This window comes from Lactuca sativa, chromosome 5 (genome assembly GCF_002870075.4).
Source record: "Lactuca sativa cultivar Salinas chromosome 5, Lsat_Salinas_v11, whole genome shotgun sequence".
In the NCBI taxonomy this organism is placed as follows: domain Eukaryota; kingdom Viridiplantae; phylum Streptophyta; class Magnoliopsida; order Asterales; family Asteraceae; genus Lactuca; species Lactuca sativa.
The window spans coordinates 300,532,273-300,604,361 of record NC_056627.2 but is presented as its reverse complement, the minus strand read 5'-3'; the positions used below and the strand labels follow the sequence as shown (position 1 = coordinate 300,604,361).

The 72,089-nt window shown below is 34.1% G+C and overlaps 2 protein-coding genes across 2 annotated transcripts; both read right to left on the bottom strand.

Annotated features, from left to right (window-relative positions):
* Nucleotides 1-22,603: 22,603 nt before the first annotated feature.
* LOC111892593 (uncharacterized) lies at nt 22,604-23,229 on the bottom strand. The gene is made up of 2 exons (XM_023888646.1): nt 22,888-23,229; nt 22,604-22,690 (listed from the first exon to the last, which is right to left on the bottom strand). The coding sequence occupies exons 1-2, from the start codon at nt 23,227-23,229 to the stop codon at nt 22,604-22,606; spliced, it is 429 nt and encodes a 142-aa protein (XP_023744414.1).
* Nucleotides 23,230-53,864: 30,635 nt separating this feature from the next.
* Nucleotides 53,865-58,791, bottom strand: LOC111892564 (diacylglycerol O-acyltransferase 1). Its single transcript, XM_023888622.3, has 16 exons — nt 58,141-58,791; nt 56,755-56,835; nt 56,591-56,664; nt 56,403-56,478; nt 56,254-56,321; nt 55,996-56,119; nt 55,817-55,915; nt 55,617-55,718; nt 55,392-55,528; nt 55,228-55,309; nt 54,858-54,878; nt 54,678-54,740; nt 54,538-54,585; nt 54,380-54,442; nt 54,238-54,291; nt 53,865-54,160 (listed from the first exon to the last, which is right to left on the bottom strand). The coding sequence occupies exons 1-16, from the start codon at nt 58,519-58,521 to the stop codon at nt 54,056-54,058; spliced, it is 1,578 nt and encodes a 525-aa protein (XP_023744390.1). The 5' UTR covers nt 58,522-58,791; the 3' UTR covers nt 53,865-54,055.
* Between the last annotated feature and the right edge of the window lie 13,298 nt (nt 58,792-72,089).

Sequence of the window (72,089 nt, the reverse complement as noted above, 5' to 3'; positions counted from 1 at the left end):
AAGCTATACAGGATTTAAGTATTATTGAACTTTTTTTAATTAAAATTACAATAATTGGACTAATGAAGCTCGTGTTCCAAGTATGAAATGGTTTGGTGTGAAAGGAGACTATAATGTTCTAGTGATGGATATACTTTGGTCCTAGTCTTGAGGATCTATTCAACTATTGTGGCAGGAAACTTTCTTTGAACACTGTTCTTAATTTCTTATGCTTGCAGATGATATGGTAAGCTTTTGTAATTACCAAATTGACCTTCTAACATCTATAGGTAACTGATACTAGAGTCATTTCAAATCAATCGTATTGAATATATTCACTCTAAATCATTTCCACATCATACATACTTATAAAGCTAGCATTTTTTCTTGAATCTCGTGCATTTGAAACCCCCTTTTTTAACTTCCTCAAACCACATTCATTTGAAACCCTCTTTTTCAACTAATGCAACTCAAAAGTTTTCTTAATTATAATTTAACACTCAAAAGTTTTATAACTTATAATATGTTTAATTAGTATTTAATGAAAAATTTACTATAAAAATGTCAATCTTTTAAGAAGACATGCATACAAATCATATACGAATTTCAGAAAGAAAACAAACTTAAAGTTTTTGTGTTGGGTTGAGGTCTTGTGACCACTTTTGGAGATATGATATTATATTAGAGCTTTAAATTTGTAAGTTTGTTTTACTAATTCGTTTTTATATTTTCTTCGTTTTTTGGATTATTGTAATATAGTCGTTGTATACTGTGGTTTAATCATTAATATATTGATCATATGTTATATAGGGTGATGTCGAAAATATTTAATTAAATATTTTAAATATGTTTTTTTGTTTCGTAATTGTACCGTTTCAAAAAGATAATTAATTAAAACTCATACATATGTTATATTTTACATCTCTTTCTCTCTCTCTCTCTCTCTCTCTCTCTCTCTCTCTCTCTATATATATATATATATATATATATATATATATATATATATATATATATATATATATATATATATAAACCCATTTTTTAACTAATACAACTCAAAAGTTTCTTAATTATGATTTAACACTCAAAAATTTTAAAACTTATATTATGTTTAATTAGAATTTTGTGAAAAATTTACTATAAAAAATTCAATCTTTTAGGAAGACATGTATACAAATCATATACAAATTTCAGAAAGAAAACAAACTTAAAGGTTTTTGTGTTGGGTTGAGGTCTTATGACCACTTTTGGAAATATGCTATTGTGGTTTAATCGTTAATATATTGATCATATTTTATATAGGATGATGTCGAAAATATTTAATTAAATATTTTAAATATGTTTTTTTGTTTCGTAATTGTATCGTTTCAAAAAGATAATTAATTAAAACTCATACATATGTTATACTTTTCATCTCTCTCTCTTTATCTCTCTCTCTCTCTCTCTATATATATATATATATATATATATATATATATATATATATATATATATATAATAATAATAATAATAATAATAATAATAATAATAATAATAATAATAATAGAGGTCAAACACTTCAACCAAAATTCATTTAAAATCTAATATTTCAAATGCTTTTAATAATGATTGTAAAAATTTCAACATGTGTTAGTTAATTGATTGTTTAATGAAAATATTAATGTTTTAAAACTCCTAACTCTTAAACTTATATTATTTAATTTGTTAGTTAACTAAAATATTTTTCATACATAAAGATAATATTTTTATGTTTGGTTACTCATATTTATTTATGTAATTAGAAAACAAGGTATACATACAATGACTACTTACATTTCATATAGGAATCGATACACTAGAGTGGTATGTTGTCTTTAACTGGTGGTAGGAGATCCAAATACCCTTTTTTAATTATTTGTATTAATGTTTAGTAATATCTGTTTTATATTCTATAACGCCCGTAGATCCAGGCTAGTCAATTTAGAGATAATAGGGGTCGTAAACAACTTTTCGAAAAAAGATTATTTAGAATAAATAATCTTAACTAAGTTGTATAATACGTCTCAAGGGTTTCGTACATATAAAGAACGCCGAAATCCGAGTTATAACGAAGAAGTTATGGTCCGTCGAAGTTTTACGACAAAATCGACACGACACCGGGAGACGTAAATAGTGAATTTACGATGGAGGATTTTTCAGCCTTAGAAATCTAAACAAAGTATGTAGTATACGTCAAACCAAGAACATACAAAAAAAAAAAGAACGCCCAAATCTGACTTCGTATGAGGAAGTTATGAATTTTCTACGATTTTGACTTAGTAGTGCATAACCCGAAACTCGAATTTTAGATCGAGCGGTTTTTGGCCTACATGACCTAAATGAGAATTGAATATCATTAATAGGAACTCAACGGTAAAAAGACAGATGAAAACAGAGTCCGTATGTAAAAGTTATGAATTTTACGCGGACATTTAACAATATAATCTTCTCGTATTGTTAAATTTAAGATCGGTCGAGAATTAGCCGACAGAGTCAAAATGAAAGTTGTAGATCTTATTTTTACCTATGCGTGAATATAAAGAACGTCAAAAATGGAGTTCGTATGTGAAAGTTACGGATTTTAGAAGTCGGAAATGTGTTGTGCGAAAATGGGTAATGTGGCACAATCTTGGCCATTGCTTTCTCCCCAAGTCTTGTCACTAGATGGTGACATGTGACACCAAGTTCAGACATTTTTCACCCTATAAATAGAACCTCTCCCACCCTTATTTTCTTCACACATTTCTCATTCTTTCTTCTCTTTACTCTCTCTAGAACCTTTGTGTTAGATGTTTTAGAGACGTAAAATGATGATAACGGGAATGGGTAATCGAGTTTGTTTGGTTTGATAAAGTTAATAAACTTATTTATTGTGGGTTGAAAACCCTATATACTCATCAGGTTTCCCAACCTGACCCACTCAGTTTATTTATATCACAGGTGTTGATATGAAGTCACATTACACTAAGAGATTAAGGAAATATAAATCACTAGTGATAATGAATGTAAGTTCTGTTTATGCTTATGTTTCTGTATTAACGATGACATCCCAAATGTTTTAAAATGAATAAAAATATTTTTCTTCGAAAATGCTTTGATAACGTATTTATCATGTTTTACTGGGAACAAATTCCGCAACATTTTTATTAAAAGAGGTACTCTGATTTTGGCCGTGAAAATGGGGATGTCATAGTTGGTATCAGAGCATTAGCTTAAGCGAACTAGGAATATGGATTTATTTATAGACTTAAACTTAGAATGCTAAGCGATGATTGTGAGGAGTGTGTCTAATATATTTTAGGTAGTACACCTGAATAGACACAAGCACTAGCTTAATTAGGGAAGATGCTTAAAATGCTTTTATGTGCTAAATGATTTGCGATGGTTTATGTTATTGTTTGATCGGATCTATGGTCTATTGCCGACTGGATCTGGAAAATTTATGTGTTCAAATTTCTAAACGTTCAATTACGATATTAGAAATGACATGTAACTTTTCGGAGTAATAAGGAGGATTACATGTCTAAATCTTCCTCTATCTATATTCTCGTCCCGATATGCTAAACGCATGTTTCCGTGAACGTAACGTCATGGTCAAGGATCGTAGCGAATTGAGTAAATGGAGGAAACGATGAGGCTTGCGATAGTTAATGACACTTATTGGAAGATATCGTAAGAGAGGTATCTTGCCTTTAGAATGTGTCTAATAAGTAATACGTCTAGTACGGGAGAAGTACACATTCGATTAGCAGAAGGGAAGAACTTTTGGTATAATCCATGAAGTTATCCCATCATATGGAATTTCCACCACCAACCGAGTTGAAGCATAATTAATGATGGAATATACGAATGGAAGAAGTCCTAGTAGAGCCTAGGGAAAATTTTGTGATTGTTTGGACACATTTGTATTGTTTTTGTGATAATAACTTGGAAAACTGCGAGACAATACTTGGGACGAGTATGAGTAGGTGTGAATGGTAGTAGATGCCTATACTACCGGAAGCACATGACTCACGCTTGGATCAGGGAAAGTCACAAGGTTACCAAGAAGCTAGTAATTGATACCGTTTTATTTAAATATGTCGTTACCATCGTTTTGATAATGACTAAGAGGATGATTGTTATCCCGACCCTAGTAGTCATATCGAATTGATTCCGACTACGATAAGTATGTTACGTGATTCAGAGAACCAAGTTTGATGTAGCATCTGACTTAAGTCGGAAGATTAAAATAAAAGATAATCAAAGCGATCGGTAGAGGTATCGTGATAGTTGCTTGTAGCTAGAAATGCTACCTTTTAAGATGTGATTAGAACATGAAGAAATGTATAGTTTGTTCTGGAAGACTCTAAGAGACCTGAGTCTAAGCATGGGAACATACGATGATAAGTCATTAAAATATGACACATCGGTCCATTGTAGTAATAAAATAACTTATCTTAAGTTTGTTAATAAGAAGAAGCAATCTCCAGTAAGGCTCGAGATTATGACTTTAAGGTCATAATTTGGAGTCTAAAGTGAGATAGGGAGCAAGTGCAAGATCGAGCACCGCCTGCAATCAGGAAGTCTTAGAGTTAGATACTCGTTCGAAGAAACGTCAAAGTTACGGTTATTACTTTGGATGAAGAGATAACGTATGGAGTCATCATGTGAGCCCTATTTCGTTGATGATTTCGGGACGTAATCATCCTAAGGGGGAGATAATTGTAACGCCTGTAGATCCGGGCTAGTCAGTTTCTCGGTTTTAGTCAGTTTCTCGGTTTCTTGGTTTGGGTTTGTTCACCCCTAATTTTTCCCATAATTATTTTAACCACTTAAATGCATTCTTGCACAACGCGCGAGGTTCTGCCTAGTCGGGATATAAATCCATACAATTTTCTTTTCGGCTTGGGACGTAAGGAAAATTAGGTACCATGGTTGACCTTTAGCCATTGATCATTACTACCAATTTGGAGCCTATTGTAATATCTCTCCTTTGACTATGACAGGTGTACAACATTGACTTTGGTCTCTCATTTCATGACCTCTTTATCCATCAAGGTAACTTAATTCTAACAAATCAACTTTGATCTCTTGTTTCGTTTGTGAAAAATTACTAGATTGTCCTCCTTCCTCATATTGAATATTTACAATACCCCTAGAAAGCTTGTCGAGACATGTTGAAGTCTTGTTTTACCAGGTTCCGGTTTGATTATGCCACTACTAGAAAAACAGCCTTTTACGACGTGCAATTTATGATACGCTTCGATTTATGATACGCAAAAGTATGTGACCTAAAAATATTGTCATCTCTCTATAAATTTTAAGAATTTAGGGTGCGCATTTTTGCGAGCCATTAAATTAGTGTCTAAAAAAACACGGAGGACGCCTATAATAAAATGTGTGTCGTCTGAAGATGTCGCTTTATGAATTTTAATGGAAACGCGCGTTCCATCATTTAATAGCTGGGGGGAATGAAATATTAAAAAATTAAAAAGCCCGCCTCCCTTTTTCTTCCTTTCCCTCTTGCCCTAATTACCAACACTCCTTCCTTCTCTCCTCCTTTTCTCTGTAAACCCTAATCCGCCTCCACCACTACCGAATCTACCTCAACTCACCTCTGACATCGGCTCATCTCTTTCCGATCGCTGCTAATGAACGTATTTTGTGTTTAATTTGGGAGCAAATCGCGATTTTTGTACACCGGAAGCCTAGATGATAGGTCTGACGTGGCGGCGTCGCTTGTCTCGCTTGCGAGAGACAACGATCGATCGCTTCTAATCTCTTTGATCCAAGGTTTATTTAGGCTCCATCTGGAGGAAGTATCTCTTTCATCTTTTTTTTACATCTCAACGTGTTTCTCGGAAGCATCATAACTGGAACCGCGCTTTAGCAACAAAAAGAGTTCTTGGATCAGTCGCCATCCCGGAGAAAAACTTTCAGCAGATATGCCCAATCAAAATTCTTCTTCATTTTGATTGAATCAGATAACGTATTCGTCGCTTGACTTCAATTTGAGTTTTTCAGAAAGGGCGTTCGCCGCCGCTGGAGCCGGTTTTCTATCTGTAGTTATAGTAAATCCTCTTGATGTCGCAAAGGTACTCTTCTTCCTCGATTATTTTCCTTACACATGTTAGTTCCAATTTCATTCTCGACCTCTATAATACTCTGGTCGTGGATCTCGATGCCAACTGTATTGGTTTCCCTGATTTGATTGGGAGAATTGATTGGCTTCATGTATTGCCTGATTATGCAGACTAGATTGCAAGCTCAGGCTGCTGGTGTTCCATATCAGAATCTCCACTCCAAATGTCGCTTTGAACCAAACACAGGTTCAATTTTCGAAGTCGCCGTCTTTCCAAATCGAATCCAAGGGTTCAATTTCCTGAACTCATCGTCACTCTTGTTCTATTGCTACACGAAATTACAGATTTTGTTCTAAAATGTTGTGATGTTGGGGAGGACATTAAAAAATTTAAGTGGTTGTTCTATTACTACCTTCCTTTCTATCATTAGACAAAACTCTAGATTTTACTTTTACCACAACATTTTCACTGACATATGTGATGATGGTTGGCAGTAAACCAAGGAAATCTGGAAGTGGATCCTCATTAGATGCAATTAAATTTGGAGAGGTTTGGCTTTATTGTATTTCTGAATTAACCTAGAATTTATGCTATAAAATCATGGAGAATACCCTTGTGTGTGCAAAACACGTGATATGGCTTAATGTGTGATTTTGGAAAAAGATAACAATGGTCAAAAAACAACAAAAAATTGTTTTTGGATAATATTGAAAACAAAAAGTACAACACAAGGAAAAACTTTGTAATTTACTCAAGATGTTATGGAATTACTTATATACCCTTGTGATGGATGCAGTAAAAGGAAGAGCAGTTACTATCAGCGGCAATGACAGGCGGCTGTACAACTCACTGCAAGGAAGCTTGGAGGGAAAACAAACCCAAAGTACTCTGTGAATCAAGCAAACAGAAATTGAAACTTGTAGATGAAATTTTAGTATAATACCCTTTTAGTCTTGTAATAGCAGTAGTAGCTTTTCACTAAATTTTACAAATCTTGTGCTTTTTTTATAGACATTTGAGTTTGCCCAGAGAACATATGCAGACTTTTTTAGAAGATTGGTGGAAGAACTTATTGGGATTTCAGAATTTGTTTTTATACGGATATGGTGCTGTTTTCAACTTCCTAGGCATGCTTGGAACTGTCATTATTAAAGGTACTTACTCCCTTGGATTTTACTCTGACCATTTTACCCTTTTACTTTTTTTTAATTATGTTAATCAGTCACAGAAAACCCTTATTTCCATGTGATTATTTTTTCCAGGTCCTGAAAGCTTTGATATTTTACAAGGACATTCAAAAGCTACCATTCTTTTAATTGTGAACAATGCAGCTCAAGGAATTGTATCCTCTTTTTTCTTCAAATATGCTGGTAACATTATTATAAGCATTTGTTTTTTTACACAATAAAAAGATTATAAATAGTGGAAGACTAACTTTAATATCTATTATTTATAACATGCAAACACAATTTTGAAAAAGTATTCATCAACAGTTGCTACGATCTTCACTGGCTTTACATCTGCAGCTTTATTTGGTTACACTCACACTATAAATGTTATGTTTTCATCTCAATGCATCAGGTATATGGATTCAACAGTTTTTGTCCACTAATAATTACATTACATATAACTTGTAATTGTCCTATTATTATACATCCAAAATACATGTAAATAAGAAGCAAGACAATGATTTAATTTTTTTTTTCAGCTTTCAAAACTTCATCAGTTAATGGTACATGCAGCAGAAGCACTGGAAATTGAAGCTCCTGATTTATATAGCCATATACACTAGCCCTTAATGGTGTACGGATAGCAATTGCAAATATTTTTTTACCCTTGGAGCCTACACGGTACCTGGTATGTTACCTATTATTATTCTTTATAACCTTTTAATGTAAATCTCACAAAATCCTGAGTTTCATTTAATTAAGTGTTATCTTAAATGGGGAATCTAAAAAGTAATGACCAGTATTATATGCATCTTTGCAATGGCTGGTGTGAAAGAGCTGAGAAAAATTGCCCCTTTGAGAAGGTAATTGGCGTTTTTGACTTTTTTTTATTACCCTCTGACTTTGACTTTATTGTAGTTCTTTCATAATACAAACAGATTTTGAATGCAGATGGAATCTAGTAGAAATAGATGCAGAATTGTCGAAATTGACCATGGAGACAAAAAGTGTCTTGTCACTTATTTATCCTTCAAATACATACATGGTACATTGATCTGTTAATTGCACATTTTCTTTTTAAATTTTAATGTTATTATAAGGTTTCATGAAAGTCTTTTAACTTATTTTTGGTGTTACAGGACCTTAATATTGGGATTGCCTTTTGGTTGGTAGCTGGTGGTGATGGGTGTGTGAGTGAAGAAATAAATGGAAATAATAATTTAAAGGTTAAATACAAGTCTGATTCCAGGATCCTATTGGTTGGTTCTGGTGCAGATGAGCAGTGTGGTGGGTATGGGCGCCATAGAACTAAGTTCAGAGAAAGCAGGTTACTTCTTATTAATCAGTATTATCTCATACTGTAAAAGAAGCAAGATAAAATACTGAAGTAAGTTTTGATGATTATTTGTTGATATGTTTAGTTGGGGTGGTCTAAATAAGGAAATGAAGTTAGATATGCAGAGAATATGGAAGAGAAACCTAGGTAGAGATGATAGATGCATCGTTGATAATGGCAAAGAGGTACCACTTGCTTGTTTGTTAAGTCGTTCAGTTCTTTATGTGTTAAGTCCAGAAAGAAACACATTACATTACACATTTAGTTCGATTGAATTTGAATGGACATGTGTGGTTTGGTCACTTCAGGCTAGGTTTCCTTTTCTGGATGAAAATGTAATAAGGATACTGCTTGATATTCCACTATGGGAGATTGCAGACCTTGGCCAACCAATTGGAGTTGGTGATAAGATCTTGAGAAAGGTAAGTTTGTCTATTCCAGTTTTATCCTTACTAAACTTCCATGTGTACATGTGCACATTTTGATTACTTCATTTTCTCTGATATTGGTTCAGATCTTGGTCAATTTTCTGCAATATATGAATCCTGTTTTCCAGTTGTTAAAAAAGAGTGGGAAAAGTTAGAGATAGTTGGGGTTGGAGTTACTACATATGAGGTATCTTTGAAGAGATTTAGATTTTTTATGAGCATTTCATGATTTACAGCTTTTGTATTAACTTTTACACTTAATTCTTACATTGTTACAAAAGAGTGGCATGTTGTTGTTCGTGTTGACTATATTCCTTCTCGTGTTGACTTACCTTCTTTAGGCCATGGGAAATATGTTGAACTTGTTAATCCATTTCAATGGAAGGTAACTTTCTTCATTTATTTACTTGTTTGCTACCAATTTGTATGCATAGTCATAGTTTGACTTAATTAGTTGCTTATTTTGTTTATTGGTTGCTTGTTTTCTAGCTTATTATAGACACTGATTGGTTTCTTGTTATGATTAAATCTTAACATCTATCATGGCAACCTTCAACAGTAGTTTTGGACCGGCACCTTCTTGCAGAAGATATCGTGTATGTGTTCTTGTGCTGCTATTGTGGATTCGGGAACATCCTTGCTTACTGGTCCAACTGTATGTATCTCACGTGAAGCTTCTGTTAGAACTATTAATCTTAGGGATTTCAAGTTTTTCATATTTCTTGTATCTAATTCGTTTGTAAATTTCGTTACAACTTTTATTGATTTGTTTTATATTTCCATGAAATGATTATTTGTATGATATATATTAAATTTTATGTAATGGATTGTATTTTCGTATATGATATTTTATTTATTATGAGACATTAAATGCAAATTTAATTTGAAAATTAGTAAATCTATAAATAATATTTTTTTTAAACATATAAAATTACGATACGCAAAAATGTGTGTCATCTTCATTTATGACATGGCCTTTCTTGACAGTGACTTCCTTGATACGCATTGCGTGTCATTAACACGTGCGTCGTAAGGTTACGACACGCGAATGCGTGTCGTCTTCCTTTATGACATGGCCTTCCTTGATACGCATTGCGTGTCGTAAACGCGCGTCGTAATTGCGCGTCGTAAATGCGCGTCGTAAATGCGCGTCGTCTCTCTTTATGACAGGGCCTTCCTTGACGCGCATTTGCGCGTCGTCTGAGCCTTTTACGACGCGCAATGAGCGTCGTAAAAGGCTGTTTTTCTAGTAGTGTGCTTTTAATTGTTCCATTAAATAGAAAAAGACATTGACAATTATAACCCTATTTGAATTAGGAATCAGTTTTTGTTTCCATTTCCAAAAAACTCACGACCATGAAGAACCTTCTCCTAAACTTGATTTGCTCCTATAATTATATCATTTTTGTTCTTTTTGTTTACACCACAAAGTTTCCATTTTTTAGCCTTTATATCCTTCCTTTTACCATAATCTTTTATTCTTTTGTCTTCATTCTTCATACTTTAGACAATTTTATTTTATTACATTTTTTAGATTATAAACATCTTCATCAATAAAAAAAAACAAGCATACACAATATTGCAATGACAACTTCAATAATAAAACAAAACCATGACAAAGTTTCTTTCTTTTGACATTTATATTCTTCTTTAATATTTAACTTTTTTTCTTTTTTGTCATTTTTACATCATTAGCTCTATTTTTTAGGTTATAAACTCCAAAAATATTTTTTTTTTAAAAAAAGTCATAGATGATGTTGCAAGAGCACGTTCAATAGTAAAACAAAATCATAACCAATCAAAGATAATATCACATGTTTAACAAACTAAAAGATAATTCATAAAATGTGCTTACAAAAAAACATGTATACTCTCTATCTCAAATACATATTTTATCTCGATAGAAACCACCTCGGTCGCATTGCAATGTGACATATTTGTCTTTACTTAAATCTCGAATAGATACTCTATATATTTTAGCGTAATAAAAAGCTCATACACTGTTTAGTAATTCACCATATGATTCAAATTTCGAGTTAGATAAATAAAGTTCATTTTGTATCATAGAACTTTATTTATCTAAATCTAAATTTGAATCATATGGTGAATTACTAAAGAGTGTATCGGCTTTTCTTTGAAGTAAGGTTGAATCTATTCGAGATTCAAGTAAAAACATATATGTCATGTTGCAAAGCGACCGAGGTTGTTTTTATTTAGATAGAATGTGTATTGAAGATAAAGAGTATATGGGCTTTTTGTAAGAACATTTTATGAATTATCTTTTAGTTTGTTAATCATATGATCTTGTCTATGATTGGGTATGATTTTGTTTTATTATTGAAGGTGTTCTTGCAATTACCTTCTATGATTTCTTTTTTAATTTATTGAAGGAGTTTATAACCTAAAAATAAAGCTAATGGTGTAAAAAATGACCATAAAAGAAATATATATATATATATATATATATATATATATATATATATATATATATATATATATATATATATATATAGGGTAAAGTGAATATACCTAACAACTTTATATAAGCTTAGGTACCTAACCTCATCAAACTACGTCATTTTGCATTAAATTTTCATTGCAATCATCCAAGGTTCTTAAAGTTCATCCCTAAACTTGATTTACTTCAAAAAGTTTTGGAAATTCATCATTATATTTCTCCTACATCCTTTCATTTGTAGCGGTAGGATATAAAGCCCATCATGTGGTATTCGATAGAAAGACGTGATGTAAAAGAAAGATATTGTTGAAAGTCCAAAGATTTTGGAAGTAATCAAGTTATGGGGTTGAAGTTTAAGAACTTTAGGCAATTACAATGTAAATATGATACAAATCGATGTAGTATTATGGTGTTAGGTACCTAAGCTTATATAAGGTTGTTAGGTATATTCACGTTACCCATATATATATATATATATATATATATATATATATATATATATATATATATATATATATATATATATTAAATATTAAAAAGAAGGGCAGAAATATCAAAAGAAAGAAACTTGTTCATGGTTTTGTTTTATTATCCAAGGTGACATTGGATTGTTTTCCATGATTGTTTTTTTTATTAGTGAAGGTATTTATAACCTAAAAATAATAAAATAAATTTGTCAGCAGTATAAAGAATGAACAAAGACGAATAAAAGATTAAATAGTAAAAGGAGGGCTATAAATAGGGATGAAAATGGGGCAGGATTGACCATCCCTGTCCCCATCCCCAAACGCTTAACATCGTCCTTATCCCTCATCCTCATCCCTGACGGATGTGGGGAATCGAATCCCCCCCCTTTAAATTTTGGGCTTTTCCCTGGTTCATCCCTGATCCATCAGAATAATAAACTAAATTTACGCAAAAAAAAATCAAGTTTATTAAGTGATAAAAAACAGAGGCCATAATCAGATTATGTTTACATCAATCATAAAATCTAAAAAACATCAAAATAAGAAACGATGATTTTGTATACGGACCGTTGAACAAAGTGAGGATTTAAGAACTCTTAGGATTAGGAACATAATTTTGTATATGGACTTTCGGTCCAATACAAATCAATTCATTCTTACTGGACTTATTTCATAGTTTATATATATATATATATATATATATATATATATATATATATATATATATATATATATATATATATATATATATATATATATATATATATATATATATATATATATATAATGTCATCAATGTGGGACGGGACGAGGCGGGTTGGGGATTGGTATACCCGACCGCGGCTCCATCCCCGGTTTTAGCATAATGGGGATCCCCAGTCCTGCTCGTTTTTGCAGGGAATACCCGTCACCAATTGGGGCTGGTTAACCGGGTTCCCCACTGGATCGGGTGAAATTTCCATGTCTAGCTATAAATGCTAAAAAACGGAAACTTGGTGGTGTAAAAAATAGAAAAGAAAAAATGATATAATTGTAATAGTAAATCATGTTTGGGAATAGGTTCTTCATTGTCATAGTCGTGAGTTTTTGGGAAAAAAAATGAGATTTTTTTCTTAGGTATTTCCTAATTTGAATAGGGGTATAATTGTCAATGTCCGTTTTTATTCGGTGGAACAATTAAAAACCTCCTTGGAAAAATCAGATCCCTTAGGGTATAGGTGTTGGACCAAGCTGGACCAAGCAGCCATGTCATGATGATGTGGACCCTACACGCACACTAGAGACAAGATCATCATAAAACATAGAAAGTTTCTTTAGATCCGAAAAATGAGTTAAAAAAGTATGAAATAGATTTATTAAACAAGAGTATTCAAGGCTTACGGTTAAATGACGAAGAAAGGATTCATTAACGAATCCAAATGATTGCTTCTTTAAATATCTTTAAATAGTGTTCCTAATTGTTTGGTTATATTGAAGGTGAGGATGATAATCCACAAGTGTAAATGGGAAATTATAACTAATCATCTTGATGATTGTTTGCTTAGTTTATTTCCACTTCTGCTGAAATTGCAAACTTTTTTTATAGTTTCATAAAATAAAATGATGGATCACCCATAAGACAATAAAGCTACAATGAGAAAGATAAAGGGTTTAACAAAGTTTCTATTTATGGTAAATGAACAAAAATAGCTTCGTGAATGCTATCAACCTCACAATATGAATATGAATGTTGGTCCCTTACAAATCTTATGGAAAACCTCTGAATCTAGCTTTTTGACTCATGGGAAAATTGTGAATCAAATAAGCTAGGTTTTTTAGGTATTATAGATGCTTTAAATTCCAAGAAATGCTAGTTTTGAGGTGCATATGTTCCAAGAAATGCTAGGTATTATAGACACATGGATTTTTTTATTACATTTTTTTAAAAAATGACATCTTATATAATGTTCTTAAGAGGAGGGAGTGATCCCTCCCAACTCATTCAATTCATTGCCACATCAACTTTTTTTTTCTCCTACTTCCATCTTTCTTAACCCATAAAATATGGAAGTAACATCTTTCCTAACCCTTTCAATTCATTCAATTAAAAATATACAAAACAACTAATATATAAGTTTTAAAGTGCATGGTATAAGAGAGAGAGAGAGAGAGAGAGAAAGAGAAAGAGAAAGAGAAGGGGGGGGTAGAAAGCGGGTTGAGGAATCCACTCAACAAAGCAAATAAGCAACAAATGAACAATACCACTCTTAGAGGGTCAATCCCCCCAGTCCAAATCTAGCCACCTCGAGCCACTCCGACCTTCCTTAGACTTTTAGAAAATGTGGTTTTTAGGCAGAGAATTTCGACGAGTAAGACAAATGTGTCTTTGTAAATGGTGAAACAAAAAATAAGCTTGTAGTGGTGTGAGCTACGGACTGTACTTTTTTTACCTGCCAAATTCCTTAAATCTAGATTGGTTTTAAAGGCTTCCTGCTTAAGACTAAACATTGTTATCCTTGACCACGATATGGTTGCAAAAAGCTAGTTGTAAGTGGCAGTGGAAGGGACAGGAATAAATGAGAAGAACAAATAGGGGTGGGTGGGTACAAGTGTATAAGGTATAGGTATGGTGGGGCCATGAGATGAGCATGGGTCAACAACAAGAGGTCTGTGTCATAAGCTCTATAAAGACAATCGGTGTGTTAGGCATAGGTTGGACCCCGGTAAAAAGACTTCATTTTGAGTATGTTAATCTAATCCTCTCTAGTGTTAAGGTAATGAGCCCCTACTAATTTGAGCACGAATAAGATCCATCTGAATCTATATAGATAGAGGGAGCTCAACCAATATAATGTATGAGCATTGCTTTAGGAAGCTTCCGAGCTCGTGGAAGCAAGACTTAAAGAGTTGTGAATTTTCAGTAGTGGGTTTTGTAGGTTATCAACTATATGCATTAGGAGAGATATCCTTGTCATTTATACTAACAAACCATATTGGAAAGAAAACATGCATGATTAAATTCACCACACTATGTATCATGTCCCTTTACAACTTCATATTGGAATGATCTATAATGTTGAAATTCAGAATAAGCCCACCGGCGAGTGAGGGCTAAACGGTACATCATCGATTCACTGTTTGCTTAATTGTTGGCTACTAAACAGAGTAGCCACAATAATCGACACATCACCAAAAATGTTGTAGCTGATAAGATGCTTGTGCCAAACGCAATCACCAGAAACAATAAAATGCCCATATCGGATACCCTTAAGTGAAGTGATAAATAATGAATACCTAGATTAGATCGTTAAGATGGGAAAACCCGGTAAAGTCACAAAAGGCTAAGAAATATAGTTCAAAAGTACAAATACGTTTTGAATTGGGAATCCCCATACACGTTAGGAGTCTTGAGAGATATTAGTTAACACAGTATCAACTTCAACCCAACCTCCAACACCATCAAGAAAAATAAAGAGTGCAAAGGAAAAACCGGAACGAGGAAATTAATGTATAAATAGATAAGTTTGTCAAAGAAGAAATACTCCAAGAAGCGACATTTGTGGTTGAGAGGGGAAAGTCCTCGGATACTTCGTTGGAGAAGATGGCATCCAACCAATCCTTAAAAAAGGTAAAAAAAATACAAGAAACACCAATACACATAACACTAGAAGATATACAAGGGCTAAATGGTAAGTTGACAATATTAGATCGATTTATAATCAAATGTATAGAAAAGTCATTGCCGATCTTCAAAACACTAAATTTTTTCTCAAGAAAAGTGACTTTTGGTGGATCCTGGAAGTCAAAGAGGCCTTTTGCTCACTAGAAAGTAATTTGTGAAGTCTAACCCTTGTTAGCCCCACACTAGGAGAGGCCATCCACGCAAATTATAACTAGAATAAAACAAGCAACAGTCACCAATGGCCAAGCTAAACTATCTGACCTAGAAAATTCACATTCGCCTTAATATTACCAACTTTTCACATACTTTTATATTTTCAAGAACACCATATACAAGTGCTTACTCACCATCCAATCAAACAAATATTGTTGAAACTAAAAAAAGTGTAGAAGACCAACATATAGGAAATAGACCTAGAGGAGCATAATATCGATTATCGACCAAGGAGAAGCTATAAAGGACAAGCACTTGTTGATTTATTGACACATTTACCACCACGAATAATCTATGCCAACAAGGCAACAAAAAAACCGGAATTAAACACATCAGCCTTAGAGAACATACACAATGAGACATGTGGACATTGTAATTGGACAATGCCTCCAAAATAGAGGGCTGAAGAGTACGTGGGTTTAAGTGAGTCCAAAAGGATATAAAAATTAAATATACCTTTAAATATGACTTCCACACATCAAACAATGAAGTAAAATATAAATCATTGTTTGTTAGGATATGCTTGGAGAAAGAAATGGGTGTTAAACATTTAAACATGTTAGGTGATTCCCTCATGGTAGCCAACCAAGTATCGGAAACATATGAAGCAAATGAAATAAGAATGCAACAATACTTAATCACGATCCAGAAATTGGAAGATGGCCTAAAGACATTCGAATTCCAACAAGTACCATAATCGGAGAACCGGCATGCATATACCATAAGTAAAATTGGCGGTTAGGTTTTTCTATGGTTGGAAACAACATTAGTGGACACATACAAACATAAACTATGACTAAATATGCACACGAAACAGGGTACATTATCTTTAAAAGTCATTAACCCTTTAGAAATTTACGAGTTTCGAACTTAATAGTTATTTTCGTTATTTCTTAAAAAGATGATTACAATTGTTAAATCATTGAAATACTAGAATAATAATGAAATCTTGATTTTGTTCACATTTAGTCCCTTTTGTATACTCCATATATCATCCAACTTGTTAAAATTGTTCACATATTACCTTTGTGATCGGTTGTCATATAGGTTACAAGGGCAATATATGAACAATTACGGATCATAAAGATAATATGTGAACAATTTTAACAAGTCGTATAGTATATTGTGTAAAAATAAAAATGGACTACATGTAAACAAAATCAAAAGCTCTTTTTACAATCAATATTTGTGTGAGAATTTGATAACTTTTTTTTCCGGCCAAAACTTTTCAAACCAACACCACCACACCACCCTTAGGTCATCGTTAAACCAATCATACCATAATAAAAAAAATGACGTTTTTTTCAACGTGCATATATGTATATATAAATACACACACACACACACACACACACACACACATATATATATATATATATATATATATATATATATATATAGGTAAACTGAATATACCTGACAATCTTATATAAGCTTAGGTACCTAACCTCATCAAACTACGTCATTTTGCATTAAATTTTCATTGCAATCATCAAAGGTTCTTAAACTTTATCCCTAAACTTGATTTACTTCAAAAAAATTTGGAAATTCATCATTATATTTCTTCTACATCCTTTCATTTGTAGCGGTAGGATATTAAGTCCATCAGGTGGTATTCGATAGAAAGACGTGATGTAAAAGAAAGATATTGATGAAAGTCCAAAGATTTTGGAAGTAATCAAGTTATGGGGTTGAAGTTTAAGAACCGTAGGCAATTACAATGTAAATATGATACAAACCAATGTAGTATTATGGAGTTAGGTACCTAAGCTTATATAAGGTTGTTAGGTATATTCACTTTTATATATATATATATATATATATATATATATATATATATATATATATATATATATATATATATATATATAGTCAAAGCTCGACACATGTTTTTTTTCCACATTATGTTTGCTCTTTGATTTTTCGTTCATATGCTTAAAACATTTAACAATTTTCGGAAATTACTAATATCTCGCACATAATTACCAAAACACGATAGCATCTCGTGTGATTTTAACGATAAATAACATAAAATCTTTACCTTTTATTTTTTAGTCTTACGACAAATATTTGTCATCGCAATCATCAACAATTTTTGAGTACTCACCCAATCAAAATTATTTTCAGTAATCCATGCCCGATCCGAGAAGGCAAAGACCACATTGTCCCCGATTTTGATTTTCTTTTTAGTATAATTATTTCTCTTTTAAGCTAGATAAATTTCAAGGGTACACATAAAAATGGTCAACCATTTGATTTTAAATACACTTTCATCTCATCTTGTGATGTGTCATCTATACATACACATAGCACCTTCAATTTTAAGTATATTTGAAGAAAATTGATTAAGGATTGTAATGAACTCTTGATTTTGTTTATGTTTAGTGTTTTTTTGTGAACCATATATCATCATACTTACTGAATTTATTCACATATTACTTTATGATTAGTTGTTGTAGGTTATAGGAGTAATATGTGAAATTTCAACAAGTTAGATAATATATTGTATATAATTTTGTATTTGATTAAATGTAAACAAAATAAAAAATTCTTTTGAAAACCAATATTTGTGTGAGATCTTGATAATTTTTTCTTGTCAAAATTTTCAAAATCAACACATCACATCTAAGCCATCGTCTAAGTCAATCACATAATAATAATAAGAAAGAAAACTATATTATCTCACAACCATCTCAAGTCTCGTTATCTCAATCTCAATGATAAACCTCGACAATACAAATTTTATGTTTTTTTAGTAATTTAGGTTTTAAATTTAAGTTATGCAACAGGGTTATAAGTAATGTAAAATATTTATTTATGTTTATTAATTATGTTTTTTTATTTAATCTAATGTAAAAAAATATATATATTATGTATCAGTAACATTTTCCAATGATGGGTGGTTTGGTTAGGGTTGTTCACTATTCGGATAAAACCGAATTATCCAATTGGACAATTTGGATTGGACTATTTGGTTCGGATATTCGGATTGGTTTTCAACAAAACCGAATTAGTATTTTGAATTTTGGATTGGTTTTGGTTTATAAAATAAGAACCGAATAGTCCAAAAAAAACCGAATAAATATTTCTTATTTATTTATATATATATATATATATATATATATATATATATATATATATATATATATATATATATATATATATATATATATATATATATATATATATCCTATACTAATAAAACAGTACAAAAATGTCACGTGGCAATCTCTCAACCTTCCCCAAGCTATTTTTCCTGCTCAAATGTCTAAGTGAATTTCCAAAACTACCCATTTGGTCAATTCAACTAACACTGGAGAAAAATCGGAAAGAAATCAGGGAGTGTCAATTCACCTTCTCCCCAGCTCTACTTTTGTTTCCTTCATTTTAGCATGTAATCCATCTAAATCAGGAATCCAAATATAGAAAAGATGATATTATCCCAATCAGAAATTTGTGCTGCGATTCAAACATTCCCCCAATTTTTGGTCTATCATCTTGCATTCTTCCAAAATCTGTTACCTAAATTATGTGATCTCCTCCAATCTCTCACAAGTTAAATATTCTTATGATAACTGCTTGTGCATAGCCCTTCTCCTTCTTCACCACTCTTCTCATGTAACTTTTTAATTTTTTGGTTTAGGCAAAAACAGGATCGCATCCTCAAATTGTAAAGACGTATCCTCAATTTAATTCCTTTGGACCTGTTAAATGCATGTTCAATCATAGTCGAAGGTAAATCCATATGTGTACGTTAATTTCATTCTTCTTTTCCTTCAATTTCTCAATAGCCAATAGGCCTCGATGTTTTCAATTTTTATTCTCTTTCCTGTTTTTGTTCGATTCATCCCAGGCCAGTAAACTAATATGTGTTTTCTGAAATTTAATCAATTTTTGTGCTTGATCATTTTGTGTATGGGGTATTTTTTGATGGGAGTAAGGAACTCAAACAGAAGACGGTTACCACTCTTCACGCCAAATCCATTCAGCAGATATAACCAAAAGCATAGGGAAAATATAAGGTATTAAACAGTTTCTCTATTTTATTTTGTTTGTGGGTTTTTTTGCACCAATAGTTGTTGGGATATCATAATGCATACCAACCGGTCGATTAAATGCTTGGGTTAAAATACTGGGAAATAACTCACATTATTTGGTTTTTGTCATCTTTGAAGTGTGAACTTCGCATTCAATGAATCCACAAAATAGAGGGAAAAGTCCATATCACGAATTATTGTCAACGATCATTTTTTTTTCATTAAGATATTATTGGAAATGAGAGATTCAGTGGAAGTTAAGGATGAAGATTTCGGGTTGGTGTGAATGGATGTATATGTGAATGCAAGTTTTAGTTTAAAATATATTTTAAACATTCATAACCACATGTATTGATATATTATTTTCTAGGCTTATATGGACCATTTGTGTTTTTGAAATAATGCATGAAATAGGGCTTACACCGTGATATTTTTTTTTGCATATATCTGAAAGGTGTTGAACACTTGAACATGAGATTGTTTCTTAACAAAAACCATACAAGTTAAGGATATTTATCTCACTATCCATCCATACAGGTTAGTGCTTTCATTTTAATGCTAAATGAAAGACTAATTGGTAACTTTCTTCCGCCTCTGTTTTCTTTTTCTAAAGTCAATAAATGCATCATTTTTATTCATAAAATTATGAAATATTGAAGACCATTTTTGTATTTTTTTTTTTTTGGAGTGTTGCTAAGTTCTTCCTTCCAGTTTGAGTTTTTAAGAGCAAAATAGTCATTTAAGAGTTAACTAAAATGGTTGTTAGAGTTAACAACACATAGACCAAAGATATTGAACCTTAAAATAAGGATCAATATTCAAAATGTTTTAATTTTGGACTAATAACATGAAAATCAGAAAGTATAAGGTTCATTTGTGTGATTTCTCCTTTCAGTGTTGCCATTTTTTATATTTTAGATTTTGATTGTTGAAAACTTTCCACTTTTTTGCCTCTAAATCAACGAAGGTGTTGCATGATTTGATATATTTGTTTGGGCAGTAGGGGAAAAAATTAAGTTCTACAAGCAAATAAAAAGGTTACCATATTACAATTGCAATTGGAGAAAGCATTTTTTACAAACTCTGAACAAAACTTTAAGTTTAAGAACATCCACCTTAGATACCTGATGTAATTTTCTCTTGCTATCGCTTACATTTTTTGTAGTATAAAAATTGTATCTTGATTAATTTTAATTTTTACAAGACCTTTTTTATATTTTTAGTTTACTAAATGATTATATTTGCGTTTTTCTAAATGGCATGACTACATTTATATTAATGTAAATGATCAATTCGTTGAATGTTTATTTTTAATTAACATAGAAGTTTTGTAATCAACAATTATAATTTTACATAAAAAAAAAAAAAAACATAAATCTTGTAATTAATAATTTATTTAAAATAATTGATTAATAGTTATGATTTTTTACCATAAAAATTTAATTATTTTTGCAACCGTGGTTTCCACGGGTTATAACCTAGAATATATATATATATATATATATATATATATATATATATATATATATATATATATATATATTAATTTTGTAATTTATTTTTTCAAATAGGTTCAAAACGTTTCACCCGATAAAAATAACATTAATATTCAATTTCTCTCGAAAGTTTTGTACCTATAAAATATTTATCTATAATATATATTTTTATTAGTTTATAAATTTAAAATCACAACTAAATGATTTGTTTTTACATGTTTATTTTTAATTAACATAGAAGTTTTGTAATCAACAATTATAATTTTATATAAATAAAAAAAACATAAATCTTGTAATTAATAATTTATTTAAAATAATTGATTAATAGTTATGATTTTTTACCATAAAAATTTAATTATTTTTGCAACCGTGGTTTCCACGGGTTATAACCTAATATATATATATATATATATATATATATATATATATATATATATATATATATATATATATATATATATATATTAATTTTGTAATTTATTTTTTCAAATAGGTTCAAAACGTTTCACCCGATAAAAAAAACATTAATATTCAATTTCTCTCGAAAGTTTTGTACCTACAAAACATTTATCTATAATATATATTTTTATTAGTTTATAAATTTGAAATCACAACTAAATGATTTGTTTTTGCTTCTTGTTTAAAGTTAGATAATATTATAATTATATGTCGTTTTAAAATGTTTCGGTTTTTGAAAACCGAATTATAAAAACCGATCCAACCGAATTGTAATTGGATCGGATCAGATTGGATTTGAAATTAGTTTGGACAATTCGGATCCATGTTTTGAAAACCGAAATCAATTTGGATTTACTTGATTGGATCGGATCAAACCGATCCATCCAAACGAACACCCCTAGGTTTGGTAGTGAACCTGCGGTAAGATATGACATTTCACATTTCTAGTGGGTTGGTTGTGACTAAACCCTAAGCCTACCAAGCTTATGGTATTCGTTTCTAAGATTTTTTAGGATCAAGATAATCACATTTGAAGGGAATAACCATAGAAATTCAGAAAAAAAAAAAATCTATAAATATACAAACTATTGATACTTACTTTTAATCAAAATTGTCTTCTTGATCACATCAAGAACACCATAACATCGCAATAATCGCGATCACAAATCAAAGCCATCCCTCTTGATCACATAAACATCAATCAAATCCAAAGATCATATTTAGACCACCAAGATCAACCAACCAAACAATCAAAAAAATTTCTTCTTTTTCATAAACATTGTAGCGACCTTTGGCAAATTAGGTTCACCAGATTCGATTACACAACATTAGCAGCAACCACATTCACGCACTCATAATCGATTGCTTTCAATCTTATTACAGCAGCAAACCTCTCAACATCAACCTCAAATTGAAAAATCGCAAATTTACAACTTTTCTTGATTGTTGTACAATCCATATATAAAAGGGAATAACCATAACCATAAAGGTTTATAAATATTAAATCAAATCAAGAATTGGGTTTCGATAAATACACCATGAAATTGAAACAGAAACCTGATTGATTCAGGTCGGGTCAGATCATGTCCTGAGACCATAAACCATCTTTGAGTATTTATCTTTAATCCACCTAAAGCTTTTCTTGATCGACCCTTTGACTTTTCCTTCGACAGTATAAGCTTTGTAACTAGCAACCCTTTTCTTTCGTTGCAATTCTGGATCAGTCAAGCTCCAGATTCTTGAAATCGACCCACCACTGTTTCCTTTCTTGAACTCCATACCCGTTTGATTATTGTTATATGTGTTTTCGATCTGGGTTTGTGAAGACGATGCATAAGATGCACTATGGCATCTGAAATCTTGAATGTTAGGTGGATTGTGGGTGTTGTAAGCCTCTATTTGCATCTTGTTTCCATTGTAGGATTTGGATCTAAAATCTTCCATTTTTAGGGTTTGTGTTTTCCCCCCTCTCTCTACTCTCTAGTAAGTTTGTGGATTTCTCTTTCTCTCTCTAGTGGCATGAGGATAAAGAGAAAAAGGCAGCTAAAGGACTCGTGATATTGTGGAGGATTTAATGGAGAAATCCCAAATTCATGTGATTTTGTGTGGATTTAGGATATTTAATGAGGTGGATTGTAGTTCCCAATTATGAGAAACAATGGAATATTAAATATGTTTACAAAAATTTAATATGATCTATAGAATATATTCTATAGTCTATACAAAATATTCTATGGTCTATACAAAGGAAAGTGTGATCTAATTATTATAATTGTGATATTTGTATTTTGAACTATAGAATAATTATAAAAAAGTCAATTAGTTATGTCACGCATGTCATATATAGTAAATTTGACCAAATCAATATAAACAATAATCCTACCTCACTTCAATTTTTAAATCGAAAATCATTAAAAAAAATCAATCTAAAGTTCCAATGTACGAGTCAAAACTTATGCACGATTTTACAAGGAGGAAGTTAGTGGTTGCATTCAATGTTCCATATTTTAGTGTTTTTCGATTATTAATTTATTATCTCTAGGTTCGACCAAGTTTGTTGATTCTAAAATATACTTGTTAGTTTAGTTATGTGACAATAGAAAAATGTATGGTAATAGTATTATTTAAAACCTTTTATATCGTTTTTATTTTATTTTATAATTTTCTTTAAATAAAATGATTTAAAAAATGTTATATAATAGTGATAAAATATAAAAATTAAATTGTATGTGAATATATAGATTGAAGTCCTAGTCTTTAGGACTCATGTTTATTTTTTGGTTCCTAATTGTATGCAGGTAGGTTAGGAGTGTATTTATAACTATGTATTTATAACTGTAACATTATATGAAAACTTGAGATCCATCTTCTTTACTCTGTTATGGTATCAGAGCATTAGGATACTCATAATCCTTTTCGTTTTTTTTATCGGGCATAATCCACCATGGCAACCGCCACCAATCAGCAATTCCTCGTTGCCGTCCAAATTGCCTCCACCAACCTGAACTTTCAAATTCCACCCATTAGCATCAAGCTAGATTGTCAAAATTATTCCTTGTGGCGTACCACAATTGTTTCTGTCCTTGAATGTTTTGATCTTGATTCCTTTATTCTCAATCCGGCTCCACCTCCTGAAACTATTACTCTTACTGCCCCTGCCCTACAAGCAGTCGATGCACCACCTGTTGTTCCATATCCACACCAACCACTACTCCCTCTAGTGACACTCTCCTTGACAATGCTATCTCCATTCCACTTCCTATTGTTCCATCTCCTAAGACAGACTCCACACCAACCACTACTCCCTCTTCCACCACCTTTAATTCCTCGGACACACCGGTCACTTCATCCATCCCTTCACCACATGCCACTTCTCCTACTGATCCTCCCACGCCACCTTGTCCATCTCATCTGCACCCCATAATTAGTTCTCAGGCGAAAAGCCCACCTCCAACATATTTCTGACCCGCTGCCAACTCAAGCCACCAAATGACTACACGAGCTCATACTAACTCCCTCAAACCAAAAATCTTCCGCACCGATACTGTTTCTCCACCCACTGTTAAGCCAAACAATATTCCCCAATCCCTTCAAAATCCTTTTTGGTTAAATGCAATGAAAAATGAATATGAAGCTTTAATGCGTAATAAGACTTGGACACTTGTTCCACGTCCATCTAATGCTAATATTGTTGGTTGTAAGTGGATTTTCAGAATCAAGCGACATTCGGACGGTACTATTGAACGGTACAAGGCGAGGCTCGTTACTAAGGGATTTAGTCAAGAGGAAGGAGTTGATTTTTTTTAAAAATTTTAGTCCGGTGATAAAACCCACCACTATTTGATTGGTGATCTCCATTGCTCTATCCAAAAAATAGGTCATTCACCAATTGGACATAAACAATGCCTTCTTGAATGGAGTGTTAACGGAAGAAGTATACGTGGAACAACCACGTGGGTTTCAACATCCTTCTCCTCCCAATGCGGTATGCAAACTTCATAAAGCCTTGTATGGCTGAAACAAGCACCAAGAGCATGGTTTAATCAACTCAAGCAACGTCTAGTTACTCATGGTTTTAGAGCATTTCACTCTAATACATCTTTGTTTGTTCATACCTCTAATGTTGTTGTCATCTATATCTTAGTTTATGTTGATGACTTAATAATTACATGCAATAATCCATACATGATACAACAACTCATCCAGCATCTCAATTAAACATTTGCATTGAAGGATCTTGGTAATCTTACATATTTTCTTGGTGTCCAAATACTAACTCAAGTCATGGACTTCAATTGTCACAACAACAATATATTTGTAATATCCTCCTATGCACAAAAATGCTTGATGCAAAGCTAGGCACGACACCAGCAGATCCTTCACTACCTTTACACCTTGATGATGACCCCTTTTCAGATCCTAAGCTCTATAGACAAACAGTTGGTTCCTTACAATATGCAACTATTACACATCCGGACATCTCTTTTGTTGTCAATAAAGTTTGTCAATTCATGCATGCACCTACAACTCTCCATTGGCAGGCGGTAAAGCGAATTTTAAGGTTTCTAAATGGAATTTTGTACCATTGTCTCCATTTTCACAATCACACAGCCTCATCTCTTTCAACCTATTCAGAATCTGGTTGGATTTTAGACAAGGTTGACAGCCACTCATAATATGGGTTTGTTGTTTTTCATGGTCCAAACTTGATTAGTTGGACATCCATAAAACAATGGGTAGTTGCAAGATCTAGTACAGAGGCAGAATACAGAGCATTAGCCTACACAGCAGATGAACTCTTATGGGTGCAACATCTTCTACGTGACCTCCAGGTGCCTATGACAAAACCTCATGTAATTCTTTGTGACAATGTAGGTGCCTCATTCATGCGCAAAAATCCAATCATTAGCACCAGATCCAAGCACATTGCATTAGATTTTCATTTTGTAAGAGAACAAGTTGATGCTGGTACACTACAAATTGGTCATGTTTCATCTCTTGATCAACTAGCCGATATGTTTACCAAACCTTTAGCCAAGGATCGCATCAGTACTCTACGTCACAAGCTTCAAGTTTGTCCCCTCTTGAGCTTGCAGGGGGTAATAGTGATAAAATATAAAAATTAATTGTATGTGAAGATATAGATTGGAGTCCTAGTCTTTAGGACTCACGTGTATTTTTTGGTTCCTAATTGTTTGCAGTTAGGTTAGGAGTCTGTTTCATTCTTCTGTGTATTTATACCTGTAACATTCATTCAGTTCAATATATGAAAACTTCATATCCACCTTCTTTACTTTATTATTATATAATTATTTAAACAGAAAATGCCTATAACTATCACGATCATAATAAACCACCATTACCACCACCGTTCACCATATTTGTTCAACACTCGAAGATATGCTTCGGGTATGCGTGTTGGACTTTGGAGGGAGCTGGGATACATACCTCCCACTAGCAGAGTTTTCATACAATAATAGTTATCATGCTAGTATCGACCGACCACCGATTGAGATGTTGTATGGTCGGAGATGTAAGACCCCTGTTTGTTGGGGTGAGGTAGGGCACCGGGTCATGGGGAGCACCAAGGTGGTGCTCAAGATGACTGAGTTGATCCAGCAGGTGCGTGACAGGCTACGAGTCGCACAGATCCATCAGAAAATCTATGTTGACCGGCGTCGATCGGATCTTGAGTTTCAGGTGGGGGATTTCGTCTTGCTGAAAGTGTCACCATGGAAGGGTGTCATTAGGTTCTGGAAGAGGGGAAAGCTAGGGACCCAATATATTGGACCGTTCAGGATTACTGTCCGGGTGGGAAAGGTGGCCTATCGCTTAGATCTACCTGACGAGCTTAGCCAGATACCCAACACCTTCCATGTGTCCCAACTTCGGAAGTGCGTTACAGACGAGGTTGTGGTTGTTTCTCTGTACGACATTCAGGTGGACGAGAGCCCGAACTACATTGAGAGGCCCGTTGCGATTTTGGATAGAAAGACCAAGGTTCTTCGGAACAAGGAGGTGAAGTTAGTAAATGTGCAATGGCAGCACCGAAGAGGCTCTGAATGGACATGGGAGCCGGAGGAGGAGATGCAAGAGCATTACCTGGATTTGTTCGCATCAGCAAACTTCGAGGACGAAGTCTAGTTCAAGTAGGGGAGATTTGTAACGCTCGTTTCAGGTATCAATTTCTTTTAGAATTTTAGGGTTTCAGAGTGGAACTCGACGAGTTGGGGAGCTCCAACTCGTCGAGTAGAGATCATTGTGGGACACGGGATTTAGGATCTACTCGAAGAGTTAGAAGGCCCAACTCTACCGCCTCGTTCCCGAGTTTAACAAAAGAAAAGAAGAGAAGAGAAAAGAAAGTCATGAGAGAAAAGAAGAGAAAGGAAAGAAAAACAAGATTTTCTTTTGTTTTCCCTAGTTGGAGAGAAGTGGAAGGAAAATGAATCATTTTGTTCTTTCTTTCCAATTCCTCCCAAATCGGAAGGAAAGTTAGGAGGGAAAGTGATCCTCCCATTTCCCTCCACTTCCTTCCACTTCTCTCCTTTAATGAAACTCGGGAACACCAATTTCTTTTATTTTCTTCTCATTTCCACCCATTTCCTTTCCTTTCTCTCATTAAGTTAAACTCGGGAACGGGGTATACGAGTAGGCACTGTAAAGGAAAACCCTAAATTTTAGGGTTTGCACCCTATATAATCTCCTTAAAACCTTGAGGCTGACCTTCCATCAACCTCCAAACCCTAAGAACGTCAATGCTAAACCCCTAATCCCCATTTTCTCTCATATTATGAGCTAGAGTGACTTTTGGAGCTTAAGAAGAAGAAGATAGTGAGAAGAAGGAGGAGATCTAGCAAACAAAGCCTTCACTCTTGAGCTTGACCATCTTGTGCGCTATTGTAAGCATTCAAGATTCGATTTTTATCTTAGAATATGACTAGATCTTGAGTTTACTCTTCATCTCCCATCATTCTTGTTGATTGCATGCATGGGGTTCATAAAGTTTGCAACTTTATGAATCTCCAGGGTAAAATGGTCCCATGGTGGGCTAGATCTAGCTTTTGGTCAAGCATGGATGCCATGCATGAATATTAGAGTATAATTTCCCTTTTAGCCATTTTGACTTCAAGACATACATATCCATAAAGCCTCCATCTTTGGAATGTTTTGAGGATTAGAACCTCTTCTGGAAAGGAGGGATTCCAAATCCCTAGGGTCTTGAACCACATGGCTAAGATTTTGAGCTTTCCAACCTTTGTTAAGGGCTTTAGAGTATTCAGAGTGGTTAAAGAGGATAAAGTTGGAAACTTTATCCTTCTAGACACCTTTAGGTTTCAGATCTAATCCTTAGAGTCCTTGCAAACGACGTATCATCGGAATAAGCAAACAGGGGGGTACTCGACGAGTTGCCCTGGAAAATCAACGAGTTAGATCGGGTTTCCCCATCGACTGGATATTAAGTGAACTTACTGAGTCGATGAGACAACTCTGCGAGTTGGCTAGGGTTTGTCCCGATTTTTTGGACTTTGAAGGAACCCGACAAGTTGCTAGATGCACTCGACGAGTAGGGATCAACATGGACTGTTGACCTTGACTGATTACTTGGACTTTGACAAGGGTCGACCAAGTTTAACTTTGAGGGTATTTATGGTATTTTGGGATTTTGACAAGTTAATCACGTGATGGTTATAGGCAGTTGAGTTGGAGCTGCACGTTGGGACTTATCTGATCCTATCTTATCAGTTCAGAATTCTTGGGAGGTAAGTCTCCTCACCATACCAATAGGTCGAAGGCACCAAGGCTGGCCCATTATTTGTTATGTGACATGCTAGTTGTTATGGGATATGCGGTATGCTAATTGTAATTGTAGTACTTTCATGAAAGACCTCGGGGGGTTCCCGAGGTACTTGGGTGTAAGACCTTGGAGGGTCTCCATGGCATCCTTAGTAAAGACCTCGGGGGGTTCCCGAGGCACTTGGGTGTAAGACCTTGGAGGGTTTCCATGGCATCCTTGGGCTAAGACCATGTGGGGGTTCCTATGGCTCCTGGAGTAAGACCCTGTAGGATTTCCAGGGCATCCTTATATGTTTGTATGTCTGATTTATATGGTAGTGGGCTAAGACCATGTGGGGGTTCCCATGGCACCCGGAGTAAGACCTTGGAGGGTTTCCAGGGCATCCTGATATGTTGTATGCATGACTTATATGGTTTATGTAGCTTTTATAGCTAATATGGATTATGTGATTATGTGGATTGTGTGGGGTATGCTCTGGGGAACTCACTAAGAATTAGCTTACAATTTGTTGATTGTTTCAGGTACTTCTGAGCCTAAGGGCAAGGGAAAGGCTTGATGGCGCAGCATGCACTCTCTCAGGCATTTTATGGGACACTCTGATATTAGAAATAAAAATGTTTATATTATGAATTTGAAAACAATTGTTCTTGAGATTATGTGGTTTATTGGAAATGTTTTGATTATTTAAAAATGAAAACTTCTTTTTGAAAATTTGGGTTGTTACAGTCTAGACTCCGGTTAAGCTCCAAAGAATCCATTAACATATCCTGAACTCGCTTAATTATCCATGTGCTCCAAATTACCCTGAAAAATCTTAACAAACGTGAGCATTACGGGCATTCTACAAAATAACCACGAAACACATCATACATAAGAATAATCGGGAGTTAGTTAGCTTTTTAAAACAAAATATCAAGGAATTTGTGCTAAAAGATGCATATAAAATGCATCTAACAATGGTATCAAAGAAATCCCATCCTAACCCTATTTCTTTTCTATGATACTTCCTTCCTTCCAACATTATTCTCCCAACGACAACATCTTCTCCTGTTCTGATCCTTCTTATTATTCTTCTTCTTCATATTTCTAGTCTATCTTTATTGATTCCACGTCACTTCTCTCCATCATGCCAGGAGATGAAGGCTCTTCCTCAAATAAAAAACCATATGGTGTGGTCAATATCAAGACCCATGTCCCCATTATTATTGATTTCAATGAACTTAATTATGATGCTTGGAGGGAATTGTTTGAGTCCCATTTTCGAGGATACCGTATGCTAGGTTTTCTCACAAGAACCTCAATTTCCAAGTTTGATGTTGATGAAGAATGGTACACACTCGACTCTATTGTAAAATCATGTATCTATGCAACTCTTACTCAACCTCTACTCACATCCATAGTCAAGAAGAACTCCACCGCTCACTCCATCTAGCAATCTCTTGAAGATCTGTTACGTGACAACAAAGGTACACATGCCATTGAACTTGAAAATGAACTTCTTTTCACACCTCTTAGCCAATATCGAAAATCTCATACCCAAAAAGTGATGGGTTTTGGCTATAAGACATCCTATGTGCTCATACAAACCCTAATGCTTGGATCTAGGTTTCTCTATTGTACATGCAAATTATCCAAGACTATAAACCCTAATTCTAGCATTCAAGTAATCATATTAACATGAGAATAGGTTTAAGATATTACCTTGATTGTTATGTAGCAATAACAATCCCAATTCCTCCTTGTATTGACTTTAGAAAGCTTAGAGTCACAAATGTCACTCCTCTAATGGTTCACAAACACCAATAGCAAGAGGATGAAGAGGAGAGAGGATGGAGGCTGCCCTAAAACTTGTGAAACCCTAGAATAAAGCTTAGCCACGTTTTTGGTCCTTAAGGGATCTATATATAGGAGGCTATTAGGGTTATCTAATAAGGAAACCCTAATTTGGATGCTTAAGCCCTAAGCAACCCATGGACTCCTTTAATTAAGGCCTTGGACGATTTCCTTATGGGTTTCCCCATAGAATTCGTCCACTCCTTAATATAAGACAATCCATGGCCCAAATTGCAATTATCTTATAATTACGATTCCAGTCCCTTAAGTTTAATTAATCTCTTTTAGCCACAAAACTAATTACCAATTAATTATTGACTAATATTAATTAAACAATATGATTTCTCCTTTAATATATTATTCTCATAATATATTAATAAATCATATTTAATCCTTTCTCTCCATATTTCATTCTATCAAGTTGCTTTGGTGAAGGCAACCCAAAAGGACCATGCACCATCGGGTCAAGTACATACCAAAATAGTTATGGACTTAGACACTAATCCAACAGTCTCCCACTTGGATAAGTCTAATAAGTATTATGCGTATGACTTCAGATCCTGATATGCAATCGTAGCTTTCCAAAGCCGCTGTCAACTCTGATCCTATCAGATACGCGTGTTCTTTAGATAAGGGATCATATATTCCTCCATTCTAGATATCATATGAGATATGATTTCAAATCATTCTCTTTGTACTATATTTCGATTCCTGATTTATGACGACTGACTAATTGAACAAATCAAATTAGCCCTAGCCCGGCCGAGCATTTACGTTTGTCATCACTAAATCATCGAGGGGCCCAAAGATATCGCTTTTATCCTACTTTGGATAAAAGGAACAGATAAACTTTGATACAATGCTTGCTTGCACTCACTTACCGAATTACACACAACAATATGTTTTATAACACCAAGTTACTAGTGCGTTTACATATTATCAATGTGCAACCAATTTGCAAGATACAACTCACACATCTCGGTTTCAAGAATATAAGATGTTATCATCTCACCAATCACTCGTGATACAATTTCATGGAGTGATCCAAGTGAGCGTGGGTTTGATCCAATGCTCAAATCATATTCATAAGCACTCATGAACATTGCAGCAAACATTTGCTTATGTCTAATACTCTTTTAGACAATCCACACACCAATTCACGACAGTCTTCATTCAAATCTACTTCCAACATATGAATGACTGTGGCCCGTTCGAATAATTCGATTATTCTTAATAAACTCAATTATTCTGGAAGTCAAAACATGCAAAGTGAAACACAAGAATAATACTAATCCCATATGGCCTCAAACCTTTGAGTATAAATAAAACTCCTTTTATTTATCACCATATTGATTACTCATTATTTGTCGTTTCGGGTAATCAACTTCTTACTTAAATTATTACACTTGTCCCATGCTCTTAGCATGCACACAATGTTTACCTATGGTTCTTACTTTTGTGAAATAGATCAAATTGAACACATTTCCAAGCATTCTCATTTCACAACTCCAAATCCTTTTTCATAAGTGTAAGAATATCAAATTCTTGCTACTTATAGAATATGCTAGATTCTAACATTCTATGCAACGATCCTTTCGTAATGTCACTGCACCAAAGTCACAAAGACTATCACCAATGATATTACAAAGTCCTCTAACGGAGATTGTTACAAGACAATTCCTTAGATATGATGTCTCTCACTCAAAGTACATTCCTTTGAACATCCTTTTTCATAAAAGTTTCTAATCTAGTCATAGATTTTTCAATATTCAATTCCCAATATGGACACGCTTCCATATTTTCGATATGACAACTCATTCTTAATAGAATTTTATCTATTCGTAATAATGTCGATATAGTCCATCCAATATGAAACATTTCCATAATTTCCATATGACAACTCATTCTTAATAGAATCTTTTCTATTCATAATAATGTCAATATGGTCCATTCAATACCATGCTTCCAACTACTCACAAGCAACCAATCCTCGTCGAACTTTGGATTGTCCTTTGATAGTTGTTTAATTATTTTAGTCAAAACCGATTCTAGTCCCTTTTCCCTCTAAATGCGCTAGACATTTGGAAAATTTTAGAATGGTCAAACATTAAAGCATTTGCAATCGATCCTATACCCGAAGCGTATGGGACACGACGCATAATGTTTTATTTGCTATGTTCTCGAAATTCGAATTGTGAAGAGGAATGCCGTAATCATAATCGAAATTTTAAGAACACACTATGTACCTTTGACTAAATTTATTAACATTTCTCAACCTAAGCCTTTAGATTTGAAATGAAGCATAATATTCTCTCCTTTAATTATAGCAAAACAACTTTACAACCCTTACGACTTTGCAAGGTATAACTCTTGTTTTCTATAATTAATATTGCCATCTTGCAATACGTGCCTTAATAATCATACAATCATAACATTTATGCTCCCACTATCATGATGATTATTATAACATAACACTTATGCTCCCACTAGCTTCGACATGTATTCATAAACATCTTGACTTCCAGAAAAACAATACTTATTGAATTTCTTAAGTCCATGTTTTTAATACTTAGTGCTTTGATAATCTTTTATCAATGCTTCTTGAACTTATACACCTTTGCATTAGATAGTTCATATGTGTGTCTAAACAATTAAGACTAATTGCCAAACCTCACAATTCAAATCATGGAAAGGGATACCGTAACCATAATCGAATTCGAGAATGCAATTTTACAATCACTATCTTCTAAAAATCTTTCTTAGTGAAAGCATTTACTCACAATCATTTTCATGAAGGAGGAAATCTTATGACACTTAGATTTAAACGGTGTATGTGTTCCTATCCATGTGAATTTGTTAAAACCAAAGTTTACGACAAATTCAAACTCATATGGACCGAACTTTCTTAATCTTGATTTCTTGCCTTATGGTAGCACAGCTGCCCACCATGTCTTCCAAGTAGTTAAACAGCTCACCCTTTCCTATCAATGTACCTTTCATTGATTAAGGTGCCTTGCCTTTTATGTGTTCAAAATGAGAACTCATAGGACTCACATGCATAATTAACTCAATTGGAACAGCACAGAAACAAAATAATGTCAACACGATAGGTTGTAAACCTCAACTCGTGTGCTAGTGATGATCGATAAGGTTTATTTGATTTGTTCTTGAAACTTTTCAAGACCATTAAGACTCCCACTGACTCCTTGACATATAAGATTCTTTTGTCAATAAACATTTCTTGACAAACAAATATTCAAGAGTTAGTGTAGCTTTTATCATAACATTTCATAAAATGGTCCTAGTTGGTCTTTGTCTTATTCAAGACATCACAACTTTCCATATTTGATGAATGTTATAAACCTTTAATACTTTTCACTCATTGTCACAATCTTAACTTTAAGACTTGTTATTGGAACGAAGTATGATAGACTTCTTGATTTAACCATTTCTTCAATACTTGACTCCTCTTCTCAAACATACAATTGTACTAAGACTCACTTAGAGGATCAATTGAGATATGGTTCTTATCATTAAGACCTATCATAAAGCATAAAAGCTACTCTCCCTTCTTCTTAGAATGGAGAAACTTTTATCTTTCTGCCTACTTGATTCTTCTTATTCTTTTTGCTATTGATTTAAACCTTTTAATCAATTCCGAATTACACTTAATCTTGTAAGTATAATCATATTTACTAAACCTTTAGTAAATCATGACGAATATATTTGTTACTTTTTTGGTGATCTTGATCAACACACAACTTTGTGTACTTGATCTCCTAGTCCTTCACTTGACACTTTGTCAACGAATCAGTCTAATTTCCAAATATGAAATTTCTCATTCATCATGCAACCAATTTGCGTGATTCCAAATTTCTGTCCAATTGAAACTTGGGTGATGAGAAATTTTCCCTATTTGGTAAATTCTCGACCTTACCATAAATAAGAACCATATCCATTTGTTATAGAAATATTCAAACATCAATTTTCATAACAATTTCATTGCAAGGAAGTAAACAAATAAATAAATAAATAAGTCAAACAAAATTTATTTTATTTATAAAAGCAGCGGAAAACATTTGTCCTTACAATGCAAAATCCATTGAAAACTATGTATTTCAAAAAGGAAAATTTCTAACAACTCTATCATAACTATCTAAGCTCAAAATCTAATCTTCAAGTCCATGTGATCGAGATCCATCTCTTTGTGATTAGATTCATCTTGCTCTCTCACTAAGCTTCCTTTCTTTTCACCGATCCTACAAAACATTCAAATGCAATCTTATCACATCTTGTATTAAGAATCAATGAATATGAACTTAATGGAGTTAGATAGTGGATTTTACCTAAAGTAGAGCCATACGTTCTGACTCTCCCATCTCTTAGATCTCTTAGGTAAATATGGCAACTTCGTCTCCAATGCCCCTTCTCTTGGCAATAAAAGCAAATTGACTCTCTTGGAACAGGACATGGAACTACTTCAGTCATTGCCTTTCTCTTATGATCAGACTTTTCGATCATAGCATGTCTTTCGTTGCCATTGTCTATATCCATAGAGGTCTTGAAGGCAGATTCACCAATCAACTTTGCTTTTCTATTGTGCCAAACCATTGCTGATTCAGCAACAATAAGCATATAGGTGAGATCTATAAGGGTCACGTCGTGGTTCATCATATAGTACTCTCTTACGAACTCACTATACGAGTTAGGAAGTGACTGAAGAACTCAATCAACAGCCATCTCCTCACCGACAACGGATCCCATCATTCTTAACCTATCAATGTGTGACTTCATCCCTAGGACGTGTGCACACACCGACTTTCCTTCTTTATGTTTACTTGCCAAAAGGGCTTGAGTGAAGCATGGTTTCTTGTTCCTTGATCGAATTGTGGAATATCATCTTCATGTGGAATGCTTGTTCCATGGGATTTGGGAAGACCATAGTTGTCGAACTTAGACATCTACAAAACGGGAGAAACAAATTCAAGTTAGTTGATTGATTGAGTCCTTAGTAAATCACCCAAATGAGATACTAAGGCTAGGACCCAACACAATATTCTACAACTCGGGAGAGGGATGCCGTAACCCAAATTGCAGAACATTTGAAGGTAAGTGAATGACGATTCACTAATTTCCACCATGAAAAACGAAAAAGAAATTTTAAGTTTTAAATCTATGAAAACTCCTAGAACCTATGAGATTCATTGAACACTTCAATGGCATGTTTAAATCTCGATATGCCCCTCTTGTTTGTGACTGGGATGCCGAGGATCACAAAGCGGGTATGAATAACCATGCCAACTACATGGTGCCCCCACATGTTACAGTCACCTATTCGATGTGCCGGTAAACCACACACGCTCCACCGAACTATAACAAACATTGAGTCACCCTTTGCTACCTTTTCTTAGAACCATTTAGTGTGCCGGTAAACCACACACGCTCCACTAACGTCTTCGCAAGGGTACAAAGTGTAATTTTATGGAATTGCATCAATTCACTTTGCCTAAGTAACTAAGATTGGGAATTTGAAAAACATTTAGTTACTTTTGTACTACATTATACTTATAATGGAAGGTTTCGTCCTATCCTACCCGTTCGGCTAACGACCCTCCACTAGTCAAGAGTGCGGTGGGTAAGAGTGGATACCCATTCAATCGCCATTTTATAGGTAATTTCCTTAAACACCCCTTATAGACCAGCTTCGTGAATGAGGCCTACTAACGGTAAGACTGACTTTTACTCATACATATATAATGTTAGACTTTTAATGTTATATATAGTATAGGGTGTATTTTACACTTTTAAAATATTAGGTGGTCAAATTTAACAATTATACTTTTAATTTAATTAAACTTTAAACCAAAAACTTTATGGATTTATTAAACCTCTTTTAATTATACACCTTAATTAATTAATAAAACCATAAGGGTGAGATTTGAACTTTTTCAAAACAATACTAGGGTTTTAGAATTTAACATTCCTAATTAAACTTTTAATCAACTTTTAAATTCCAAAACTTGAGGGCAAGTTTTGAAACATTTCAAAACATTAGGGTTTAGAATTTAAATATACATCAAAATTAAACTATTAATCCAAAATTTAAATTCCAAAACTTGAGGGCAAGTTTTGAAACCTTTTCAAACAATAGGGTTTTAACTATTTAAATTTCAAAACAACAAAACTTTTAGGTTCAAATTTAAACTATAAAACTTAAAGGGGAAATATGAAACTTTTCATAACAACAAGGATCAAATAACAAATAATCTAAATTAACATTTAATCACATAATTATCCATATTTGATTTATTTAATGATTTCTTGCAAAACAATTTACCAATTAATCAAAATTATCAATCAATTATCACATAAGGAAACAATTATCTTATTAATTGATAAATATCTTCAATTAGATCAAGAATATAGTCAAATATATCATAAAATCGGATTTATATTGATCTAATATGATAAGGCAACTATCCTTAAGCAAAAACAGCAAGAAATCTCGAAGTTTGCTCCTTCTGACGAGTTGACTCGTCGAGTCAAGCATGGACTCGTCGAGTCAGCATGGACTCGGCGAGTTCAGCTAAGGACTCGGTGAGTCCAGCCTCCAGAAACCAAAAAAATCGAATTTTTCAAACATATAATGCATCAATACAATAGAAACCAGTCTAGGCTCTGATACCACTGATGGGTTTTGGCTATAAGACATCCTATGTGCTCATACAAACCCTAATGCTTGGATCTAGGTTTCTCTATTGTACATGCAAATTATCCAAGACTATAAACCCTAATTCTAGCATTCAAGTAATCATATTAACATGAGAATAGGTTTAAGATATTACCTTGATTGTTATGTAGCAATAACAATCCCAATTCCTCCTTGTATTGACTTTAGAAAGCTTAGAGTCACAAATGTCACTCCTCTAATGGTTCACAAACACCAATAGCAAGAGGATGAAGAGGAGAGAGGATGGAGGCTGCCCTAAAACGTGTGAAACCCTAGAATAAAGCTTAGCCACGTTTTTGGTCCTTAAGGGATCTATATATAGGAGGCTATTAGGGTTATCTAACAAGGAAACCCTAATTTGGATGCTTAAGCCCTAAGCAACCCATGGACTCCTTTAATTAAGGCCTTGGACGATTTCCTTATGGGTTTCCCCATAGAATTCGTCCACTCCTTAATATAAGACAATCCATGGCCCAAATTGCAATTATCTTATAATTACGATTCCAGTCCCTTAAGTTTAATTAATCTCTTTTAGCCACAAAACTAATTACCAATTAATTATTGACTAATATTAATTAAACAATATGATTTCTCCTTTAATATATTATTCTCATAATATATTAATAAATCATATTTAATCCTTTCTCTCCATAATTCATCCTATCAAGTTGCTTTGGTGAAGGCAACCCAAAAGGACCATGCACCATCGGGTCAAGTACATACCAAAATAGTTATGGACTTAGACACTAACCCAACAAAAAGACCTTTGTGTACATATTTTGAATGGATATCTCCATAATATGACAACATATCCAAGCTCCTTCTTCACACATATCCATTACCCACTTATAATCAAACACGTTCCAAACACAATGTTGAAGAAACCCCACTCAAAACAAATCGTCCTACTTAAGCATCCTAATCGGATCACTCATCGTCTTCTATTGTGCTATATGCGAGAAACAATAAACAAGCCCCATCTAACTCCAACCATGACGGTCGCCGCCCTAACCAGCCATGATGAGGAGGTGGCAGTTCCGATTAATGTCGAAAACAAACCTATGGGTCTGGTCATCAGCATTACCATCAGACACTACCTTGGCAGGCCTTTCCATGGCCTTACACACCATATTGGCCCCACTTCAAGCATGCTGCAGGAAACCCACACCAGCGCCGATCCACTGGACAAGCCCAACAGCATTAGTCCAACATTCTTGGAGCCCCACAAACTCGATCGCAACAGCCCCATACTACTTTTCATGCGACTACCACTCCTTAACTTTAGCCCCCATGGCAGTGGTTCCCCCCGATGTCACAAGATCAGGCCATAGACTTAACTCAAGTACTCAACTCTATGATCGTTAGTTGTGACACATATGCAAACTGGTACATGGATACGGGCGCGACCTCTCACCTTGCCACCGACACACATGTATACTCTCTTCTTTTAGCAGTAAAAGTAACATTAAAATCTATTCTTCTTGGCAATGGTTCAGCTATTCCCATTACCCATACCGGTCAATCAAAAATTATTACTACTCATCGCCCTTTACATCTTCATAATGTGCTTGTCACACCTAGTATTATAAAAAATCTTATATATGTGTGTCGTTTCACAACTGATAATCATGTTTCTATTGAATTTGATCCTTTTGGTTTTACTGTGAAGGATTTGGCAACTCTTCAGGTCCTACTTAGATGTGATAGCACTAGCGATCTATATCCCGCACCATATACTTTTCACCAGCGATCTATATCCGCGCCATCTACTTTTCAAAGCACCTATGTGGACAAAGTGTTAAAAAGGTTCAACATGCACAATTCCAAGAAAGGCGAGTTACCTATCCAGTGTAATGCCAGACCGAGTAAAACTCAGAGTCCGAGTATAGAGGCTGAGATAGTTGAGATGAGTCGAGTACCATATACTTCCGTTGTAGGCTCGATCATGTATGCTATGACCTGCACTCGACCTGATGTTGCCTTTGCTTTGAGCATGGTCAGCAGATATCAGGGGAATCCTGGCAAGGCTCACTGGATAGCGGTAAAGAATATTCTCAAGTACCTGCGAAGGACTAAGGACAGGGTTCTTACCCTTGGTGGGAGTGATGACTTGAAAGTAGCAGGATATAGAGATGCTAGCTTTCAGACTGACATGAATAATTTCCGCTCTCAGTCGGGCTAGGTCTTTAGCCTAAATGGAGAGGCAATTACTTGGAAAAGTTCCAAGCAAGATATAGCGACAGATTCCACTTGTGAATCAGAGTATATAGCAGCAAGCGAGGCAACAAAGGAGGATATATGGCTAAAGAACTTCATCAGAGACCTTGGAGTTGTACCAGCTATAAAGGAGCCAATGGAGATTTTCTGTGACAGCAATAGTGCAGTTGCCTTAGCCAAAGAACCAAGAGATCAAGGGAGATCCAGACACATTGACAGAAAATATCACTTCATCAGACATCAAATAGAAGAAGGAATCCTCATGGAAAAGAGGGTATCATCGGATGAGAACCCAACAGATCCCCTCAAGAAGGGACTGACCCGGGTTAAGCATCTCCAGCATGCTTGGAGCATAGGGCTGAAGGATGATATTAGTTTTAGTAGTTAGATAATCTTGAAATTTGTAAAATGTAATTGACATTTGATGATAAATAAAAGCTGTTATTTATGAGCAAAGTGTTGTTATCTCTTGTCAATCGCTTACTATTATTTCTTTTTGGATGTTTTGACTTCCAGAATAATTATGTTATGGTTTATATCATATTATTCAAACTCTCCACAATCGGTCATATGTTGGAAGTAGATATGAATCAAGACTGTCATGGGTTGGCTTGTAGAGGTCTAAGATGTTAGACAAAGCGGGGCTACAACACTCATGAGTGCTCATAAGTTATGAGTATTGGATTCAACCCACGCTCACTGGTATCACTTCATGGAATTTATCTCGAGTGATCTTGAGAAGGTAATATCATATAAGTCTTCAAACCTAGAGATATGATTTGTTTCCTATGAGTTGGTTATGCATTGATTGCACGAAAACGCATTGGTAACTCGATGTTATAAACCGTGCCTTTGTGTGTAATTTAACAAGTAGTAGAGCAAACATATGCGTCGAAGTTTATATGTTCCTTCTAGGATTAGAAGCGATATATGGGCCCCTCGATGATTTTGTTTTGACCCATGTACCAGGCCCGGTCAGAACTAAATTGATGTGTTTGTTGGATTAGTGTCTAAGTCCATAACTATTTTGGTATGTACTTGACCCGATGGTGCATGGTCCTTTTGGGTTGCCTTCACCATAGCAACTTGATTGGAGAAATAAATAGAGAGAGAGGTTATTATGATTTATTAATATGTTATAAGAATAATATATTAAAGGAGAAATCATATTTGTTTAATTAATATTGGTCAATAATTAATTAAGAATTAATTTTGTGATCAAATGTAATTAATTAAACTAGAGGGGCTGAATTGTAATTATGTGATAGTTACAAAATAAGGTAAGGATTATCTTAAGGATAGGTTGGATGAATTTGAGGTGATAAGGACCTTAGAATTCGACCATGATAAGGATTCAAGGCTTATCTTATGGGTTGCTTGGTAAGCAAGCAACTGGATAAGGATAAGGACTGAAACCCTATCTCTACACCTATATATACCCCATTTGGCTCTTGATTTCGTCCAGACCTTCCCAAGGCATCTTAGGGACAAATTCTTATACCTCTCCTCTCTCTTTATACCTTCTCCATTTTCTCTTGGTGTTTGTAAGCCATTAGAGGCACTACACTTGTGGTGCTTGCTTTCAAGACTTTGGGTTTGAAAATTTAAGTTGTTATTACAATATAACAATAAGAGGTATGTAATCTAACCTTCTTGGTTAATTTCGAAAATAGCAATCATGATTAGGGTTTAATTATGTGTTCATAATGTTGTGTATCTAATAGTGAAAACATAGATCAAATGCTAGGGTTGCATGTACACATAGGATTGTTTGTATAAAACCCAACAGTGGTATCAGAGCCTTTGGTTAACTTGTTTTCAATTAGTTTATTCAATTGTATGAACTTGACATATTAGGGTTTATGGCCAATAAACCCTAGGTGGCTAGGATTTTCGAGATTAGGGTTTGCAAACCCTAATTTGCAAGAGTTTGAACAAGATCTTCAAATCCTTTCCTTAACCCCTTAAATTTCGAAATCTAGGGTTTGTTTTAATCCCTTGATTTTCGAAATTTGGCCTCCTCCCCAAGATAAGATCCTAAATTTTAGGGATTTGGATTATCCCATATCTTGTAATTATCCTCTAATTGTTATATATGGTAATTAAAGATTTTGCATTATCCTATCCTTAAATTTCGAGATCTAGGGAGAATTTTTAAGGGATTAGGATATCTTAAATGTATAAATGGTAATTATCCTCATATTTTAAATAATCCCTTATGATTTAATAATTAAATTAATAGTCTAATTCAAGATAATTATTAAAATCAAGAGTTTTAATATTTAAAATTTTAATTTATATGTCATAAATTCTAAAATTTTAAGAGACATTAAAACTCAATTGTTTTTTTGAAAAGTTTCAAAACTTGCCCTCAAGTTTTGGAATTTAAAAGTTGATTAAAAAGGTTTAATTAGGAATGTTAAATTCTAAAACCCTAGTATTGTTTTGAAAAGTTCAAATCACACCCTTATGGTTTTATTAATTAATTAAGGTGTATAATTAAAGGAAGTTTAATAAATCCATAAAAAGTTTGGTTTACAATTTAATTGAATTAAAAGTATAATTGTTAAATTTAACCACCTAGTATTTTAAAAGTGTAAAATACACCCTATACTATATATAACATTAAAAGTCTAACATTATATATGTATGAGTAAAAGTCAGCCTTACCGTTAGTAGGCCTCATTCACGAAGCTGGTCTATAAGGGGTGTTTAAGGAAATTGCCTATAAAATGGCGATTGAATGGGTATCCACTCTTACCCACCACACTCTTGACTAGTGGAAGGTTGTTAGCCGAACGGGTAGGATAGAAAAAAAAATCTTCCATTAAAAGTATAATGAAGTATAAAAGTAACTAAATGTTTTCAAAAAATTCCCAATCTTAGTTACTTAGGCAAAAGTGAATTGATGCAATTCCATGAAATTACACTTTGTGCCCTTGCGAAGATGTTAGTGGAGCGTGTGTGGTTTACCGGCACACTAAATGGTTATAAGAAAAGGTAGCAAAGGGTGACTCAATGTTTGTCATAGTTCGGTGGAGCGTGTGTGGTTTACCGGCACATCGAATAGGTGACTGTAACATGTGAGGGCACCATGTAAGTTTGCATGGTTATTCACACCCGCTTTGTGATCCTCGGCATCCCAGTCACAAACAAGAGGGGCATATCGAGATTGAAACATGCCATTGAAAGTTCAATGTATCTCAAAGGATCTAGGAGTTTTCATAGATTTAAAACTTAAATTTCTTTTTTCATGGTGGAAATTAGTGAATCGTCATTCACTTACCTTCAAATGTTCTGCAATTAGGGTTACGACATCTCTCTCCCGCGTTGTAGCATATTGTGTTGGGTCCTAGCCTTGGAATTTCATTTGGGTGATCTACCAAGGACTCAATCAATCAACTAACTTGAATTCGTTTTTCTCCCGTTTTGTAGATGTCAAAGTTCGACAACTATGGTCTTCCCGAATCCCATGGAACAAGCATTCCACATGAAGATGATATTCAACGATTCGATCGAGGAACAAGAAATCATGCTTCGCTTCCTCCTCCTCCTCAAATCGTTCTCCCTAACCCACAAGATCGAAATATTGAAAGGTTCAATATCACTCAAGCCATTTTGGCAAGTAAACATAAAGAAGGAAAGTCAGTGTGTGCACACATCCTAGGGATGAAGTCACACATTGATAGGTTAAGAATGATGGGATCTGTTGTCGGTGAGGAGATGGCTGTTGATTGGGTTCTTCAGTCACTTCCTAACTCGTATAGTGAGTTCGTAAGAGAGTACTATATGATGAACCACGACGTGACCCTTATAGATCTCACCTATATGCTTATTGCTGCTGAATCAGCAATGGTTTGGCGCAATAGAAAAGCAAAGTTGATTGGTGAATCTGCCTTCATGGATATAGACAATGGCAACGAAAGACATGCTATGATCTAAAAGTCCGATCATAAGAGAAAGGCAATGTCTGAAGTAGTCCCATGTCCTATTCCAAGAGAGTCAATTTGCTTTTATTGCCAAGAGAAGGGGCATTGGAGACGAAGTTGCCATATTTACCTAAGAGATCTAAGAGATGGGAGAGTCAGAACGTATGGCTCTACTTTAGGTAAAATCCACTATCTAACTCCGTTAAGTTCCTATTCCTTGATTCTTAATACATGCTGTGATAAGATTGCATTTGAATGTTTTACAGGATCGGTGAAAAGAAATGAAGTTTGATGAGAGAGCAATATGAATCTAATGGACTTGAAGATTAGATTTTGAGCTTAGATAGTTATGAAAGAGTTGTTAGAAATTTTCTTCATGAGATACATAGTTTTCAATGGATTTTGCATTGTAAGGACAAATGTTTTCCGCTGCTTTTATAAATAAAATAAATTTTGTTTGACTTATTTATTTATTTGTTTATTTCCTTGCAATGAAATCGTTATGAAAATTGATGTTTGCATATTTCTACAACGAATGGATATGATTCTTATTTATGTTATTTATGGAAATATCGAGAATTTACCAAATAGGGAGAGTTTCTCATCGCCCAAGTTTCAATTGGACAGAAATTTGGAATCACGCAACTTGGTTGCATGATGAATGAGAAATTTCATATTTGGAAATTAGACTAATTCATTGACAAAGTGTCAAGTGAAGGACTAGGAGATCGAGTACACAGAGTTGTGTGTTGATCAAGTTCACCATAAGAGTAACAAAGATATTCGTCATGATTTACTAAGGTTTAGTAAATATGATTATACTTATAAGATTAAGTATAATTTGGAATTGATTAAAAAAGGAATAAATCAATAGCAAAACGAATAAGAAGAATCAAGTAGGCAAAAGGATAAAAGTTTCTCCATTTTCAGAAGAAGGGAGAGTACCTTTTATGCTTTATGATAGGTCTTAATGATTAAGAACCATATCTCAATTGATCCTCTAAGTAAGTCTTAGTACAATTTTATGTTCAAGAAGAGGAATCAAGGATTGAAGAAATGGTTAAATCAAGAAGTCAATCAAACTTCATTCCAATAACAAGTCTTAAAGTTAAGATTGTGACAATGAGTGACAAGTATTAAGAAGGTTTATAACATTCATCAAATGTGGAAAGTTGTGACATCTTGGATAAGACAAAGACCAACTAGGTCCAATTTATGAAGTGTTTTGATAAAAGTTACACTAACTCTTGAATATTTGTTTGTCAAGAAATGGTTATTGACAAAAGAATCTTATATGTCAAGGAGTCAGTGGGAGTTTTAATGGTCTTGAAAAGTTTCAAGAACAAATCAAATAAACCTTACCAATCATCACTAGCACACGAGTTGTGGTTTACAACTTATCGTGTTGACATTTTTTATTTCTATGTCATTCCAATTGAGTTACTTATGCATGTGAGTTCTATGAGTTCTCATTTTGAACGCATAAAAGGCAAGACATCTTAATCAATGAAAGGTACATTGACAGGAAAGGGTGAGCTACTTAACTACATGGAAGACGTGGTGGGCAGCTGTGCTACCATAAGGCAAGAAATCAAGATTAAGAAAGTTCGGTCCATATGAGTTTGAATTTGTCGTAAACTTTGGTTTTAACAAATTCACATGGATAGGAACACATACACCGCTCAAATCTAAGTGTCATAAGATTTACTCCTTCATGAAAATGATTGTGAGGAAATGCTTTCACTAAGAAAGATTTTAAGAAGATAGTGGGAGCATAAAAGTTATGATTGTATGATTATTAAGGCACGTATTGCAAGTTGGCAATATTAATTATAGAAAACAAGAGTCATTCTTTGCAAAGTTGTAAGGAAGGAATAGTTGTTTTGCTATAATTAAGGGAGAGAATATTATGCTTCATTTCAAATCTAAAGGTTTAGGTTGAGAAATTTTAATAAATTTAGTCAAGGGTACATAGTGTGTTCTTAAAATTTCGATTATGATTACGGCATTCCTCTTCACAATTCGAATTTTGAGAACATAGCAAATAAAACATTATGCGTCGTGTCCCATACGATTCGGGTATAGGATCGATTGCAAATGCTTTAATGTTTGACCATTCTAAAATTTTCCAAATGTCTAGCGCATTTAAAGGGAAAAGGACTAGAATCGGTTTTGACTAAAATAATTAAACAACTATCAAAGGACAATCCAAAGTTCGACGAAGATTGGTCGCTTGTGAGTAGTTGGAAATATAGTATTGGAAAATATGGAAATGTTTCCATATCGGATGGACCATATCGACATTATTATGAATAGACAAGATTCTATTAAGAATAAGTTATCATATGGAAAATATGGAAATGTATCCATATTGGGAATTGAATATTGAAAATCTATGTCTAGATTAGAAACTTTTATGCAAAAGGATGTTCAAAGAATATACTTTGAGTGAGAGACATCACGTCTATGGAATTGTCTTGTAACAATCTCCGATAGAGGACTTTGTAATATCATTGGCAATAGTCTATGTGACTTTTGTGCAGTGACATTACGAAAGGATCGTTGCATAGAATGTTAGAATCTAGCATAATCTATAAGTAGCAAGAATTTGATATTCTTACACTTATGAAAAAGGATTTGGAGTTGTGAAATGAGAATGATTGGAAGTGTGTTCAATTTGATCTATTTCACAAAGTAAGAACCATAGGTAAACATTGTGTGCATGCTGAGAGCATGGGACAAGTGTAATAATTTAAGTAAGAAGTTGATTACCCGAAACGACAAATAATGAGTAATCGATATGGTGATAAATAAAAGGTGTTTTATTTATACTCAAAGGTTTGAGGCCATATGAGATTAGTATTATTCTTGTGTTTCACATTTGCATGTTTTGACTTCCAGAATAATTGAATTTATTAAGAATAATCAAATTATTCGAACGGGCCACAGTCGTTCATATGTTGGAAGTAGGTATGAATGAAGACTGTCATGAATTGGTGTGTGGATTGTCTAAAAGAGTATTAGACATAAGCAAATGTTTTCTGCAACGTTCGTGAGTGCTTATGAATATGAATTTGAGCATTGGATTAAACCCACGCTCACTTGGATCATTCCATGAACTGTATCACGAATGATTGGTGAGACGATAACATCTTATATTCTTGAAACCGAGATGTGTGAGTTGTATCTTGCGAATCGGTTGCACATTGATAATATGTAAACGCACTAGTAACTTGGTGTTATAAAACATATTGTTGTGTGTGATTCGGTGCGTGAGTGCAAGCAAGCATTGTATCAAAGTTTATCCGTTCCTTTTATCCAAAGAAGGATAAAAGTGATATCTTTGGACCCCTCGATGATTTTGTGATGACAAACGTAAATGCTCAGCTGGGCTAGGGCTAATTTGATTTGTTCAATTAGTCAGTCGTCATAAATCGGAATCGAGATATAGTACAAAGAGAATGATTTGAAATCATATCTCATATGATATCTAGAATGGAGGAATATATGATCCCTTATCTAAGGACACGCGTATCTGATAGGATCAGAGTTGACAACGATTTTGGAAAGCTACGATTGCAGATCAGTTCTGAAGTCATACGCAGAATAGTTATTAGACTTATCCAAGTGGGAGACTGTTGGATTAGTGTCTAAGTCCATAACTATTTTGGTATGTAGTTGACCCGATGGTGCATGGTCCTTTTGGGTTGCCTTCACTAAAACAACTTGATTGGAGAAATAAATAGAGAGATAGGTTATTATGATTTATTAATATGTTATAAGAATAATATATTAAAGGAGAAATCATATTTGTTTAATTAATATTGGTCAATAATTAATTAAGAATTAATTTTGTGATCAAATGTAATTAATTAAACTAGAGGGGCTGAATTGTAATTATGTGATAGTTACAAAATAAGGTAAGGATTATCTTAAGGATAGGTTGGACGAATTTGAGGTGATAAGGACCTTAAAATTCGACCATGATAAGGATTCAAGGCTTATCTTATGGGTTGCTTGGTAAGCAAGCAACTAGATAAGGATAAGGATTGAAACCCTATCTCTACACCTATATAAACCCCATTTGGCTCTTGATTTCGTCCAGACCTTCCCAAGGCATCTTAGGGACAAATTCTTATACCTCTCCTCTCTCTTTATACCTTCTCCATTTTCTCTTGGTGTTTGTAAGCCATTAGAGGCACTACACTTGTGGTGCTTGCTTTCAAGACTTTGGGTTTGAAGATTTAAGTTGTTATTACAATATAACAACAAGAGGTATGTAATCTAACCTTCTTGGTTAATTTCGAAAATAGCAATCATGATTAGGGTTTAATTATGTGTTCATAATGTTGTGTATCTAATAGTGAAAACATAGATCCAATGCTAGGGTTGCATGTACACATAGGATTGTTTGTATAAAACCCAACAGTGTTCAGTTAAGTTCTATGTCAAACAAATCGGAAATCGGGAAACAAATGCTGGACAATAAGCAAGACCATGTTCCATGTATTTGTTCGGCTGATATCTAGAACATAGGATTATATGATTACTTATCTAAAATGGCGCTTCATAGTTCAACAGAGTTTTAAGAGCTACGATTGTTGATCGGTTCCTGAAGTCATACTTACAACTATAGTTATTAGACTTATCCAAGTGGGAGACTATTGGATATAGTGTCCAAGTCCATAACTATATTTGGTATGTACTTGACCAGACTCGGCATGGTCCATTTGGGTTGCACTTCTCCCGAACAATTTATGGATAATCTTTTGAGAATAGTATAAGTTATGATTTATTAATATATTATAAGTTCTAATATATTAATATAAAATCATATTATTTAATTAGTGTTGATCTATAATTAATCTAGAATTAATTTAGAGATCAAAAGTATGACTAATTAAATATTGGCTCTTGTATTTATATAGTGTGGGCTAATGCTTATTTGGAATGGGCTAGGCTTGCATGGAAAGTCCATGGATACTCCATTGAGCTTTAACCCATGGATCTCATGGAAATGAAAATACATGGGTATTAGGGTTTACATGGATGTAACCCTAATCCACCACACTATATAAAGGAGGCTTTAGTTCTTGAAATCACACTAGTTGTGGTGAGTATACTAAGAGGGCCGATTTCAAGAAAGGTTGTGACTATTCTCTCAAGTTTCCAAGTTTGTGGTGATTTGTGACTTCCATTTGAGGCATCCACATTATTGGTGTTAGGCTCTCAAACTCCAAGCAATCAACTACAACGACAAGTTAAGTAATTCTACTAGCTTTATTTGATTCAAGTTCCCCATGTCATGCTAGTTAGGATAAGAACCTTGGAAAAATAATTATTTGCATGTATCTTAGTCAAACATAGATCCAAGGTTTCTAGGGTTGCATGTACACCATAGGAGTGTTAGAATGCTCAAAACCCATCACTTCTCAACATCACTCCCTCTTCTTTAATAAAAAATGACATCCCCTTCACAAAATTGTATAACAAACCACTTATCTTTACCCATCTTCGATTCTTTGGATGCCTATGCTACCCAAACATCCCCACGCCCCATAAACTTGCACCATGGTCTACACCTTGCATATTCATTGGCTATCCAACCCAACATCGTGGTTTTTCGTATTTTGATCTTGCCACACGTAAAATAATCATATATGGTCATGTCGTCTTCAAAGAAGATGTTTTCCTCCACAAATCAATGACACTAAAATAAACCCCCTTCCCATTCCTTTCTTAATAACACTGATGGTATAAATACCATCTCTCGGGACCTAATTATATCCAACAATCATCAACCAAACACCACCACCAATTCCGGCAGCAACGATACCACCCACACAACCGAATTTGGGGCCGAATTTTCTGTAATTCCTGCTCCTAATAGCCACCATTCTCCACCTTCTTGCCCTCTACACTTACCTCGCTCTTTTGCCTCTTTTTCTATAGCCTCTAACTCCTATCCAAACATTATTCCTCCCCATGAAAGTCCTTCCCTACCACCATCTACTCATCTCATGGTCACCCGTGCTTGCGCCGGTATTTTTAAATCAATCTCCCACCTAAATCTCCATACAACCACCGAATTTCCTCTTCCTAAAACTCACACCTTAGCCCTTCAAGACCTTAACTGGACCATTGCCATGCAAGACGAATATTGTGCTTTACTTGATAATAGTACGTGGGTTCTTGTTCCAAGGCCTATTGGGCTAATATTGTGCGATCTATGTGGTTTTTTAGAAACAAATATAAAGAGGATCGCACTCTTGAGTGGTATAAAGTCCGTCTTGCAGCTAATGGCAAAATCCAACACCCTAGGATTGACTGTGATGAGACATTTAGTCCGGTTGTTAAACCGGCCACCATTCGTACAATTCTTAGCCTAGCGAATTTGTGCAGATGGCCCATTTATCAGTTAGATGTCAAAAATGCCTTTTTGCATGGTCAACTTAATGAAACTGTTTACATGCACTAGCCACCTGGGTTCTGGGATACTACACATCCTAATTATGTTTTCCTTCTGCAAAAGTCACTTTATGGTCTGAAACAAGCCCCAAGGGCTTGGTTTCAGTGATTTGCACCCTATATCACCAGGATCGGGTTTACACATAGTCGTGATTCTTCACTATTTATTTTTTGTAGGGGTTCTGAGATGGATTACTTACTTCTTTATGTTGATGATATAGTTTTGAAATCTTCATCTACAGAACTCCTTTAACGCATCATTTCTCTTTTAGCAACAGAGTTTGCCCTGAAGGACCTAGGTGATTTATCATACTTTCTTGGCATAACTGCAACACGGGACAATAAGGGTATATTCTTATCCCAATGCCAATACACTTTGGAAATATTAGAGCGTGCTAACATGATGAAATGATACCCATGTCGCACACCTGCTGACACACAATCTAAATTGGATTCTTCTGGCGAGCTGGTTATAAACCTGACTCTCTATCGCAGCCTTGCAGGTGCTCTCCAGTATCTCACATTCATTCGCCCATATCTATCATGCACAGTTCAACAAATATGCCTATTCATGCACGACCCTAGCGAACCTCACTTTCATGCTCTCAAGCGCATTGTGCGTTATGTTCGAGGTAGACTGGACTATGGGCTTCATCTTCATCACTCCTCCACTACGAGTCTTATTGCCTATTATGATGCAAATTGGGGGATGCCCCGAAACATGTCGATCTACCAGCATTTACTGTGTATTTTTGGGTGAGAAACTCCTATCTTAGTCTTCAAAACTCCATTAGACAGTCTCTCATTCTAGCGCAGATGCCGAATATCGTGGCATGGAAAATGCAGTAGCCGAAACTTGTTGGTTAATAAACTTGCTCCGAGAGATACATGCTCCTTTCACCAAGGCAACCATTGTCTACTGTGATAATGTCAGTGCAGTTTACTTGTCTACTAATCATGTTCAGTATCAACGCACCAAGCATATAGAGATGGACATCCATTTTGTGTATGACAAGGTTGCAACTGGTCAAGTCAAAGTTTTTCATGTCCCTTCCAGTCTTCAGTATGTAGATATCTTCACTAAAGGGCTCCCTACATCTTTGTTCACCAAATTTAGGACCAATTTGAGTGTTTGCTCTAGATCTCCCGCTCAAACTGCGGGGGCATATTAGTGTATATATGTATTGTATTGTATGTATTAGCCCATTAGATTGTTAGCCCACTTATAGCCCATGTATTGTGCTCTCTGTTTGTATTTATTGAGGATGTATCGTATAAACCTATTATGGGAAAATATTGCCTTTTACATGGATTTCATGCTTATTTGACACAAATATATGCATCTGCATACCTGGAGCTAGTAGAGACCATCCCCATTTGAGAAATTTAGGTGTAAAGCATCAACTTTTAAAGACACTTCAAGAAAAATGACGATTCCACCATTTTGGATTTGTGATGATCAATTTGTAGCAAAATTATATGTTTATTTGGACCTTTTTAAGTAACTTTTTGTTCAATTAAGCTCTAGAGATTGAGTGTAATGTAACCGATATATGTGTAATGCAACTGCACCTTGCAAATCACGGTATGGTCTTGCCATAGTAGACACTGGACAACGAATGTGGGAAGGCTATGAAGAATCATAGAGGAAAAGGCAAATATGGTAGCAACCTCAAGGTTCTATGAGTATTTATTTTTTTGTCCAAAAAGATGATCCAATCACAAATGTAAGAGAAATACTTTGTAAAGATATCAATGAGAATGCAATTTTGATTTTTATATATGACAATAGAAAATATAGTGTTTTACAATGTAATGTTGTAAAAGATTGAAATTTTATACATTAAGTTATGAGAATATTTTTATCATTTTATTCATTCTTCTTATTTCTTCGAGAATTTTCAAAAAATAACCAAATTTCAAACCCAAGTGCCAAAAAATCTCTTTCCTAAAATGACCATCGAGCCCGCAGAAGGGCTTTTGCGGAATAGGCATGTCATCGGCAAACTCAACTTTAATTCAAATTTTAGCAATATTTTCGTAAATTTACATGAATTCGCGGTACTTTACTTAAGTCCACAGTACTCTCTCTGCGGACTAGGGTACCTTTTGCGAACTAAACAATATAAAATTCAATCTTCCATTTTTTTCCATTTTCTTTGTCTATTGAGTGTCACGACCCTCTCGTACAAACAATAACAAAAAATTTATTCATATTTTTTAAAACAAAAGAGTATTTTATCTGATTTTCTCTTAAACGAAATTGTTTTTAATAAATTATTCCATTTTATATCAGAAAGAAAATCATAATTACTACGGTACGGATTTTGATTTCTCATTAACTTTTTATACATTTTTATTGATTTCGCAAAACTGATACAAAGTCTATAGTGCTTGAGTCCATAGTACTCTCTCTGCGGATTGTAGTACCTTTTGCGAATTAAACAATATAAATTTCAATCTTCCGTTTTTTTTTTCATTTTCTTTGTCTATTGATTGTCATGACCCTCTTGTACAAACAATAACAAAAAATTTGTTCATATTTCTTAAAACAAAAGAGTATTTTATCTGATTTGCTTTGAAACGAAATTATTTTTTAATAAATTCTTCCATTTTATATCAGAAAGAAAATCATAATTACTACGGTACGGATTTTGATTTCTCATTAACTTTTTATACATTTTTATTGATTTCGCAAAACTGATACAAAGTCTATAGTGCTTGAGTCCATAGTACTTTCTCTGCGGATTGTAGTACCTTTTGCGAATTAAACAATATAAATTTCAATCTTCCGTTTTTTTTTTTCATTTTCTTTGTCTATTGATTGTCATGACCCTCTTGTACAAACAATAACAAAAAATTTGTTCATATTTCTTAAAACGAAAGAGTATTTTATCTGATTTGCTTTGAAACGAAATTATTTTTTAATAAATTCTTCCATTTTATATCAGAAAGAAAATCATAATTACTACGGAACAGATTTTGATTTCTCATTAACTTTTTATACATTTTTATTGATTTCGCAGAACTGATACCAAGTCTATAGTACCGACATCTACAACTTCGTTCATCTTCTGTAGAATCTAGCTTAATTTTTTTAACAGATTGGTTCTTCGGAGAGTGAATTTGCAGAAAGGCTTCTACAGACTCGCTCTTCTTTTGGGGACGAAAATTGAAAATGTAAAATCTAGATCCTTAAATAGATTGAGTCCGCATAAGCCCCTTTGCGGGCTTGATCCTCATTTCTAGAAATGGGGATGTTAAAATTTGGTCATTTTTGAAAATTTATCATTTTCTATCTACCAAATATCGATTAATGACTCATTCCATTCCGGTTAGCAACCAAAATCAACAATGGAATGTAATGATCAATTCCATTACATCATTCATTCCATTACCTGGTCATATTTGTGGTGTCATTCCTTCCAACCAAAAAAACCCTAAATTTTTACTTAAACAAAAGCAAAAAGTCAAGTCAAGTTGTATCTTGGTAAAAACAAAAACAAAGACTTCCATTTATTCAGATTTTGTTAATATATAATTAATTTTTTGTTTTGAGGATAGGATTTATTCAATTCTGTTGGAAAATGGTTTTTGTGCATGCAGATTAAATGAAATGGAAACAACTTATATCAATTTATACATGTAAAACCTAAGAGAAACATTTGAACAATAGCACCGACTTTAGCTGATGATAGTATGTTGATAACAACTACACTTAAACATCTACCATCATCATCATCATCATCACACTGATATCAAACTTCCTACAAAATTGGTGCCTTTTGGAGAAAGAGTTTACTTGCTTTTCACCTTTTGATTCATGACGTCATGGTAGTAGAGCAATACACACATGGGTTGACCAAGAATGCTAAAGAAGCACCAGAATATTATATTTCCCACCTGTCATCATTCATTTTCTCATCAGCTCAACTTAATTTTCAAAAAAATTAAAGTTCCAAAATAAAATAATACAATACCATTGAGTTTTGAAACTTGCGCTGCAAGTAATTCGTCAGTATCACCAATGGAACCTGATACAAACAAATGAAGTTATAGATTGATATTACCATAAACAAAAAAAAAAAAAGGAAATATTTAGTTTTATTATATATATTATACCTGAAACATGATCCCGATAAAGGCCCAAAACTTGAAAATGTGGCAGGGAACAGCAATACAAAGCTTAACAAAATAAAAATACGAAGCAAAATGAAACTCTAAGTAAAAATCAGGTAACAAAAGGAACATCAACACAAAAAGGTTAACAAAATATCTACCTCATGGAACACAGCAGACATGAAAAATGCAATCAAGATAGCAGCACCCTGAATACACACACACACACACACAATTACTATTTACAACAAACATAAACAAAATGAGAAACAAAAAGAAAAGTAAAAATAAAAATCATTACCTTAGGGATCCCATTACGCAAGCATGGAAAATAAAGATGTCGTACAATCCATTTATGAACAGGCTGCAGCAAATTGAACACATATTTATTTTTATTATTATTATTATTCAGAGAAGAACATAAAAACTACAAAATGAGAACAGTTTTTTTTTTTGTTAAAAAGTTTGACATTGGGCTCACCATATTCCATAGTCTCCAATACTAAATCAGCGCCAACATAGAAACAATGCAAAAGTCAGCAATAAAATAAAATAAAAGAGTAAATTACATTTTGGGTCCCTACGTATTTTTGTTTTTTGCAATTTTGGTCCTTATTTCAGGTTCTTGTAACCTTTTTGGTCCCTGTTCCTAGAAAAATGACTATATTTTTTGCACCAAAATTTCAAAAATCAGACCAAATATAGTCATTTTAATTGAAATAGAGACCGAAAACATTACAAGGACCTCAAATGAGGACCAAAAACGCAAAAATCAGCTATACTTAGGTACCAAAATGTAACTTACTCTAATGAGATTACAATAATAATAATAAAAAATAAATGAATCTCACCTCTTCAATAGTTTGTGCATTCCACCAATCTTTATAAAATTCACGATCTCCAAAACGAAGAAGCTCAGCAAGTATATTTAACCTATAATGAAAGCAACACATGTAAATAGACTAAATAATACTGAAAAAAAATATATGAATATATAGAGCCAAACAAGACTTACCAAAGGTGAAAAAAGCAGTAGAACATACAGAGCCAAACATACAAATTTGGAACTGAAAGCTTTAAAACACGTTCAATCGCATATAAAATGTCTCCTTTCAATGGATGTCGAGAGTTTTTGACAATTGGATTGATATACTGCATATAAGAATACACTTTAAAATTCACAAATAGGTAAGAGAAAAAGAAAAAATGTTGATAAAAATGAAGGTAGCATAATGCTTACTTGTTCAATTATAAATCCCATGAAGCCTGTAAATATTATTAGCTTGATCATTTGACGTAACACCCAACCCTTTCTAATAAATGCAGTGCGAGGGTAGCATATCTACAAGTAAAATTTGCCTCAAAACACACACTCACACACACACACATGAAGTATTAATGAATTTTATAATAGTGAGAAAGGCTCTGTGTGTTGGATACCTGGTAACATAAAGTAGGAGCAACCATGAAATAAACCAAGCTTGAGAAGTTGACATTGTAGAAGTATTCACCATCTGAAGACATTGCCTCAGCTTCTTCCTAAAACCAAAAGACCAAAATACCCCTATTATAGATATTGAGATATATATACCAGAAAACACCACACCTCTAAATTTTACCTTAGCAGTTGACTTCACAATTGACCGCATGTCATAATTTGCATGCACAAAAGAAACCAACTTCAACCAATTAATGCAAGCACAAAGCATCAATGATACGCCTGATAGAACAACTGAGTCAAACCTGCATAACTTTATATAATCACATGAGAATAATAATAATAACAATATATTGTGGAATATTTTCATATCATTTTTCTTTTTCAAAAAAACAATAATGAATTTGTACAAAGCATTTAATGGTATAAACAAACAGACCTCAGAATCATGAAAACTGGATACAGAATTGCAGTTGTAGTTGTTAGAATATGGAGAGTGATTACAACCTACAAATTACAAAAGTAATCAGATTAAAATAACTTTTATACATTTACATATATTTTAGCCTTAAGGAATAATTTACTTACAGGGTCTGAAATACGTTTTTGCCATGCTAATTTTTCAACAATATAGGCAGTAAGCGGGAAGATTGGAAGAGTGAGGCTGCATGAGAAATCAGAAATTTTTACATTAATTTTTTTTATATAAAATGGAGTAACTATTTCTTATATGGCTCTAAAATTTTATAAACATGAGTCAGAAAGAAATATTTTACCAGCACATAAGAAGTGGCCAATCTCTCAATGATCTTGAACTGAACCAAAAATTGGAATTTATCAATAATCCATACTGCAGAAGTAATTTTGGGTTATGTTATCAGCAGCAATATAAATGATTTATAAAAGAAAAAAAAATTATAATAATATTACAGAAGTTTACCTTCATCAGATTCTCAATGATGAGTCGTCCATTGACTGCAACTAGAACCACTATGCAAAGGTTAAAGAGTCCTGCATGACTCTGCCAAAGGGTTCTAATTAGCCACTCCACTTATATGTCTTAAATAACAAATAGTAATAATTATAACATAAGGAAAATAAGTTAAAAGAATACAAGGAAATGTTGTTAATTGAATAATAACTACCCTTTATCTCAGGAGTTGCTTAAAGTGAACTTGAATGATAAATTAAAGGAAATGTTTTGTGCTAATAAAAATTACTAACAAAAAACATTAGGGTCCATGACACTGCTCCTGAAGTTAAATTATTAAACAAGCTTCTTTCCACTTGCATTATAAGCTGCTTTTATATGATACAAATGGTTATTAAAATGATTTAGGAAAGGACTTGGATGAAGGTGGGTTTCACACTAAATTGCTGATAAGAGTGTATACTAACATGAGCCAGATAAGTAAACTGCTATATTGATCAACTAAATGGGAAATTCACATGCACATGTGTCAAGTATGAGAATCTCACAAGTTTAATTCATCTTCACTCATATGCAAATTCGGTTTTTCTATTCAAGAAACATCATATCTTAGCCTATTAACAGCTCAAATCACACATTCAAAACACTTCATAAAAATTTTACAATCATATTACTGAAGTTATCATTGCTCGTGCATTTGAACTCTAGCAATGGAATATCAAGGACTGGTTAAAAGAGGGAGTGTAAATCAATTTCAGTTGCTATTCATCAACCTATATGGATCTACCAAAATTTCTTTCAAAGGGGAATCAGAAACCTGTAAACTTGAGCTGATGCCATACAGCCATAGAATACAAAAAGCACACTTGTCTGCCTAACCTATGATCCATGGAGATATGATCTATTACACAAATTACTAAGCACTCTATGCCATAATTTTCCCATTCTTTGGGTTCTATTCACAAATAAAAGTTTACTCTCTCAAACTAGATGCGCTCGATTGTTGCAAAAAAACAATTGAAGTCGATTGTAAAGCAACTAATAGTCAATCAGCGAGCCTAAAATCTTTGATACATCCTCATCATACTAAATACTAATACAACAGTTCACGCATCATAATCAAGACACCGACAATCTGCAATCAGCCCAATATACATAGCAGAATGATGCGTAAATCAATTAGCGTGTATCACTTGAGTTAGTTCTTCCTATCCTTATCCAGAATTGGCCATTGAACGATAAAAATGACTACCTAAATTTGATTTGAAGCTCTTTCTATTCTATTGGAACCACGACGGAGCTTATATCGCATAAATGAAAATTAATTACCAGGATATGAGAACTGGCAACTAAACAATAAACAAACAAATAAGTAAAACTGAAGAGAAGCGAAACCTGCTTGAAAATGGCGTCAGAACTTAGAGGAGACTCTTTAATTCTGCGATGAGCTGGAGAAGACGGTCGATACGCATAATGTGCCACACTCGTTTCACCTCCCCTTTTAACTTCTCCCTGATCTATCTTCTCTCCGTTTTCCTTCGCCTCCTCTTTCATTTGATCACCATCTCCGATCTGTTCCTTACCATTCTCATCGAAACCATTATTGAAACTCTCACCATCCTCGAACGAGTTCGTTTTCGAAGACGACGAAGAATCAAACAATTCGTCTCCGATTCCCGCATCAGCCTTGACGCCCGTCCGCCTTCTTATCTCACCGCGTATAGTTGTTGTCTCGGTCGTCGTTTGTCCAATTTCAGGCGTATCTAACAACGCCATTATTAACAAATAGCTTCAAATCAAAGCAGAACAAGCGATTACAAGTAAAGAAACTGCAAGATTGATCAATAAGTAATCGAATTAAATCTTGTTTCTCAGAGAGAATTTTGATTTTGAGTTCAGATCATGCAGAGAGCAATACAGAGACGAAGGAAGGATTGGGGGAAGAGATTAGGCGGTTTATTGGATTATTTGGAAATCGTATCTGTGTGTATTCGGTGTGCGTATAAGTACAAGTAAATGAACGATGAAATTTGTGTTCAGATTCTGTGTGTGTGTGTTTGTGTGTGAGAGAGATAAAAAAGCATCCGGAGTAAGCAATGAATTTTAACATTTACATTTTAGTTTTTATAATTTTTTAATAAAATATTTTTTCTATCATTTTGTCGTTTTATGTAAAATAACAAATATATTTTAAATTTTTTTATAAGTTTGATATTCTAATAGCTATATATTGCATTATAATTTAATAATTTAAACTGATGTAAGTGTTATATTATAAAAGATGGCACAACAATAGAACTATCGGTTTTACATAAAAAAAAAATAGTAAAATATCATTACATTTATTTAATTCAATTTTTGAAGCAACTTTATATCCTTGTAAAGAAATGACTTTTGTCATAATAGATATACATATAATATGTAAAAATAATACAGATTACTTGAAAGTCGATTTAAATATTTCCATAAAGATAAGATATAGGAGTAGTATATATTTTTTATTGAATATTCAAGTGTGAAAGCCTCTAAGCTCGCGTGTAATAAATTGTCTCAATCTATAGGTCATAAAATAGGTGATGACGACTAAAGTGAATTGGTCAAATTGGTAGACCCAGTTAAAATTCTTTTTTAATTCCACAAATAGTTTACACATTTAAGAGACGGGTAAGAGTAATAGAGTATTACCTATTTAAAGCCCCCTTCTAAATGATTATCATCCCCATCCCAGTTTTTATTATCATTTTAATATTTATTTTGTTTTTATCTACATAAATGATGATTTGGTATTACTTTTTTATATTTATTGTACCTTTTATTTTATTAGCGACTAATTATTAAAATATATCATTAAATTATCATATTTTCATTAATATAATAATTTATTTTATATATTAGTTATATGGTTATTGAGATAAAATCATAAAAAAATGTCACCTTTGGTTTTAATAGGTCTTAAAATAGAAAATGACTTCTTACCCTATAACGTCGAATACTACATGTAATTACATTATTTTATATAATATGAAGCGGTAACCCGATAACTTATTGTCACATGAACATTGACATTCGTTTTGACTCATGCTAAATGGTATGTAATCAATTTCATTTTCATATGTATGTAAACTAAAAAAAAATTGTATTGGATTCGATATCTGATCCTAAGTCACACTCTTACACCATAGTTAAAGAAGAGTTTTTCAGGTTGGAGTTTTCTCTTCCAATAATAATAAGTGTTTTTTTTAGATAAAATTGCAACATTGCTTTATGTGGTATTAAAAAAACTTTGCATAAAATCCAAAAAAATTTCAACTGAAATGTCCAAAATCAAAACATTTCCGTGATTTTAGTCTAAAATTTTGAAAAGACGATTTTGCTCTTTTATTTTCTTTTTTGTATTTTATATATTTATTTAATACATTGAAGGAGTGTTTATGCAAGGTCTGATATGGTTTTGGTTGCTTATTTAATTTCCATATATATATATATATATATATATATATATATATATATATATATATATATATATATATATATATATATATGGGTGGGATGGGGGATAATTTTTTCCTTTTTTTCTTTATTTTTTAATTAAAATAGTATTAGAATAATTATAAAAAAAATATAAAAAAGAAAATAAAATGGCATAATCGTCTTTTCAAGTTTTTTTAGACCAAAATCACGGAAATGTTTTAATTTTGGACCATCCATGCAAGTTGAAAAGTTTTTGGACCATATCCAAAGTTTTTTATAATACCATAGGGACCAATGTTGCAGTTTTGTCTTTATTTTTTTATGATCATGGGTCATTTTGAAGATAGGTTGGTAAACGAGATGAACTGCATGGCAAACGAAAAACTTTGATGTTATTTATCTGTAAGTCGATTTCAACTTTAATGGTGTTTTTATTAGAACCTTCAGATGCAGCCACTATGCCAGAAGTAGTCCCAAAGCCTGAAGCAGCCTATATGTTTGATGTTGGTTTGGAAGATGAAATAATGCAACATGATTTTATCCCTCTAAAAAAACAAAGATGATGAATTCCTTAGTAAGTTGTGTTGATAAGGGAAGGATAATTGATAAATAGATAATAGTGAGGAGAGAGAGAGAGAGAGAGAGAGAGAGAGAGTATAAATGTTGAGGTCCATTATATCTTCAATCCCCCGTTATACTAACGAATCAAAAACTAATTCTAGGTATGAGATTTGAGGACCCTAAACAACTTACAGATATGATATGTAATTATGTCGTTAACCATGGTTATCAACCATTTTCTCAAAGAATGACAGTACATGGCTTTGATATTATGTTCCCAAAACAATGACAATACAAGACTTTTGATATTGTGTTGTAATAGGGCTTATACCTTCAGTAGGCAAGTCAGATGAGTACATAACACTCTTCTCAGATCAAATCACTAAAACTTAGCCATCAATGTGCTAGGAACTACAAGTTAGGTTCATTTATCAATTACCAAATGATTGGTGGACATTACTATTGGATTAGGTGTCTAAGGTTATAACTAAATTGGTATAACTTTACGGAATAAAATCAAAGTCATTTTGTGTTGCCCTTAATAACTAAAAATAAATAGAAACGCCTTTAGGAGAGTAAGGAAATGATTTGTTAATTTATTATATGATTAATAAGTTAATTAGAAATAGTTAAGAATTAATTTAGAACTAATAAGGATTAATTGAAAATAAATTTTGAATTAATTAGAGTTAATTAAAGATGTAAGGGTTGAATTGTTATTGTTCAAATATTAAGCAAGGGAGACAATTCTAGAACCTCCCATGATTGGTGTAACAACCCGAAATTCCATATCACTTCTTGTAACTCAAATTGTAATCCAATTCGATCAACCAAACGTCGTTTCCAAATCCGTTTCCGATTTCGCCGTTTAATTAAGTCATTAACGTGTATTGATCTAAAATGACTTAATGGGTGTCTTAATGCCATTTGAAATCATTCTAACACCCCATAATAGTTATCAGAATAATTCTAGAATCGATCATATCGGGTTACGGCAATTTGGTCGGGTGCGACCAAAAGCCCCGCCTAACGCCGGTATCGGGTAGAATTCCGCCGTGTCCAATTCCCGAACACTATATAAAGGACTCAAAGCTTCCATTTGAAGCTTTTGGCCAACTTTCCTTATTCACTTTCCAACCTCTCTCCTCATCCATAATCAAGGTCCAAAAACAAAGATTTAAGGCTCCAAATCAAAGAGGTAACATCCCTAACTTGTTATCTAACCTCTTTAGCCTTCAAATTGATGTTTAAACAAGGATTTAGGACCTGGAACAAGTGTTTACGGCCAAGGAACATGCTTGGGCCGTAAACACCTAAAAATGGGGTTTTAGAGCCATTTAACCCTTCCAAATCATTGTTGGGACTTAGATACGACTTTGAGACTTACAAATCGGGACTTGAAACATTTAAAACTTGAATTTTGAGGGATGATTAGGAGTTTATGGCCAAGGCACATTCTTGGGCCGTAAACCCCTCAAACATGGGGAGTAAACACCTTTTAACATGTCAAAATGCCTTGAAACTCAACCAATAGCCTTGTGGTAAATCCTAGAACCATCTAAAAATAGTTTGGAGGCCTTAAACATAACAAAATGCATCATACAAGAGTTTACGGCCATGGCACATACTCTTAGGCCGTAAACTCATAAAAGTGTGCCAAATGATGCCCTTAAACCATCCCAAGGCTTGGAAAAATTACTAGAATCACATGTGATTGCTCTAAGTGCTTCAAAACAATTTCTCTTGACCATAGGAGAGTTTACGGCCGTAAACTCCAAGTTTACAACCGTGAACTCCCTTTTAAATGGTATAAATTCATTTAGTTTATTCCAAGGCATTTTAGTAATTCATTCCAACAATCCCCAAGTCCAAACAAGCCATTAAACCCTCAAAATCACACCCACATGAGTTCACGGCCGTGAACTCATGTATGTGTGTGTTATATGGCCTTAAAATCACTTAAATGTTTACTCTTGGGGAGTAAACTCAAATCCCAAGTCCCTAGTACCATATCACGTCCGTAGATGTCACCCGGGTCACTCCAAACGCTCGTTTTGAGGTGTTTAACCTCGTTGGAGTGTAATGTTCCATATAATTAGTGATTGTAGATCTAAATGGATATATATGGACATTATTTCATTTTTACATAGGGACATCGCGAGTAATCAAGCCCCGAACCCACGTCTAGTGTCCGAAACCGTCGCATTCCCGAGTCTGGCGAGTTCATACCCTTACCCTTTTTCACTGTTTTTCACTGTTTTCAGGGGGAACACAAGCAAAGTACAAGGGATTTCTTGTACTCAAAATTTATTTTCGTGTGTGTGTTTCACATTTTATATGCTTTTAACACTGATTGATACAACTGATAATCGTTTGAACATGCAGATCACATAAACATATTATTTGTGAAATGGGTTTATAAACTATTATGTTTTATATATTTCACAAATGGTTTTCCACATTTTATCAGTTAAAAGCATGACATTAGAACATATGAACATGAAACTTGTACACTGTTTGTCCTCGGTAACACTCCACAGAGATACGCGAGTGGAGGACTATCATATTATTACTAGTAAATTTGTTATTCCTGTATGATTGGAGACACGTCCTCGGCGAACACTCCACAGAGATACGCGAGTGGAGGACTACACCCGTAACCAGAATCTCTGTGATTTAGAGAGCGTGACTTGAGTGTATAGATCTATACGAGGTTGACTACCCCACACCTGGCTGCTAGCTACAGCCGAACCGAAATGGTTCAAGGGTGACGAAAGTCATAAGGATGTGGACTACTTTTTGCCACAGGTTCAGTCTATCGTATGATTATGGAACTCGCAATTAGGATAACAGAGATTTACTTACAGTAATAATGAACATCTTTGTACACTTCACAGAATAACCAGGTTTCAGAAACATCTTTTACATTGATAATCAACATTCAGGAAAGTATGGGACTTTCCTGGGAAACCTTGTACATAACCAGGTCTAATCAGAATACATCTTTTACATCTTTACAAACGGTAACCAACAATCAGGAAAGCATGGGGCTTTCCTGGGGAACATTTACATAACTAGAAAAGTGTAACAAACTGGATAACCTTACATCTTTTATAATTGGTAACATACCATCAGGAAAGTATGGGACTTTCCTGGGAATCCTTTGGTACATAACCAGATAAGTATAACAAAACAGATAACCTAAATGTACATTTTTCACAAGGGTAAACGTGCTTTCAATGTACAACTTTACTTTACATAATGTGAAACAACCAACCAACCTTTTTAAGAAAATGTGGGATTTTCTTGGCGTGTGTTACATTTTCAGAAATAGAAAGGAAACATGAACATTTCACAAACAAAAACCGCTTATGAACTCACCAGTGTTATGCTGATTTTCAAACCGCTTGTGTTCTCAGGTCATTGATAGAACAGGTACCCGAAGATCCACTTGATCCAGGATGGAGTGCGTACAAGACCCATTCGTTTTGTCTATGTTATACTATGTATCACAACTGTATAACTATATCTTTTGAAACAAAAGTAAAACTTTTCTATATGTAATGTAATGGTTGTTCTACTTTACTTACTATGTGCATTGGATTTGATACTCAACGTGGAGTTAACCCCGGAAATGTTTCCGCCTTCGGTTTTCGGGGTGTGACACTTGGACAGTTTTGAGATGGATCCAAAAGGGTTCTAGAAGCCTCATATATCCGATAAGGATAATTGTCTTGAATATGTTAAATTATATTATTTAATTATCCAGATTATGGTGTATCTTGGAGATCCACTGACTATAAATATGGACCCTTGTTAGCCATTTTCGAACCCTAGCATAAACATGCAAGAAATCGAAAATTCTTCCTCCCTCCTCTCTCCTAATTTATTCCTAGGGTGTCTAGGGTAATATGTGTGAGCCATTAGAGGCACCCACATTATTAGCGCTTGCTTTCCAAAGGAAGATTTAAAGATTTAAGGTTGCTATATTTGATTATAGCTAAAGGTATGTATCCTAATATTTGTGTTTTTCAATAATACCTAGATTAGATCTTTAGTTTCAAAGTATGTTGTTTATAATGAGAAAATATCATAGATCTTTAGGTTGCATGTGCCCATAAAATAGTTTTATGATTCTGTTGCGTAAATCTTTTGTTTTGTAACTTAGAAAACTCATTAGTGGTACCAGAGGCTAGGATTCTCTATTATACGTGCATTGGTGAAAATTTGAAGAAACTGAAGAAAAAAAACTTGCTAAACGCAGGCGCGGTGTGCCCTATCTGGAAATTAGGGTTTTAGGATTTTCTTGCCTTTTTGAATTGTAGGATAATTACTAGATATAAATGGTTATTTTAATTGCTTAAAATATGAACATTTAAACAAGGTTATTGGATAAACCCTAATTCAAAAATCAATGAATAAAATAAAATTAATATTATTTAACTAAAAGTCTAATTAGGATAATCACTTAATTCTTAAAATATTTAATATAATTAATTAAATGTTTAATTAAAGATAATTATTAAATCTTAAATGGTTTAGATATTAATTAATTAAAAGTTAATTAAGTAATAAGATTTAAACCTTGTATTCTTAAAATGTTTAAAATACACCCTCACATATATTTAAAAGAGTATATAATACTATATGTATAAAAAAAATTCGTCAGTCAAACCATGACTAGGGCTCATTCATGAAACCATGCTATAAGAGATGTATAAGGAAACAACCTATAAAATGACCGTTGAATGAGTGCCATTTTCACCCACCACTTTTTTGTATGGTCGATTATCGTTAGCTGAAAGGGATTCATTTTTTACTGATCTGGCCATCTCTCAAATTTTTTCGTCTCCATACACACTGCAACTAAATGGTGTTGTCGAAAGGAGAAATCGTTCATTGTGTGAAGCAGCTAGAACAATGCTTACCTATGCGAATTTCCCACAATACTTTTGTGCAGAAGCGGTTTCGACTGTTTGCTTTACGCAAAATCGCTCTTTCATTCATCTTCATTTTAACATAACACCTTATGAAATTATGAACAAAAGGAAACCTAATGTTAAATTTTTCCATGTTTTTGGGTGTAGATGCTTCATTATGAATCTCAAAGATAATCTTTCCAATTTCCAGTTAAAAGCTGATGAGGGGGTTTTCTTGGGATATTCGATCTCAAAATTTTATAACCTATAGGGTGTTAAACAAGCGAACCAGGAAGCTCAAAGAAACATTCAACCTCACATTTGATGATCATTATGTTAAAAGAATTGAACAACCTTTTGTTCAAAAACCAATTGTTGCTTAATCAAATGTTGAATATGAGATAATGAGTACTTATAATATTGATCTTGATTTGATTTTTGGATTTCTAATAGGGTCATTGATGCAGAAATCCATGTTGATGATATTCAAGTTCCTGAGGCATTGAAACACTCTAATAATTTAACAATCACAAATGAAGAAAATGATGCACATTCTTCATCGACTTCAAGAGTAAATGTCAAAAGAATACCTGTTTCGACTGGTGATCAAGTGGAGGGGGAACACTTGAGTTCGACATTAAAAAATGAAATACATGACTCAATTGTTAAGGGGGAGCATATGCCAACTATAACTAATATCGAGGGGGAGCGTATGCCTAACCATGTTGATGTTGAGGGGGAGAATTATATCTCAAAACTATTGGTTGAGGATGAACCAAGTGGATCAAATCATGATAATGGTGATGATCAAAATAATGATTTTCATGATGTAACTGATAATATCACGATTGTAGGAGAAGGTTCATAAGCGGATAACATTTTCAAAGATGCACCTTTAGACTTTGATCCTGCATATCCACCGATGGACAAGTGTAGAAGAGATCATCTGAAACAACAGATTCTTGGTGATCCAAATTCTGGTGTCTTCACTCGAGCCCAGATTCGAGCCAAAAAAGAACTGTTGAATGTTTATCAAGAATTATGTATGTATAATGTTTTCATTTCTAAATTAGAACCAAAAACACTAAAGGTTACATTAGAACACTCTGATTGGGTTGTTGCAATGCAACCTGAACTTGTTGAATTCGAACGAAACAAGGTTTTGAGATTGATTCCTAAACCTAAATAAGTCTTGTTGATTGGTCTAAATTGGATTTTTAAAAACAAAACTAATAAAGAAGGCAATATTATTTGAAATAAAGCAAGACTAGTCATAAAAGGTTATTCTCAACAAGAAGGTATCGATTATGATGAAAATTTTGCCCCTGTCTCAAGACTCGAGGCGGTACGAATTTTTATTGCCTATGCAGATCATATGGATTTCGACGTCTATCAAATGGATGTCAAATGTGCATTCCTCGATGGTGTTCTGGAAGAAACGGTATATGTCAAACAGCCACCTGGTTTCGTTAACGATAAGTATCATGATCACAGTTATATTTTAGACAAGGCGGTCTATAGATTGAAACAAGCACCTCATGCCTGGTATGAAACTCTAACAAATTTTTTGAAAATTGCTAAATTTAAACAATGATCAGTTGATCCTACTTTATTTCGAAAGAAGGTAGGGGATCATATGATGCGCGTTCAAATTTATGTCTATGACATTATTTTTGGTTCGACTGATCCTTTATTGTCTAAGGAATTTGAGGAACTCACGAAAAGTCAGTTTCGAAATGAGTATGATGGGGAAAATTAATAATTTTTTAGGTTTGCATATTCGTCAAAGCAGGGAATGAATCTTTATCAATCAATAGAAATATACTCGAAATCTGCTTGAAAGGTTTGGCATGATGAATAACACGAAAGTTAAAGTACCTATAGCAGTTGGCACACGCTTAAGTCATTATTAGGATAAGCCTGTTGTGAATCTAACGAAGTATAGAAGCATGATCAGTTCGCTTTTATATTTAACTACAAGTTGACCTGATATTATATTTGTTGTATGTAATTGTGTCGGGTACAAATCGAACCCAATAGAATACTATCTCAATGCAGTTAAGAATATCTTTCGATACCTCGAAGGAACAGTTTCGTTGGGATTATGGTATACTTCGAAGACAGGATTCTTTATCCAAGCATACTCTGATACGGACCTGGGTGGATGTCAATTGGATCGGAAGAGCACAAAAGGAGGATGTCAATTATTGGACGGGAAGCTTGTGAGATGACAAACAAAAAAGCAAACTTGTGTTTCGATTTCGACTGCTGAGGCAGAGTATGTTGATGTGTGTAACACCCCATCTTTCAAGTAACTCCAAGTTCATCCCTTGGAATTTGAATTATGTCATGCTTGGCCCTTCGTTTGGAAAGAAGTGGCAAAATTGCGATTTTGGAAACTTGAGTTGTACGTTGGGTGTACATGTAAGTACGCTAAGTGTACTAGGGTGTGCCCTAGTACGTTGGGCGTACACATATGTACATTGGGCGTACGAGTGCTAGGATGAAACCCTAATATTTAGGGTTTGGGTGGTATATAAGTGTCCTTATAAGCTCATTACCCTCTATCCTTCCAGACTCCATAGTTTTGAGTTGTTTTCCCCAAATCCTAGTCTTTATTTTGTGTGTATGAGTTAAAAGTGTGCCTTTTGGGTAGTTGAAGAAGAAGTTAGTGCATCAAAGGAATCAAGGAAGGGATCAAGCTTGTAGATCTGAATTTTTCATCTTCTGGGGAAGCTTCAAAAGGTATAAAGTTCCTACCTTTGTGCTTAGATTTGTTAGATCGCATTTGTGTTGCTTTTGGTATCCTTCTTGTCCCAAAGAGTGTCATTTTGTGCATGCTTTGTTTTGTTCGAGTTAAGTTGTCCTTTCAGACCCTAGGATGGGTCTTAAGGCATAAAAATGAGGTCCCTTGAGCTAGTTTGGTCCCTAGTTCTTTGTAGGAGGTGTTAATGGATTAAGACCATGTATTAATCCTTTTTTGGTCGACCAAAGTCGTAAAGTTTGAGACTTTATGGTTCTAGAGCACATTTGAGTAGTAGATCTGAACTTTGGGCTTAAGTGCTTAAGCCATTAAGCACTTATCACGATTTTGGCCTCTGTGAGGGTACGCCCAGTGAAAGTTTTATACGCCCTGCATTCGGAGTCAACCACCTCGATAGTGGTCAATGCGAGGCAAAGTACGACCTGCGTATGCCCTCTATTTGGATTTTGGACTTGGGCTTCGGGTGTTGGGCCATCTGTTGTGCCTTGATGCTTGGGGCCCTAATGGACTAACGAGATAAGTGTGTTTTGGACTAAGTAGAGGGTCGGACCTTTGGATAAGGCCCAATTTTGAAAATTAGGCCAAGTGTGGGCTTGAAGTAGTTTTGGCATTTGGATCAAGATTTAGGTTTGGTTTGCATTGGGTTGTGATGGACCGTCTGGGATTTCATGGTTTGGGCTTTTAGCTTGCTGGATATTCTTGAGTAAAGGCCATTAGGCACAATTTGGAAAATTGGGTCATAATTGGACTTAAGGAGTTTATTTTGATATTAGACCTTTTGTAATCTGGTTGGGCCTTGGATTTGGGCCAAGTTTGAGGAAGGGTAAAAAGATCATTTACCCTGTTTATTGGAGTCATTATGTGGGTCAGTGACTAGATGCTGATGATTGTCATTTGGCTTCGATTGATTCTTCAAATCTATGACATCCCCAAATTCACAGTCATTTTTTAAAATTTTATTTATGCTTATTTGAAAATCAGAGTATTCACTTTTAAAGAATAATATTGCGGAATTTGTTCCCAGAAAAACATGATAAATATATTATCTATTTCCTAAGAAATGTATTTTGTTTATATTACAACTTTTTGGATGTCATCGTCAATACAGAAACATAAGCATGAACAGACTTTACATTCATTTACGGGATAATGACTTAAAAGGGTAATATATTTTTCGATTTGTACACATTTAGTCATTGAGTTTTTTTTCGTCCACATTTACCCCTTCAACTTGTTAAACTGTACACATTTAGTCCTTATGACCGGCTACTCCAGGTTAGCCGGTAAAAATGTGTGACAACCTGAAATTTTCCATCCAGTTCAGTCTAACACTTCTTTGAAAGTCAAACTCATTGTTGTTATCTTTTAGCACAATTAGAAGTTTATTTAAGCATTCTGAGCCTTGTACACTTAAGGAATAAGTGTCGGGGTTTATCTGCTGAATCTTTAGCTCAAAGAACAAGTATGGGACATCTTGACCAGGAGTTCACGGCCACCACATGGGAGTTTACGGCCGTAAACTCCATTTGGGCCGTAAACTCCTCCTATAAGGTCAAGTCCTGGCCATTTGTTTCATTCCTCTCTTCCATTTGGCCCAAATCCTCTCAAGTATCATTCCGATCTTCGTCCCAGATCTTCAAAACTCGTAATCTTATTGTCTTAACTAGTTGATATCTTGCATGAACTAGTAATCTTACATGATTTCATCCGTGAAATCATTCGATTTCGTAGATCTTTACGTTTCGCCAAGAACACACACTAGTGTTCTTCGCCAAAACCGAACATTCAAGCTCTTAGATTGTAAGTACTCTTGATCCAACTCATTGTACACTAGGTTTATCATATTTAGAGCTTAGAAAACATAAGAAATCATGGGATTCAAGGAGTTTACGGACAAGACATGTTCTTGGGCCGTAAACCCCTTTTAAGGGTGCAAATGACACCCTAATACCTTAGTAATCCTTGGTTAGTGACCTAGAACCTTACACCATTGACCTAAGGACCACAATTCACGAAATGATACTTCTTACCATGAGTTTACGGTCGTAAACTCATGGGGAAGTGGTCTCAGGGCCGTGAACACCATACAAGGTCATTTTAGGACCTTAAACCCACCCAAACACTTGTTTAAAGCTTTGGAGCACTTAACCACTTAAGCCCTTAGAGTTTTAAGCCCCTTTTGGTGACCAATTAAGAGTTTTATGACTGGGAGTAAACTCCCCTAGGCCGTAAACTCCAACAAACATGGTCATTGGACCATAAACTCCCGTATGAGGCCTTGCACTCCTTTGTTGCAACCCGATAGCCTCCTAGCACTTGACCAAAGTGTTTTCCTCGCAATAGGATGTTTATACATGTTTAATTAGTGTTATAATCACTAATTTATATACGTATGTCTTCATATGTAATTAGGATCATTGTGTGTGTCTAAGTCTTCACTTGACACCAGGCACTTGTCCGATACTTCCATCTGATCCACTCGCTGCAGGTGAGTTCATACCCATTGAATTAACCTTTTATATGTTTATAAATGTTTATAAATGCTTTATGGGGGGATACAAGTTGAATCATGTTTAGTTATTATATCAAGCACAGGTGGTTAATAATTAACATGCAAATGGATTTACTATACGTTAACTGTTTTACCAAACAGATTTATTCAAATGTTTATCTTAAACGTTTTTATGTGTTTAAAACACTTTATTAAACTGTTTATTAAACACTGTATGTTTCATTTCAAACACTTTTACAATTGTGTTTCAAACAAAGGTTTCTTTATACTTAAATTGTTTTATCAAACAAATACTTTCAAACCGTTTTATAAACTGACATCAAGTCGATCCTTTCTTAGATATTAATCTTTTTCAAAGGTTTTACAAAACTTCTTTTATGCTTTTATATAGGGATGAGCATATGGACCGGAGAACCGGTACCGGCACCGGAACCGGGACCCGATGGAACCGGTCGGGCCGGGACCGGGACGTTATTTTTGTGGATTTTTGGAACCGGGAACCGGTAGAACCGGCAAAAACCGGAACCGTATGATGCTATTTTTCGAATACCGGTTCCAACATTTGAAGACACGACAAGAACCGGTAGAACCGTCGGGCCGGTTCGGTTCTTGATTTTGGCCGAAGCCGGTTCCCGGTTCCGGTCCGGTTCGGGCCGGTTCCGGCCGGTTCGGTCCTTTTGCTCATCCTTACTTTTATATTATCAAATGCATGCCCATATATGTATAGTTATATAAGAAATGTTTAAAGGACTTAGGAAGGCTAACTCACTCTATTTCCTTTTCCTCGTTGGGATGTGGTTACAGGGTATCGGTTATCCGTCTGAATGTCGTCTAAATATTAGTTATATATCATGTATACATATGTAGACATAAAAGTTTTCCTCAGTCAGTTCAGTACCTTTGGGTAGCAAAGGCATACTTCAGGTCATACACGTACATTGTTAGTAACTATTATAGGTATAGTTAGGAGATACTACTTACCATTCCAAGTACAAGGAATCCCACAAGAGTCGGTTCATTCATGAGTCTATACTAATACATTACATGTTACATGAGTATGTTTACATAGATACGCTTACATGAGTATGTTTACATAGATACGCTTACATGAGTACGT

What these genes read in the sequence shown, in the direction of transcription:
- LOC111892564 (XM_023888622.3), bottom strand. Translation starts at nt 58,521, where the DNA reads ATGGCGTTGTTAGATACGCCTGAAATTGGACAAACGACGACCGAGACA. An exon ending in TCATTGAGAATCTGATGAAG is followed by an intron (nt 56,665 to 56,754) that starts GTAAACTTCTGT and finishes TTACTTCTGCAG; the next exon opens with TATGGATTATTGATAAATTC. An exon ending in AAAAACGTATTTCAGACCCT is followed by an intron (nt 56,322 to 56,402) that starts GTAAGTAAATTA and finishes TGTAATTTGTAG; the next exon opens with GTTGTAATCACTCTCCATAT.
- LOC111892593 (XM_023888646.1), bottom strand. Translation starts at nt 23,229, where the DNA reads ATGGAAGATTTTAGATCCAAATCCTACAATGGAAACAAGATGCAAATA. An exon ending in AAGATAAATACTCAAAGATG is followed by an intron (nt 22,691 to 22,887) that starts GTTTATGGTCTC and finishes TTTCAATTTGAG; the next exon opens with GTTGATGTTGAGAGGTTTGC.